Raw genomic sequence first — 71795 nt, forward strand, 5'->3', positions numbered from 1 at the left:
CTCTGGCTGTCCTGTTTCCCTAATACTGTCACTTCACCCTCTGCGATTCTGATGCTACAAATGATAGATATCGTTTTAGCATTTTCTTACGGGTCCTAGCGATTCTATTCATTTTTCTTTCAGTCTCTTTCTCTGACTTGTTCACATTGAACAATTTCCTTTTGGGATAGGCTGCTATTTCTGTTTTCTCAGGTGGTTTACCTGTCTTCCGAGCCGGTCACAGTGGTCCTTGTCCCCATGGTGGGGCCGGGGCAAGAGAGGGCCCTGGGTTGGGGGTGGGGTTCAGTTGAAGATGGGGTGAGTTTTGAGGGGAGCACTACTTGAGTCCCAGAGGCATAGGAAACAGCAGAGGGAGGTGGGATTCCCTTATCCTCAATGAGGATGGGCATCGAGGGTTTGGGGCGTGGCGCTGGGAACGGCAGCCCTCCCCAGCCCACAGCCGCGCATGCTCCCTGGGCTCCCGCCTCAGTGCGCATGTTCACTGGGCGTCTTCTGCCCGGCCCCTTCGCCCGCGTGAAGAACGCCAGGGAGCTGTGAGGCAGTGCTGTCTGGTTCCTGCCGTCCGGACTCTTTTTCCTCTACTGAGATTCATCTGGTAGGTCTGCAGGCCAGTCATCCCGGGGACTGAAGTGTGAGTGAGGGTGGAGAGGGCCTCGGGTGGGTCAGGCGGGTCCCGCTTCCTGGTCTGTGGCCTCTGAGGGAGAAGGGCCACGAGGTCGTCCTCCTTCCCTTCACAGGCTGCGAGGCCACCAGCGGCTTCGTGGTCGTGAAGGGGCCTGGACGGGGAGGAAGGTGGGCCGTGGAGGGGAGGCGGTCAGGGGCTCAGGTGAAGATGGGGTGAGTGCTGTTGGGGGGATGGAAGTCCCGAGGTGCCGGGAACCCCCGACGACACAGGGCAGATTCCCTGAATGGGGCCCCCGGCGGGGGCGAGGCGGGCGGTGAAGAAGGGGCCTGGCACCTGGGAAGGCTGCGGCCTGGTGAGCGCCCCCCCAGCGGTGTGGAGTGCGGAGCGCCCGAGTGAGAAGCACTGCAAGGTCTCACCTCCGCCATGGAAGGTCCGAAAACAGTGGGAAGGAGTGGGCGAGGCAGTGCGGTCCAACCAAACTTGCTGTGGGGGGGTGAATGGCTCTAGGAAGTGGGAGTGTGCCCAAAGCAGCAATCACGAGAATTGTGATTCACTAGGGTTTTCGTGGGGAGTGCACTTGTGAAACTAAACCTCATCAGAAATGACCTCTGTCTGCGGGGCGCAGTGGCGCTCGCCTGCGTAGTCCCAGTTACTCGGGACACTGAGGTGGGAGGATCCCCTGAGCGGGAGGTCGAGGCTGCAGTGAGCTGTGATCACGCCGCTGCACTCCAGCCTGAGCAACACAGCGAGACCGCGTGTCCAAAAGAAATTTAGAAAAAAATGTCCTCTGCCTTTTGCCACACGCCTTAAGATGATTGCTCTGCCAGCCTGGCCAGCATAAGTGGCTTTGTAGGCACTCAGACAGCGTACACACGTATGCTTAACTCTGGGACTCATTTTGAGAGTATTTTCAAAAGTAAAACGGCAAGTTAACATTTATCCATGGAAGTGATCGAATATAGCAGCCCTCTGGAGCGCACGTTCCCAATCACGGTTGTCTGTTTTCAGTGTGAAATATGAGTTGGCGAGGAAGATCGACCTATCGGCCTAGACCAAGACGCTATGTACAGCCTCCTGAAATGATTGGGCCTATGCGGGTGAGTGCTTAAACGTTAATTCGATGTTTTCTATTAGTAGAAATTAATTTTTGTGATAGCGTTGTTGCATTAGTGTGGAAATGCTGATAAAGTCTTTCCTGCTCATAAAAGATGATGATGGCATCTCATGAAGGAAACGTTGATTCTGGAGGATTTTTTTTTTCCTCTCGTGTTCTCCAGCTTTTGCCCATGACTTCTTTCTCAGGCTTTGTTTGTTAATGACAGATTGTACACATGTATTCCAACACAGAGTATAACAGCCTCCAAAGTCCTCGTGCGTCACTTTTCTCACAGTAACCTCCCTGTGGGTGGAGTAACCTTATTGGGCATAGAGCATAGAGTTGGAGAAATGTCTTTAGGCTTAGTTATGACCAGAAATAGCTATGTATTCTGTGTATATATGTAAAATTTTGTATCAATAACGAAACTTATTTTTTATTTGCACACCCACACATATTCCCCAGCCCGAGCAGTTCAGTGATGAAGTGGAACCACCAACACCTGAAGAAGGGGAACCAGCAACTCAACGTCAGGATCCTGCAGCTGCTCAGGAGGGAGAGGATGAGGGAGCATCTGCAGGTCAAGGTGAGGGAAAGGGAAGAAGAACGTCTGCTGGTGTGTGCGTGTGTGTGTGTTCGTGTGTGTGTTTGCACGTGTGTGTGTGTGTGTGTGTGTTAGGCATTGTCACATAGGAGGCACAGGAGGAAAGAAAACAACGGAAAGAATGCCTGAAATTGACTGGAAAAGCGAGGAGGCTATGTAGTTTGCAGCTTAGCTTAGGCAAATCCCTCACTATGATAAAAGTTCTCGACTTTATGAATGAGAGAATGGAGGTGCCAGGATTGTGTGTTATCCAAGAACCCTTGACTGGTGAATACAACATTTGTACTGTGTTCCAAGGTTTGTGTCTTCCTATCATGTATGTTGCTGTAAAGAAGGAAGTGATTTTGCTGAAAATGCTTAAAACTCAAAAGGCTTTACTGTAAGGTAGCTTAGTACTGACCCAAGAATAGACCCAGTTCAGAGGAGCAGGAGCAGCTCCAAAAACCGAGTCGCTGAATGTTGGCCCCCGTTTCCTTTGATTGATATTTTTATATGGTACGTTTGATAAAAGCTGGATAAATGAGGATACTGCCATACAGGTAGCTGGTTTAGTGATTTTTCTCGGCGGCTTTTAGGAGGTGATTAAATCCTTTTATGGTTAGAAAAGCAAAAACGGAATTATCCTGAGATTAACGTGAGATGGAAATAATTTCTCCGAGATAAAATGTTTTGAAAGGAAGCATCTATGTAACGGAGGTCATGGATTATTCCAGGGATGCACTGTTAAAAGTTCCTAGAATCTGACTGACAACAATGCCCATTAATTGCTGTCCGCCCACTCCCTTATTCTCAGTGCGGGACAGTATATTTTCTGTGATTCACAAACAATGTTGTATTTGGTGTTTTGTTCTTCACGGGGTTCATTTATGGAATATTACCTTTAGGACCTTCGGACCTAAATATAACTTTATTTGAACAAAGTGAAGTTTCTCTTTACCCCAGTAGGTAATGGGTGTCGTGACTGTAAGATTTTCCATAGTCCTCAAATCCATCCAGCTAATCAATCCTTCAGAAACTGACATTGTAATTGTAACTGAAATCCTATCCACGTGGTAGACTTCAGATTTCTCAGCTGACGCACACTGCTGTTGGTACTCTACGGCTGAATATAAGCATTCTACATGTCCTGTGGTTTATCCTTAGATTGTCATTTAGGAGAAAGGTGTAAAGCTGGGCTGAATGCCATGCACTCATAGTCCCAGCTACTTGGGAGGCTGAGGTGAGAGGATTGCTTGAGCCCTGGAGTTCAAGCCCAGCCTGGGAAACACAGTGAGACCTCATCGCTAATAAATAAATGAATGAATAAATAAATACATAAATAAATTCATTAAATAAAGAAAGGTTTCAAGGTATAGGAAAACACAGATGCAAAGTTTTTGTGCCTAGTGGCTGGTAATGTTGCAAACGTAACTCCTCAGTGAACTGTACCACTTAAAAATAGTTAAGATGGTAAATTTTAGGATATGTGTATTTTTTACCACAATTAAAAGTTCCTTTCTTCCTGAAGTTCAGTGCAGTTATCATATATTCTTTTAAATTTTTACTGTATGTATCTCCAAGACATAACATTTATAGAAAATTTGCAAGAATAGTACAATGAACTCATATACTGTTCATCTGGATTCACCAATTGTTAATAGCTTTCGCTTCATAGGTTTCACATCTCTTCCCTCCCTCTCTTACCGTGCTGCCCACACACTCACACACACACACACACACACACACACACACACACACACACATACGGACATGTGTTTACTGTTATTAATGCTGAATTGTTTCGATAAAGTTTCAGGTATTATGGTCCTTTATCCTATGTACTTGAGGGTGTGTATATCGTCAGAACAAAGAGAAAGTCATTTCTTGGATCATCACTGCACAAAGATCAAAATCAGGAAATTTAACAATGAGAAAACGGAGTCATTTAATACAGAGTGCATACTCAAATTTTGCCAGTTCCCCAGAAAATTTCTTTTTTCCTTTTTCTTTTCTTTGTTGAGACGGAGTCTCTCTCTGTGGGCCAGGTTGGAGTGCAGTAGTGCGACCTCGGCTCACTGCAATCTACACCTCCCAGGTTCTAGGGATTCTCATGCCTCAGCCTCCCGTGTAGCTGGGACTACAGGCGCCGGCCACTGCGGTCTTGAACTTCTGGCCTCACCTGCTCTGCCCACCTTGGCATCCCAAAATGTTTGGATTGCAGGCGTGAGACCCCACGCCCGGCCCAGCTAATTTTATTGATAGGATTTCTTTTTCTGATCCAGAGTCCAGTTCAGAATCACACCTTGCATGTGCTTTTCAGGTGTTTTTAGTTTCCTTTAACCTGTAATGTTTCCTTAATTTTTCTTGTCATTCACGATACGGACATTTTTGGAGAGGATAGACCAGTTGGTTTGCAGAATATTCTGCAGTTTGGGCTTTTTCATGTATTTTTAAAAGAGTTTTCTCACTCAGCGTTTATTGGTGGCTACTCATGCCATGTAAGAGTCTAAGCGCTAGGAGTGTAAGTGCTGTGAGAGACGGGATTTGAGCCTTGAGTCATTTAATACGAGAAGGACAATCAGAAGTAGAATAACAGAGAAGTGCAAAGGAGGCAGCAAAGTTGTCTGAGGGCAGTCTTCGGAAAGGAAGAGGGTATTATTTGGAACACCTTGTTTTCCTGTTTTCTGCTAACAGACTCCTGAAATAATGTTCCTGGGATTCTTATCAACACATTTATTATTACGTTAGCTAAAGCTTTTATATAATAATACCGAGAGCATGAATATTATTTTCTTATTCATACTTTATGTTTTACTGCTTAAATTGATACGTATTTTTTATTTTTAAGGGCCGAAGCCTGAAGCTGATAGTCAGGAACAGGGTCACCCACAGACTGGGGGTGAGTGTGAAGATGGTCCTGATGGGCAGGAGATGGACCCGCCAAATCCAGAGGAGGTGAAAACGCCTGAAGAAGGTAGGCAATCCATTAGGCATGCACACTGTAGGGTGTCTGTTTCCACGGTATCATATTGTAATTCTTACTATGTTTTTGAGACGGAGTCTCGCTCTGAAGACCAGGCTGGAGTGCAGTGGTGCCATCTCGGCTCACTGGAAATTCTGTCTCCAGGGTTCAAGTGATTCTCCTGCCTGAGCCTCTGGCGGAGCCGGGCTTACAGGCATGCTCCGCCGCGCCCAGCTAATTTTTGTATTTTTAGTAGAGACAGGGTTTCGTTATGTTGCACAGGTTGTTCCCGAACTCCTGACCTCAGGTGATCCACCTGCCTCGACCATGGAAATTGCCGGGATTACAGGCGAGAGCCACCGTGCCCGACCCAGCATTATATTTTTAATAACAGAGAGGTAACAGTACTGCCTCTTTAGTAACAGAGTTCTTATATAAAGGTTATTTGAAACGTAGTTCAGGCCCCAGCACCCGACTGATAGACTGTCAGATAGGGAAACAAACTGAGTCAAAGCTATGTTGAATTAAAACTTTTGAGTATAAATCCTTAAACCAGTAGCTCACAATTTTCAGATGCTTTTGTAAAGGTCTGCTTTTAATCAATACATAACACGTTTGTAACACCCATCACTTGGTGTGAAAAATGCTGAAGCACTCATGCGGGTTCTAATACCAGCTCTTACAGCCTTGGCGAGATTCTGAGTGAGTCCTTTCACTTCTAAACCTATCTTTGGTTCTTACGAAAATAGTGAGTTTAAGTCAGAGATTTTAAAACCATTTTCCATTCCGGTTCTTTCATACTCTGATCCTGTTGCATAGAATGCGTGGGACACAGAGATCATCTGCTTCGCATGGTTTGTTAATCACAAATCATGAAACCCTGGCCCGAGTCATCTGAAAATCTCTGAATTGAGATTTCATTGTCAGTAAGAAAGTGAGCGGGCACTCTGCTTCATCCTAGGTTTTCCGTGTGGAGAGCTGAATACGTAGTGTAAGATCTTGTGAAATTGTGAATTCTCCCTCTTCTTGGTTTGTTTGTTTGTTTGCGACAGAGTCTCAGTGTGTCACCCAGGCTGGAGTGCAGTGATGCAATTTCAGCTCACTGCAACCTCTGGCTCCCAGGCTAAAGCCGTCCTCCCACCTCAGCCTCCTGAGTGGCTGGAACTACATGCACAAGCCACCGTGCCTGACTACATTTTTTTGTTTTCATTTTTGTAGAGATGAGGTCTCACTGTGTTGCCCAGGCAGGGTTTCTCTGGCTTTTAATGAACAATTGCTTCTTTTTTTTTCTTTTATTTATTTATTTATTATTATACTTTAAGTTTTAGGGTACATGTGCACATTGTGCAGGTTAGTTACATATGTATACACGTGCCATGCTGGTGTATACCAGCATTGAGCAGATCCACCGGATACAGTTGTGATAGTGGAAATTTTTGTGTTATGCCTGATGAGAAATGGAAAAATTTCAACATTTCATGACAATATTTAGTTTACTTTTTTTGTAGATGGACTTTTTCAGAGTAAGTCAATCCATTCTGTTTTTGTGTTTTGAGAGTGTTCATTTTGAATATATGTTGAATTTCATCAAACACTGACCTGAGTCATCTTAAAACATGTGAATTGAGATTTCTTTGCTACTGAGAAAGTGAGCGGGCACTCTGCTTCATGTTTACTTTTGTCCTGTTGCATGAAAAACATTTTGCTTCATGTTTGATTCTGTATGTTGAAAACTGAAATCATCTATTGTGATTACCACAGGGTTTTTTCCCCCAGTAATCTGTTTATGTAGTCAATTACGTTGATAAATCTGTACTTTTTAAATTTTAACAATTGAGACAGGTCTCACTCTGTCATCCATGCTGACTGCAGTAGTGTGATCACAGCTTACTGCAACCTCAACCTCCTGGGCTCAGGCGATCCTCCCACCTCACCCTCCTCAGTAGCTAGGACTATAGGTACATGCCACCATGCCAAGCTAATTTTTCTGTTTTAGAGATGGTATTTTTTCATGTGGCCCAGGCTGATTTTATACTCCTAATCTCAAGCCATCCACTAGCCTCAGCCTCCCAAAGTGCTGGGATTACAGGAATGAGTCACGGTGCCTGGAAAGTTTGTACATTTAAACCAACAATGTGGTCATGGGTAATCTATGTCCTAATAATTTATTTAAGGATTTTTTTGTATATCCTCATGAGTGACATTACCTGTACTTTTATTTCATATCCTCATTTGTTGGACGTTGTTATCAAGGTTCCTCTAGCTTCATAAAACGGGTTGGTATGTAAAACCTCTTTTTCCATTCACTGGAACTCAAGTCTCCTCAAGGCTGTGAGTAATGCAGGGCTAGGCTTTCCCATAATGAGCTTTTCTAGAATGCTTCTCTCAGATTTGGACCCTACTTAAACAGCAGTGACCAAACGGGCAGCTCCAGGTACCTATCCCCTCAAACTTTGTGAGGGTCACGTTCTCTGAAGATGCCTCTTCAATTTGAAAGCTATCTGTTCCTGTTTCTCTGCTGATATTAACTCTCTGTGCACAGAAAGTTAAACGTCACTGGTTATTAATTTCCCTAGATTTTGATCTGTGCTATGTGGCTGAGAATGGGCTGACTGACCCTAGATCTGTGTATAATTATGACAATGGCTCCATTTATTTTTAAAATAAGAGGAATTATTATAAAATTCCTATCTACTGGATGTGTACTATCTATGAATTACTTCTTTGTGCTAGGTTGTGTACATGTATGACCTCTTTAGATCCTCACAAGATAAGGCAGAATTTTCATGAAATTGATGACTGACTCCAGTAAGAAGCAGATTTGGGGGGATTTCAATTTCTAAGCTCAAAGCCCTTGCACTTTTCTCAAAGTAAAGCTTTTGAAAGTGTTAAATGTACACGAACTGATGGTGTATATGATGATTTTAGTTGTAATCTGATGTTTTCTTAAAAAATTTACATATACAAAAGTGTTTGACTCAAAAGGCTTTGTTCTTCCCTTAAAGGAAGCATCTACCAAAATGTGGCACACAGACCTTGCATGGTGTCTCTAGGGCCTCCTACCCCGCATTTCCCCTGCTTTTTCTCTTGTTCTGAGTGAAAAACAAAGTGCTTTGACTGTGCTGTGACCCAGCCAGCTGCATGTTTACCCAGCATGCTTGAACCCAAGCTGGAGCCTTGAACATAAAGGTGTTTAAGTTGTTGCTCAAAATATGGAAAGAAACTAGCTCTGGCCTTGAACCAAATCCCTTAAACTCTCCTATAAAACTCCATAACCTGACCCCCTCAGTGCGGATATACCTAGGCATGACATCCTTGTTGCCTGTTGCGAAGATGCTTTAGCCTACTCTGAGTTCTCCCAATAAATGCTTTGGACTGATCACCCTGGTGTTTAGTGCTCCTTGGAAATCTTGACAGGCCCAATCTCTAGTCGGTCTGGGGCACTACCTTGTGGGAACTCTCCTACTTCTGCTTCCTGCTCCAGCCGTGGATTTGGCTGGATGAAATCATTAATACAAAAACAAACATTTAAAAACGTTTTTTCATGATAACGTGCTTATTATGTTACAGAAAATATAACACTAAAGCCATTTGCAACAGTTTGTGGGGAGAAAGTTAAGAATGTGTGTCACAAATCGCATGGCAAAGTGCCACAACATCTCCTACAAACACATCTGTCCTTCGAAGTTACTCACAGGTGGGGAGGGAGCAGCCACAAATCTCTTTTTTTCTTCCACAAAATCCTCTGTTGGCTTGATAGTCAAGAGATCTCACTCAGAAGCCCCCCCTTGCTGCCCGATTCCAGACCTCTACTGCTATTACTATACACAAAGACAGGTTACACCTCTGAGGTCTTGTTTGCATCTTCACAGCACCCCCCACCCCAAGAAAACTGTTCTGCCAAAAAAAAAATCCTATTCAGAATCCACCCTGCTTAGGGAATGACAAGGGATTATAAACAACAATGATTTCTCCCTCTTGCAGATGCTTAAAAATATTTCCTGATCCAAGAGGACTGAAAATCTATGATTCAAGTAAAGAGTGAGGCTAAATGCAGGGTATCTCAATTTACCCCAAATACATGAGGGGTCCCTTGGTTGTGGAGGTGGCAGAAAAGATTAGAACCTATATAGAAGAAAAGGGAAAGCAACCAGGAAAATTTGCTTAGGCAAACTTACTTGGGTCCTACTTACGCTGTCTCCTTAATAGGCAATGGCATGAAATAGCCATGGGTTTCCATCCTGGCTCTGACACACTGACTTTGCAATGGTGAAATGGTGGGAAAGGTTCTTACATTCTTTGGGCCTGTTTCCCCATTTCTAAAGTACGAATTAAAATATTTACACTAAATGATTGCTATGAAGAATGAGATGCCAATACATATGGTGTTTCCCACGAGGGATATGTTCTGGTGGGGCAGACAGACACATAAACAGAAGAGCAGTTGGGGTGCACACATACACACCCCAACAGTGAATGGGGTAGCTAAGAAGCAAGAGAAAAACAAGGAGAAAAGCCTTGTGAGAGTGAAAGAGATATACTGGACTTCTCATATCCACTGATCACTGGGTTCATCTACTTGATTCTGTTGATATAAGGCTGAATGACGGCAGGGCATGGAGGCTCACACCTGTAATCCTAGCAATTTGGGAGGCTGAGCAGGAGGATTGCTTGAGCCCAGGAGTTCAAGACCAGCCTGGGCAACAGAGCGAGACCCTGTTGTTTTTTTTTTTTTTTGAGACAGAGTCTCGCTCTGTTGCCCAGGCTGGAGTGCAGTGGCACAATATTGGCTCACTGCAAACTTTGCCTCCCAGGCTCAAGTGATTTTCCCACCTCAGCCTCCCAGGTAGCTGGGATTACAGGTGCACGCCACCACACCTGACTAATTTTTGTATTTTTAGTAGAGATGAGGTTTCACAATGTTGGCCAGGCTGGTCTCGAACTCCTGACCTCAAGTGTTCTGCCCACCTTGGCCTCTCAAAGTACTCGGATTACAGGCGTGAGCCACCACGCCTGGCCTCTTTATTTTTTGAAGGCTGAGTGACATCTGTGCCTCACACTTGACAACTAAAATAACCAGAATGGCAGTATTGTGCTTATTCAAAAAGTATTTATTGAGGGCTGTTTCTTTATCAGCTCCTTTATATATGAGAAGACATCAGCAAATTAGCCAATGTAGCCCCTAACTGAGAAATGATCTAAGAAAGTAGCAGTGTCCCAGATTCATTATAAATGTAAAAGTGTTTAATATTTATAAAATATTATATATTCACTATAAATACAAAAGTATAAAAGGTAATACATTGGTACTAGATGCTTCTGGGCAAAGTGCGTGGTGAAGGGCACAAGCCCTCTGTGACAGATCCCCAAGACAACCTTCAGCTTGATGATCTTCCAGACGCACAGGATTCAGAAGCTGTTATACTCACAGTTATAATCTATTAAAGTGAAAGGATACAGATTAGAATCAGCAAAGGTAAAAGGTGCATGGGGTGAAATCCAGGAGAGACCAGGGGCAAGATTTTAGGTGTTTTTTCCCAGTAGAGTGATACAGAGACACATTTATATACTGTCCCAGTAATGATGTGTGACAACACGTGAAGTATTATCAACCAGGGAAGCTCACCTGACCTTGGTGTTCAGGGTTTTTATTGGGAGTCATGTAGGCATGCAAAACTTGTGTAACTGACCTCAGCTACTCAGACTCTAGCCTTCCTGAGCAAAAACATTCACCATAAATCACATTGTTAAACAAACTTATTGGATCCCACTGTTAACAGTGTGGCCCAAAGACTCAGGCATAAAAAACACTCTTATCAGGCAGTCCTGCTGAGTTAATCCTTTCCTGCACAACCTCCTCTAAGAGAACAGAAGTTTGCAAAGAGAGATTTCCTGTGATGTCTCATCTGCAATGTATTATTTCCAGTAAGCAAATTACTAGTTTAATAATGGCTACACTTAATTAAGTAAGCAAGGAGCATGTCATCATCTCTCTCTCTCCCAACAATAACAACAGCAGCAACAATGAAACAATGCAAAAACCAACAACAAAAACTTGTCTGAGAATCAGCTGCTGGGAATCAGGCTCTGTGCTCTGGGCTAGAAAGACTGAGGATCGAGGAATGATTCATGCAGGATAAGAGTTATCACAGAGCTCAGAGTCTACTCCCAGGGGATGATGTGTGTTCTAGGTACTGCTTCACTGTAAATAACTTTTTATTTATTTATTTATTATTTAGTAATAAATATTATTTATTTTTACTTATTAATAAATAAATAAATTTATTTTTACTGTCACCCAGGCTGGAGTGCAATGGCACGATCTTGGCTCATTGAAGCCTCCATCTCCCAGGTTCAAACGTTTCTTCTGCCTCAGCCTTCCGAGTAGCTGGGATTACAGGCGCCCATCACCTTGCCCGGCTAGTTTTTGTATTTTTAATAGATGGGGTTTCACCATGCTGGCCAGGCTGGTCTACAACTTTTGACCTCAAGCGATCAACCTGCCTTGGCCTCCCAAAGTGCTAGGATTACAGACGTGAGCCACCGCGCCCGGCCAGTAAATAACTTTTATTTTATTTTATTTTATTTATTTTTTGACAAGAGTCTCACTTCTTGTCACCCAGGCTGGAGTGCAGAGGCATGATCTCGGCTCATTGCAACCCCCGTCTCCCGGGTTCAAGTGATTCTCCTGCCTCAGCCTTCCGAGTAGCTGGAATTACAGGCGCCTGCCACCACGCCTGGCTAATTTTTGTATTTTTAGTAGAGATGGGGTTTTGCCATGTTGACCAGGCTGGTCTTGAAGTCCTGACCTCAGGTGATCCGCCCGCCTCAGCCTCCCAAAGTGCTGGGATTACAGGCATGAGCCACTGTGCCAGGCCAGTAAATAACTTTTAATCTCTGTTCATTATCCCCCTTTTCAGTAAAAAAATAAAAATCTCACTGCTCAATTATTCTCATGTTATAGATGAGGTAACGAGATCAGAGAAGATAAGTATCTCATTCATGGTCAAGTCAGTAGTCCCTGGTGCAGCCAGTTTTCAACCTAGGACTCTTGGAACACCCATGTACTTTTCATTATAAGCATTTTTTGTGCTCTTAATATCGTCTTCTGTTTTAATTCACATTCGCCATAAATACAGTTCCTTGCTCAGCTTGCCCCCAGAGTCCCTTTTTATTTTACAGCTTTATTGCTAAAGTGCCAACATGTTTTTCAGAGGCTGAGACGTTTTGCACTCTTGCCAGCAGTGTATGAGGGCTGCATTTGCTCTACAACTCCATGAACACTTGATACTACCAGTTTTTTACATTTTAGCCATTCTAATAGGTGTGTAGTCGTACCTCCTTGCAGTTTTAATTTGCATTTCAACACGTTGAACATATTTTATTTTTTTCTCTCTCTCTCTCTTTTTCTCTCTCTTTCTCTCTCTTCTTTCTCTTTTCTTTTCTTTTTCTTTCTTTCTTTCCTTGAGTCTTGCTCTATTGCCCAGGTTGGAGTGCAGCGGCATGATCTCAGCTCACTGCAACCTCTGCCTTCTGGGCTCAAGTGATTCTCCCTGCCTCAGGCTCCCAAGTAGCTGGGACCACAGGCATGTGTCACCATGCCCCCGCTAATTTTTGTATTTTTAGCAGACACAGGGTTTTGCCGTGTTGGCCAGGCTGGTCTCAGACTCCTGAGCTCAAGCGATCTGCCAGCCTCAGCCTCCCAAAGTGTTGGGATTACAGGTGTGAGCCACCGCACCCAGCCAGGGAATTTTCTTTGCCAGGGAATTTTCTTTTCTATTCTTCTTCTTCTTCTTTTTTTTTTTTCTGACAGAGTCTTGTTCTGTCGTCCAGGCTGGAGTGCAGTGGCACCATCTTGGCTCACTGCAACCACTGCCTCCGGGTTCAAGCAATTCTCCTGCCTCAGCCTCCCGAGTACCTGGGATTATGGGTGTGCACCACCATGCCTGGCTAATTTTTGTAATTTTTTAGTAGAGATGGGGTTTCACCATGTTGGCCAGGCTGGTCTTGAACTCCTAACCTCATGTGATCTGCTGGCCTCGGCCTTCCAAAGTGCTGGGATTACAGGAAATTTTCTTAATCTAATTCTAGACCATTTTTATTAAGACTTTATTTTTATATTGTTTCACTCCTTTTGCCTATTTATTCAACTTTCTGGAAGGTTTGCTAACCTGGCTTTTTCAAGTCTTCCCATTGAATGCTTTTTATTAACTACCTGATTTCCAGGAAATTTTTAGAAATCTACTTTTGTTTCACCTTTGTAAAAAGCAAGACCGGGCACGGTGGCTCATGCCTGTAATCCCAGCACTTTGCGGGGCTGAGGTGGGCAGATCACTTGAGGTCAGGAGTTAGAGACCAGCCTGGTCAACATGGTGAAACCCTGTCTCTACTAAAAATACAAAAAAAAATTAGCCAGGTGTGGTGGTGGGCACCTGTAATCCCAGCTATTTGGGAGGTTGAGGCAAGAGAATCGTTTGAACCCAGGAGGTGGAGGCTGCAGTGAGTTGAGATGGTCCCACTGCGCTCCAGCCTGGGTGACAGAGCGAGAGTCTGACTCACTCTCTCTCTCTCTATATATATATAATATATATATAATTATATATAATATAATATATTATATTAAATAATATAAATAAAATAAAATAAAAAGCAAAAATAATTCTACTTTTTCTGACTTAATGGATGCCTAAAACATAGACGTACAGCTTACCCAATTAAACTCTCCTTGTTGAGTTCTGATACCAGTATCATGGCAACTTCCTACAAAATAATGGAAGGTCATTCTTTCCCTCCCCAGTGGAAGGGTTCACATAGCCCTGGAGTTGTATGGTGCCCATAGACTTTCATGTCCTGACATTCCTCAGCCTTGACAACATCCTAAATGTTTTTATTTTGTTTTGTTTTTGAAAAGGATAAACGATGGCCTGTGGAGACAGGGATTTTTTAGTTGTATCAACATGGGAGTGCTTTCATTGAGCTAATCTCAGTTTAGGGCAAACTGAAAGTCAGGGAAACTGGCTGATGCCTGTTTTTCTCCCTGTTGCTCAATGATTGTCTTTGATTCAGAAATTTGAGTGTGGAGGCACTTGAAGGGAAGATGGAAATTGTGGGCAATGATGAAAGGTGGGAAGATTTTTTTTTTTCTTACAGAAAAAGATAGACCCATGAGGTTTGGTTTATTTAGATTCCAGTCTACCCATTAAAGGTGTCTGGAATTGTCTTCTTATTGTTCAGGCTTTGGATCACAGACCTCTGTCAGGAACTGTGTGGCTGCATCAGAAGCCATGCAGAAGACAGGTTCTAGCCCCCATCAGCCAGGGCACCTGGCAGAGGAAATATTAACCTAGGCTACTGGGATTATTGTCCCAGGTAAGGTACATAGTTATTATACACAAACTGGTCTATGTCACAGAGAATGAAGGCCTCAGGAGGACCACAACCCTACCCCACCCCTAGACTTGTCTATTGGGTGTCATGACACTGAGACATCCACGATGAATTCCGAAGAGAGGTACCAGCTCCACCAGGCTGCTCAGGCCAAGAGTCTCAGGTCAATGAGGGCTACAGACATCTGAAATTCCAGAACTCGCAGGATGAGTGTTTGCAGAAGTTGTGGCACCTCCTCCTCCTTCACCAAAACTGTCTGCTTTGGTATACTGGTAACAGCCATTGATTAGTTTTAAAAGTTTATTTATTTTAAAATTGTAATAAAATACATATAACATAAAATTTACCATCATGGCTTTTTCTTTTCCTTTTTTTTTTTTTTGAGAGAGTGTCTTGCCCTTTTGCCCAGGCTAGAGTGTAGTGGCACAATCATAGCTCACTGCAGCCTTAAACTCCTAGGCTCAAGTGATCCTCCCATCTCAGCCTCTTGAGTAGCTGGGACTACAAGCATGAGCTGCCATGCCCAGATAAGTTAAAAATTGTTTTTTAGAGATGGGGTCTTTCTATGTTCTCCAGGCTGGTCTTGAATTCCTGGCCTCAAGCTATCTTCCTGCCTCAGCCTCCCAAATCCCTGAGATTACAGGTGTGAGTCACCAAGCTCAGCCCATTTTAGGCATTTTAAAGTGTACAGTTCAGTAGCATTAAGCACATTTACATCATCTATCATTTTCAAGAACTTTTTCACCTTGCAAAGCTGAAACTGTACTTATTAAACCATGACTTTCTATTTACCCTTCTGTCTCCCTCTTTCACTCCTGATATTGGTTTTATGTCTTCTCTTTGTTTTTTGTTTGTTTGTATTTTTGGTCAGTCTGGCTTGTTAGATCAATTTTATTAATCTTTCCAGGGAACTAGCTTTTGGTTTCATTGATATTTTTTCTATTGTTATTCATTTTCAATTGTCTTGATTTCTTCTCTTATCTTTATTATGTTCTTCCATCAGCTTGCTTTAGGTTTATTTGTCTTTTTCTCATTTTGTAAGGTGGAAGCTTAGATGTGAGGCTTTTGTTTCTATTTTTTCTTCCTATTGTCCAAACCCAAGCTTTCATTTCTAATGTAAGCATTTCATGCTATAATTTTTCCTCTAAGCACTGCTTTGTGTCACAGATTTTGATGTGTTGTGTTTTTGGTGTCATTTAATTCAAACTATTTTCTAAACTGCTTTGCGACTTATTATTTGGTTATAAATAGGTTATTTATAAGTATGTTCAATTTCCAAATATTTGGAGATTTTCTAGATATTTTTGTCATTGATTTCTAGTTTAGTTTCATTATAGTTAGAAAACATCCTGTGCATTATTTCAGCTCTTTTAAATGTGTTTAGATTTTTGTTATGACCTAGATAATCCAAGATTATCTCCCCATGTCAAGATGCTTAACTTAATCACATCTGCGAAGTTCCTTTGCCGTGTAAGATAATATATTCACAGATTCTGGAAATTAGGATATGGGCATCTTTGGGGGCCATATTCTTCATACCACACCCCGTTTCCCTCCCTAAGCGTTTGTAGTGACTGTCACTGTCCCCACATTGGACCACAGAGGTGGACACGGATGGGGCCTAGCTCTGTCAATAGCAAGGAGAAAAATACAGCAGTGGTTGACAGCCACTAGGAATAATAATAATGACAATGTTGATAATAACAGCTACCATTTACCCCAGGCTTGGCATGTGCCATCGCTTTGCTGGGATCATAGGTGCCACCATTCCTATTCTACAACGAGAAATCTGAGGTCCAGGGAGGCTCTATGATTTGCCTGGTGTCACACAGATGGCAGGCAGCAGAGGAGCCAGGGTTAGTGCTCAGACTTTCTCTGCAGCCTGTGCCCCTAAGCCCTACCTCAAGTCATTACCCCTGAGGAGTTGGAGGGAGGCCTCCTCAGAGTGGATCATTTATGGAGCTAGACCTGTAGGATGGATTTTAGGAATTCGCTAGTGGCCAAATAGCTATCACTTCTGGACCTGCAAAGAGGCTGTTTGACTCCACCTTTCTCCCTCTCTGTCTCTCTCCCCCTTCCTCCTTCTCTCTCTCTCTCTGACACACACACACACACACACACACACACACACACACACACACACACACACACACACACCATGGTGTCTTATATTCATGGTTTAACCTCTATTGCTCAGGGTTACTTATGAGTGGGGTGGGAATCATGACCCACAACACACATGGCGGCCTGCCCTACACAAAACTCTGCAGCTAGTGTAGAAACACCCACAGCCCTGTCTCCCATTAAAGTGGCCTCTGTTGTTGAAGGTCAGCAGGAGGCAGTCTGGGGGAGTTAGTTTCCTGTGGGCATCTTGGGAATGGGTGAGCAGCAGACTGTGAATGGTGCAGGTGTCTGGACCAGGACTTCTGGGACACCTCACTATATCTTTCCCCAAATCCCTATGCCTGCTGGCTACTGGGGCCTGTCACAACATCCCTGTTAAGGCAGAACTGGAAATGTCTCCCAGATCCAGATGAAACTCCAGATCCAGACTGAGAGTCCAGGGCAATTTGCCTAGGGCTGGAAGAGGTGGGGTGATATTCCTGAAGGAGGCGCTGGGGTGAGTGTCACCTCAGGAGATGGGAGGACACTGCAGAGCTGGGTCTGTGAGGACAGAGAAGGGACCCTGGGAGGGACAGGAGCAGCGTGAGCATAGGGAGTGCCCCAACTGCGGTCATCCTGGCATTGGCATCTGGCCCCAGCTCTGCCCCACCCTAGCTGGAGGGCCTGAGCCAGGGACCTGCCTTTTCAGTGCCTTAGTGTCCTCATCTGTGACAGAGGTGACAGGGTTTTCTTCCAAGGGTCCTAGTGGGAATTAAATGAGATAGCACATAAGAAGGGCTTAGGATACTGCAAGTCAGATCTGTGATTACCTAAAACAAAGTTGTTCTTTAAATTTAAGATTGATACTTTCTTGTTACGGCTCATGGAAAAAAAAAATTAATTAATTAAAAAATAAATTTAAGATTGAAAGCTTCATGACACTTTTACCATATTTCATCAAATCTCAGATGCTATAGATTGTGTGTCACACTCTTATTGTAAGTAACCCTAAGAAAGAAAGAATGCTACTAATTGAACTCTGACCTGTTGCCTTCTCAACTCAGTGACTGTATGATGCATTCCTGATTTCAGATACATTAAAATATTTTAAGACTGAGTGCACTGGCTCACACTGGTAAACGCAGCACTTTGGGAGGCCAAGGCAGGATGATCACTTGAGCCCAGGAGTTCCAGACCAGCCTGGGCAACATAGAGAGACCCCATATCTACAAAAAAGTAAAAAATTAGCCATGCATGGTGGTGCATGCCTGTAGCCTTTGCTACTTGGGAGGATGAGGTGGGAGGATCATTTGAGCTCAGGAGTTTGACATGCAGCGAGCTATAATCATGGCACTGCACTCCAGCCTGGATGATAGAGTGAGACCCTATCTTAAAATATATATATTTATGTATAATATAAAAATATATTTTAAAGTACATTTTAGAATTGATAAAATAGGACATTTTTCATTATTTAATTTTACAGTTACCTTCTGTGGCAATTGTTTCTAATTTTGTATAGTGATAGAATCTTTCCAAAACATTTCGTTTAAGAACAAAAGCGATTTGACCTTAGGGAAACTTTGAGATGGCTCTACTAGTCTGAAAGGGATTGTGACAGGGCAGTCCCCTCAGGTGGGAAGTGAGTGACTGGAGTTCAGGAACCACTGCTGAAGTCATGCCTCAGGGCATGCCTGCCCCCTCAGCCTCTCCCAACTGCCCAGAAGGACCTTCCTGGGGGCAGATACACAATCACACCCCATGGTGCCCACTTTGAGGATGGATGCCCAGGCTGGGATGGAAGGAAGAGGAGTTAATCCACTGATTCAGCATCTGTCCAAGGATGCCCACACAACGTCAGGTGCATCCTGACTGCTGGAAACCCGGCAGTCACACAAGCATCACACAAATCCTCAGGTGTCACAGTCTGGTGAGGGAGGCTGACACACACAAGCACAACAAAAATAAAAAGAAAAGGAAAAGGCATAGCAGTAGGTAGTTATGAGGATGGAACTCTGGATCCAGATGGACTAGGTTCAAATCCTGGTTCCATGATTTCCCAGCTGTGTGATCTCTGGCAGGTTACTTAACCTCTCTGTTTCTCAGGTGCCTCATTTGTAAAATGGAGGAAACAACATTATTTATTTCATTCGGTTATTGTGAGGACTATTAGGTGAGTTAATATTTGTGAAGAACTTAGAATGGGTCCTGACATAACATTAAATGTTCAATACGTGGTTGCTAATGAAAACACTTTAAAGCCTCGAATTAGAAGTGCAGCCCATGAGGCCGGGCACAGTGGCTCATGCCTGTAATCTCAGCACTTTGGGAGGGCAAGCCTTGCAGATCATCTGAGGTCAGGAGTTCGAGACCAGCCTGGCCAACATGGTGAAACCCCCATCTCTACTAAAAATACAAAAATTAGTGGGACGTGATGGCTCACACCTGTAATCCCAGCTACTCAGGAGGCAGAGGCAGGAGAATCACTTGAACCTACGAGTCAGAGGTTGCAGTGAGCTGAGATCAGGCCACTACACCAGCCTGGGCAACAGAGAGAGACTCTGTCTGAAAAAAAAAAAAAAGAAATGCAGCCCACGGAAGATCAAGAAGGGACATGGGAAGAGAACATAATGTAAAATGGGGATGCTAAAAGCGCTACCCTCCAAGGTTTGCTGTGCTTATTTCATTACGTCTTTCTTAACGTGTAGTCATAGTGTTAAGTCTCCATCCCTTAGCAGGAGCCCTGTCCCCCTCCTCCATTCTGGATGCCACTTTTGTTATTGCAGCTCCAGGCTCCGAGATTTCCCTGTGACTCCCAACTGAACTGGTTGGCGCTTTCCGAACTGATATGGAGCCCCCTTTCCTTGCCTGAAGTCCAGTTGGGCTTCAGGACTTTACACCGGGCTCCCTGGAGGAGGTCTGTCTCCTCCCCACTGTTAGGATCTGGGGATTCTTGTCCTCTTATTGTCAGTCTGAATGAGTCCCATTCTATCTTCATTCAAGTCATAAAGGTTAAGGTCAGCCAATGGTATTTGTCAGTGAGTGAATGAAGACTGACCAAATGAAGCAAAAAGAGATGGCTTACCATCTCCCAAGCTCCTGAGTCAGCCCTCCCCAAGCCCACCCATCTGAGACAGCCTATGGAGTGGTGTGGGGCCAGACCTCAGGTTAACAAAGCTCTGTCTTTCCCTCCTTCTGTTGGGATGAGGCACTAGGCTGTTGGGATTGGACACACACACACACACACACACACACACACCCCCATCCACTTTTCCCTGCTTACAGTGTTGTCCTGTAAAAGGCATTCCCCCTGCCCCCTGTCCCCCGCAGGCACACACAGGTCCTATCCATTCTTTTTTTTTAATTTTATTATTATTATACTTTAAGATTTACGGTACATGTGCACAATGTGCAGGTTTGTTACATAGGTATACATGTGCCATGTTGGTGTGCTGCCATTTAGCACCAGTAACTCGCCATTTAGCATTAGGTATATCTCCTAATGCTATACCTCCCCACTCCCTCCACCCCACAACAGTCCCCAGTGTGTGATGTTCCCCTTCCTGTGTCCATGTGTTCTCATTGTTCAATTCCCACCTATGAGTGAGAACATGTGGTATTTGGTTTTTTGTCCTTGCGATAGTTTGCGAGAATGATGGTTTCCAGCTTCATCCATGTCCCTACAAAGGACATGAACTCATCCTTTTTTATGGCTGCATAGTATTCCATGGTGTATATGTGCCACATTTTCTTGATCCAGTCTATCATTGTTGGACATTTGGGTTGGTTCCAAGTCTTTGCTATTGTGAATAATGCCACAATAAACATACATGTGCATGCGTCTTTATAGCAGCATGATTTATAATCCTTTGGGTATATACCCAGTAATGGGATGGCTGGGTCAAATAGTATTTCTAGTTCTAGATCCCTGAGGAATCGCCACACTGACTTCCACAATGGTTGAACTAGTTTACAGTCCCACCAACAGTGTAAAAGTGTTCCTATTTCTCCACATCCTCTCCAGCACCTGTTTCCTGACTTTTTAATGATCGCCATTCTAACTGGTGTGAGATGGTATCTCATTGTGGTTTTTATTTGCATTTCTCTGATGGCCAGTGATAATGAGCATTTTTTTCATGCGTTTTTTGGCTGCATAAATGTCTTCTTTTGAGAAGTGTCTGTCCATATCCTTCACCCACTTTTTGATGGGGTTGTTTGTTTTTCCTTGTAAATTTGTTTGAGTTCATTGTAGATTCTGGATATTAGCCCTTTGTCAGATGAGTAGATTGCAAAAATTTTCTCCCATTCTGTAGGTTGCCGGTTCACTCTGATGGTGGTTTCTTTTGCTGTGCAGAAGCGCTTTAGTTTAATTAGATCCCATTTGTCAATTTTGGCTTTTGTTGCCATTGCTTTTGGTGTTTTAGACATGAAGTCCTTGCCCATGCCTATGTCCTGAATGGTATTGCCTAAGTTTTCTTCTAGGGTTTTTATGGTTTTAGGTCTAACATGTAAGTCTTTAATCCATCTTGAATTAATTTTTGTATAAGGTGTAAGGAAGGGATCCAGTTTCAGCTTTCTACATATGGCTAGCCAGTTTTCCCAGCACCATTTATTAAATAGGGAATCATTTCCCCATTGCTTGTTTTTGTCAGGGTTGTCAAAGATCAGATAGTTGTAGATATGTGGCATTATTTCTGAGGGCTCTGTTCTGTTCCATTGGTCTATATCTTTGTTTTGGTACCAGTACCATGCTGTTTTGGTTACTGTAGCCTTGTAGTATAGTTTGAAGTCAGGTAGCGTGATGCCTCCAGCTTTGTTCTTTTGTCTTAGGATTGACTTGGCCATACGGGCTCTTTTTTGGTTCCATATGAACTTTAAAGTATTTTTTTCTGTGAAGAAAGTCATTGGTAGCTTGATGGGGATGGCATTGAATCTACAAATTACCTTGGGCAGTATGGCCATTTTCACGATATTGATTCTTCCTACCCATGAACATGGAATGTACTTCCATTTGTTTGTAACTTCTTTTATTTCATTGAGCAGTGGTTTGTAGTTCTCCTTGAAGAGGTCCTTCACATCCCTTGTAAGTTGGATTCCTAGGTATTTTATTCTCTTTGAAGCAATTGTGAATGGGAGTTCACTCATGATTTGGCTCTCTGTTTGTCTGTTATTGGTGTATAAGAATATTTGTGATTTTTGCACATTGATTTTGTATCCTGAGACTTTGCTGAAGTTGTTTATCAGCTTAAGGAGATTTTGGGCTGAGACGATGGGGTTTTCTAGATATACAATCATGTCATCTGCAAAGAGGGACAATTTGACTTCCTCTTTTCCTAATCGAATGCCCTTTATTTCCTTCTCCTGCCTGATTGCCCTGGCCAGAACTTCCAACACTATGTTGAATAGGAGTGGTGAGACAGGGCATCTCTGTCTTATGCCAGTTTTCAAAGGGAATGCTTCCAGTTTTTGTCCATTCAGTATGATATTGGCTGTGGGTTTGTCATAGATATCTCTTATTATTTTCAGATACGTCCTATCAATACCTAATTTCTTGAGAGTTTTTAGCATGAAGGGCTATTGAATTTTGTCAAAGGCCTTTTCTGCATCTATTGAGATAATCATGTGGTTTTTGTCTTTGGTTCTGTTTATGTGCTGGATTACGTTTATTGATTTTCATATGTTGAACCAGCCTTGCATCCCAGGGATGAAGCCCACTTGATCATGGTGGATAAGCTTTTTGATGTGCTGCTGGATTCGGTTTGCCAGTATTTTATTGAGGATTTTTGCATCAATGTTCATCAGGGATATTGGTCTAAAATTCTCTTTTTTTGTTGTGTCTCTGCCAGGCTTTGGTATCAGGGTGATGCTGGCCTCAGAAAATGAGTTAGGGAGGATTCCCTCTTTTTCTATTGATTGGAATAGTTTCAGAAGGAATGGTACCAGCTCCTGCTTGTACCTCTGGTAGAAATCGGCTGTGAATCCATCTGGTCCTGGACTTTTTTTGGTTGGTAAGCTCTTAATTATTGCCTCAATTTCAGAGCCTGTTATTGGTCTATTCAGAGACTCAACTTCTTCCTGGTTTAGTCTTGGGAGGGTGTATGTGTCGAGGAATGTATCCATTTCTTCTAGATTTTCTAGTTTATTTGTGTAGAGGTGTTTGTAGTATTCTCTGATGGTAGTTTGTATTTCTGTGGAATCGGTGGTGATATCCCCTTTGTCATTTTTTATTGTGTCTATTTGATTCTTCTCTCTTTTCTTCTTTGTTAGTCTTGCTAGCGGTCTATCAATTTTGTTGATCTTTTCAAAAAACCAGCTCCTGGATTCATTGATTTTTTGAAGGATTTTTTTGTGTCTCTATTTCCTTCATTTCTGCTCTGATCTTAGTTATTTCTTGCCTTCTGCTAGCTTTTGAATGTGTTTGCTCTTGCTTCTCTAGTTCTTTTAATTGTGATGTTAGGGAATCAATTTTAGATCTTTTCTGCTTTCTCTTGTGGGCATTTAGTGCTATAAATTTCCCTCTACAAACTGCTTTGAATGTGTCCCGGAGATTCTGGTATGTTGTGTCTTTGTTCTCGTTGGTTTCAAAGAACATCTTTATTTCTGTCTTCATTTCGTTATGTACCCAGTAGTCATTCAGGAGCAGGTTGTTCAGTTTCCATGTAGTTGAGTGGTTTTGAGTGAGTTTCTTAATCCTGAGTTCTTGTTTGATTGCACTGTGATCTGAGAGACTGTTTGTTATAATTTCTGTTCTTTTACATTTGCTGAGGAGTGCTTTACTTCCAACTATGTGGTCAATTTTGGAATAGGTGTGGTGTGGTGCTGAAAAGAATGTATATTCTGTTGATTTGGGGTGGAGAGTTCTGTAGATGTCTATTAGGTCCACTTGGTGCAGAGCTGAGTTCAATTCCTGGATATCCTTGTTAACTTTCTGTCTCATTGATCTGTCTAGTGTTGACAGTGGGGTGTTAAAGTCTCCCAATATTATTGTGTGGGGGTCTAAGTCTCTTTGTAGGTCACTAGGGACTTGCTTTATGAATCTGGGTACTCCTGTATTGGGTGCATATATATTTAGGATAGTTAGCTCTTCTTGTTGAATTGATCCCTTTACCATTATGTAATGGCCTTCTTTGTCTCTTTTGATCTTTGTGGGTTTAAAGTCTGTTTTATCCGAGACTAGGATTGCAACCCCTGCCTTTTTTTGTTTTCCATTTGCTTGGTAGATCTTCCTCCATCCCTTTATTTTGAGCCTATTTGTGTCTCTGCACGTGAGATGGGTTTCCTGAATACAGCACACTGATGGGTCTTGACTCTTTATCCAATTTGCCAGTCTGTGTCTTTTAATTGGAGCATTTAGCCCATTTACATTTAAGGTTAATATTGTTATGTGTGAATTTGATCCTGTCATTATGATGTTAGTTGGTTATTTTGCTCATTAGTTGATGTGGTTTCTTCCTAGCCTTGATGGTCTTTACAATTTGGCGTGTTTTTGCAGTGGCTGGTACTGGTTGTTCCTTTCCATGTTTAGTGCTTCCTTCAGGAGCTCTTTTAGGGCAGGCCTGGTGGTGACAAAATCTCTCAGCATTTGCTTGTCTGTAAAGTATTTTATTTCTCCTTCACTTATGAAGATTAGTTTGGCTGGATATGAAATTCTGGGTTGAAAATTCTTTTCTTTAAGAATGTTTGAATATTGGCCCCCACTCTCTTCTGGCTTGTAGAGTTTCTGCTGAGAGATCCGCTGTTCGTCTGATGGGCTTCCCTTTGTGGGTAACCCGACCTTTCTCTCTGGCTGCCCTTAACATTTTTTCCTTCATTTCAACTTTGGTGAATCTGACGATTATGTGTCTTGGAGTTGCACTTCTCGAGGAGTATCTTTGTGGTGTTCTCTGTATTTCCTGAATTTGAATGTTGGTCTGCCTTGCTAGATTGGGGAAGTTCTTCTGGGTAATATCCTGCAGGGTGTTTTCCAACTTGGTTCCATTCTCCCCGTCACTTTCAGGTACACCAATCAGACATAGATTTGGTCTTTTCACATAGTCCCATATTTCTTGGAGGCTTTGTTCGTTTCTTTTTATTCTTTTTTCTCTAAACTTCTCTTCTCGCTTCATTTCATTCATTTCGTCTTCCATCGCTGATACCCTTTCTTCCAGTTGATTGCATTGGCTACTGAGGCTTCTGCATTCATCACGTAGTTCTTGTGCCGTGGTTTTCAGCTCCATCAGGTCCTTTAAGGAGTGCTCTGCATTGGTTATTCTAGTTAGCCATTCGTCTAATTTTTTTCAAGGTTTTTAACTTCTTTGCCATTGGTTTGAACTTCCTCCTTTAGCTTGGAGTAGTTTGATCTTCTGGAGCCTTCTTCTCTCAACTTGTCAAAGTCATTCTCCATCCAGCTTTGTTCCATTGCTGGTGAGGAGCTGCATTCCTTTGGAGGAGGAGAGGCACTCTGCTTTTTAGAGTTTCTGGTTTTTCTGCTGTTTTTTCCCCATCTCTGTGGTTTTATCTACCTTTGGTCTTTGATGATGGTGACGTACAGATGGGTTTTTGGTGTGGATGTCCTTTCTGTTTGTTAGTTTTCCTTCTAACAGTCAGGACCCTCAGCTGCAGGTCTGTTGAGTTTGCTGGAGGTCCACTCCAGACACTGTTTGCCTGGGTATCAGCAGCGGTGGCTGCAGGACAGCGGATATTGGTGAACCGCAAATGCTGCTGCCTGATTGTTCCTCTGGAAGTTTTGTCTCAGAGGAGTACCCGGCTGTGTGAGGTGTCAGTCTGCCCCTACTGGGGGGTGCCTCCCAGTTAGGCTACTCCGGGGTCAGGGACCCACTTGAGGAGGCAGTCTGCCTGTTCCCACATCTCAAGCTGCATGCTGGGAGAACCACTACTCTCTTCAAAGCTGTCAGACAGAGACATTTAAGTCTTCAGAGGTTACTGCTACCTTTTGTTTGTCTGTGCCCTGCCCCCAGAGGTGGAGCCTACAGAGGCAGGCAGGCCTCCTTGAGCTGTGGTGGGCTCCACCCAGTTCGAGCTTCCCGGCCACTTTGTTTACCTACTCAAGCCTTGGCAATGGCGGGCGCCCCTCCCCCAGCCTCACTGCCGCCTTGCAGTTTGATCTCAGACTGCTGTGCTAGCAATGAGTGAGGCTCCGTGGGCATAGCACCCTCCGAGCCATGTGCAGGATATAATCTCCTGGTGTGCCGTTTGTTAAGCCCATTGGAAAAGCACAGTATTATTAGGGTGGGAGTGTCCCGATTTTCTAGGTGCTGTCTGTCACCCCTTTCTTTGACTAGGAAAGGGAATTCCCTGACCCCTTGCGCTTCCCTGATGCGGCGATGCCTCACCCTGCTTCGGCTCATGCACAGTATGCTGCACCCACTGTCCTGCACCCACTGTCTGGCACCCCCCAGTGAGATGAACCTGGTACCTCAGTTGGAAATGCAGAAATCACCCGTCTTCTGCGTCGCTCACACTGGGAGCTGTAGACTGGAGCTGTTCCTATTCAGCCATCTTGGCTCCACCCCCCTCAGGTCCTATCCATTCTGCATCATGTCTAGTGAGGGGGGTCTCTGTGGTATAACATGAACCCCATGGTTAATTTTACTCTGCAAGTCATTGGCTATAAGTGGTCATTTAGAGTCTCCCCCACCCCAGGCCAGTAGTTTGCTGCGGACATTGTTGTCCACATTGCTCTGTGCGCACGTGCGAGTGTTTTTTCTTTTTCTTTCTTTCTTTTTTTTTTTTGTTGTTTTTGAGATGAAGTTTCATTCCTGTTGCCCAGGCTGGAGTGCAATGGCAATCTTGGCTCACCGCAACCTCTGCCTCCCAGGTTCAAGCAATTCTCCTGCCTCAGCCTCCCCAGTAGCTGGGACTACAGGCATGCACCACCACGCCCGGCTAATTTTGTATTTTTAGTAGAACCGGTATTTCTCCATGTTGGTCAGGCTGGTCTCAAACTCCTGACTCAGGTGATCCTCCTGCCTCGGCCTCCCAAGGTGTTGGGATTACAGTGAGCCACCATGCCCGGTGAGTGTTTTTTCGGTGAGTGTTTTTTCTTTTAAGGCCACATTCTTACAAGTGGAATGGTTTTGTCAAAGGAGCCATTCATTCAACAAACACCTAATGACTGCTTACTCTGTGGTGGGTGCTGTTCTAGGTGCTGGGAATACATCGGGGAATTAGAAGGCCATATGTGCCTGCCTTGATGGAGCGGAAATTCTTGTGAAGGATGTTTCCAGTTTTTATTTTGGTATATGCTGCCACATTGCTGTCCAATTACCCGCATCCTCAGCTCACTCCTGGGGTGGGGGCTTTGAGGCAGGTGAATAAATGCCTTGGCCTTTGCTCTCTGCATGATCTTCAGGGTCAGGACCTGGGACGGGCGATCCCTCTGGGGTCATGAGTATGAAACGACGGGAGGTGGGGATGGAATGGTCCACTGGGGAGTAGGGAGGTGGAGAAGGAACGGTTTGCAAGGCATTTGCACAGAAGCTTCCTTGATCGCACCACTAGGGGGCCTATGGGGGGAGGGGACAGCAAATCAAGGATGGAAACATCCTGCCAGGCGATACCACTGCGGTAGGCAGAGACAGAACAGTCAGCTCTGGGAGGCACCACTGGGTAGGGGGCTTGGATCAAACCATTGTGTGTGTTGGGGGGACTCGAAGGGCCGCTTCCACCCCATGCAAGTGGTTGCAGCCCAAGACTCTGAAGAAGGCAGGAATGATGCTACCTTGACTGTCCGTAGCCCACACCCACCCTCTCGTTTCCTATCCCAGGCAGGCACCGGCTAGCATGACAGGCCTCCACCTCTCCTTGGGTCCAGTCCCAGCTCCTTGGGCACCGCCTTCTTTGGCTTTTTGACTTTGAAACCTTGGCTTGCGCGTTCAGGGGCATGCGATTGGATCCAAGCAGAAGGGAGCGGGCTGCAAGGCTCGTTCTCGGATCTGACTGGTCAATGCGAGCTTTCATTTCTCCTAAGCTTTTTCTGCGTGCAAAAGGGGCAAACTCCTGCACCTCAACTCGGTCACACGCCAAGCTCCAATTGGCCGCTGGTTCGGCGCAGGCGCAATGGTTGCTTGGCCAGAGTTCCGGGCTGCGGTTCCTGGGAATTTTGGGATGAGAAGAGAGATTCGAATCCTGTCTCGGTGCCTCGAGACTGACATTTGTCAAAGGGGCCAAAGATAGTAAATCCTGTAGTAGAATTCACGGAGATCACTGGCTCGTAGCAGCGTTCTGCCTCTTAGTGCACGGGTGATGGGGGCTGACTTCATGTATGCTCCTGCAGTCTTGTGGTGCCCATTCATCCCTAAACTCAAGTCACAAGCCCAGCAGGCACCCTGCCTCCAGTCACTCATTCTTGCAGTGTATTCATTTATTAATTCATTTGTTCCATTGCTAAAATTGCATCGTCGGATTTGGGATTTAGGGAAACTTCAAAGAAAAAATTTTATTAAGTAGAATTCCTGCCCTGGTGGAGGGCCTCTCACCCCAGGACCACAGAGCAGGGGTGCCTTAGACGAGCCCAGTCTCCAGTAGCTGGTACTTCTGTGATGAAATATTTTCCCATGTGGGTTTTCTTTTTTCTTTTTTTGATTTTGATTTTTCAATCAAAAGTGGCTTTGTGATGTTATTTATTTATTTATTTTTTAAATTATGCTTTGAGTTCTGGGTTACATGTGCAGAACGTGCAGTTTTGTTACATAGGTATACACGTGCCCTGGTGGTTTGCTGCACCCATCAACCTGTCACCTACATTCGGTATTTCTCCTAATGTTATCCCTCCCCTAGCCCCCTACCCCCCAACAGGCCCCAGTGTGTGATGTTCCCTTCTCTGTGTCCATGTGTTGTCATTGTTCAACTCCCACTTATGAGTGAGAACATGCGGTGTTTGGTTTTCTGATCTTGTGATAGTTTGCTGAGAATGATGGTTTCTAGCTTCATCCATGTCCCTACAAAGCACATGAACTCATCCTTTTTTACGGCTGCATAGTATTCCATGGTGTATATGTGCCACATTTTCTTAATCCAATCTATCATTGATGGACATTTGGGTTGGTTCCAAGTCTTTGCTATTGTGAATAGTGCCGCAATAAACATACATGTGCTTGTGTCTTTATTGTAGAATGATTTATAATCCTTTGGGTATATGCCCAGTAATGGGATTGCTGGGTCAAATGGTATTTCCAGTTCTAGATCCTTGAGGAATTGCCACACTATCTTCCACAATGGTTGAACTAATTTACACTCCCACCAACAGTGTAAAAGCGTTCCTATTTTTCCACAACCTCTCCAGCATCTGTTGTTTCCTGACTTTTCAATGATAGCCATTCTAACTGGCGTGAGATCTCATTGTGGTTTTGATTTGCATTTCTCTAATGACCAGTGATGATGAGCATTTTTTCATATGTCTGCTGGCTGCATAAATGTCTTCTTTTGAGAAGTGTCTGTTCATATCCTTTGCCCATTTTTTGATGGGGTTGTTTGTTTTTTTCTTGTAAATTTGTTTAAGTTCTTTGTAGATTCTGGATATTAGCCCTTTGTCAGATGGATAGATTGCAAAAATTTTCTCCCATTCTGGAGGTCGCCTGTTCACTCTGATGATAGTTTCTTTTGCTGTGCAGAAGCTCTTTAGTTTACTTAGATCCCATTTGTCAATTTTGGCTTTTGTTGCAATTGCTTTTGGTGTTTTAGACATGAAGTCTTTGCCCGTGCCTATGTCCTAAATGGTATTGCCCAGGTTTTCTTCTAGGATTTTTATGGTCCTAGGTCTTATGTTTAAGTTTTTGATCCATCTTGAGCTCAGTTTTGTAAAAGGTGTAAGGAAAGAGTCCAGTTTCAGTTTTCTGCAAATGGCTAGCCAGTTTTCTGAACACCATTTATTAAATAGGGAATATTTTCCCCATTGCTTGTGTGTGTCAGGTTTGTCAAAGATCAGATGGTTGTAGCTGTGTGGTGTTATTTCTGAGGCCTCCGTTCTGTTCCATTGGTCTATATATCTGTTTTGGTACCAGTACCATACTGTTTTGGTTACTGTAGCCTTGTAGTATAGTTTGAAGTCAGGTAGCATGATGCCTCCAGCTTTGTCCTTCTTGGGTTTTCTTTCTGCTGTTAATTCAAGAAGTACATTAAGGACCTGGAGCCAGGTTTAATATCTTGAGATGGTACAGCAATCTAGTATTTTATTTTTTTTTGAGACGGAGTCTTGCTCTGTTGCCCAGGCTGGAGTGCAGTGGCACAGTCTCCGCTCACTGTAACCTCTGCTTCCCAGGTTCAAGCGATTCTCCTGCCTCAGCCTCCCGAGTAGCTGGGATTACAGGCATGCACCACCACGCCAGGCTAATTTTTGTATTTTTAGTAGAGGCGGAATTTCTCCATGTTGGCCAGGCTGGTCTTGAACTCCTGACCTCAGGTGATCCACCCACCTCGGCCTCCCAAAGTGCTGGGATTACAGGCGTGAGCCACCTTGCCTGGCTCAGCAATCTGCACAACATAAATCTTTATCTAAAGGCAATTAAAAATTCTTCTGTTCGCAGTGTATGTTTCCAGCATTTCCTCTTGTGATGCATAGGAAAATGAGAAAAAGCCACCTAGTGAAAAAAAAAAGGTAAATGTAAATGGGAGGAAAAAAGCAACCCCCAAAAGTGAATACAAGCATACGCAAATGAACCTAACTCTTAATCAAAACCATAACCCACAGGGAAAAGTATTCTTCCAGACAACTTTGAATACAGTTTCCTGGCTGTGTCAGTCTTATCACAGAGGAAGGGCTCCATGTGCACAGCCTTCATTATTCAATTTTATTTTCTTTTTGTCAAGAGTTCTGAATGCTTCCTGTTTCTTTTAATCAGGATTTTGACATTTACCTGAAGCCAGATTTCTCCAGGACAAGGGCAGCAAACTGTTAGCAAACAACCCGGACTGTTTTTAAATCAGTTTTTTGTTGGGAATTGCCTCTGAATACAAGTCAGAACTCACAAGAAGGTGGCTGGAGCAGTCTCACTCTTCTCCCTGGTCCCTTCACTTCTCCAGTCCCTGGAGTAGTCCGGGCCACTTGTTTCTGGCTGCTGAAGGCCATACTTGTCACTATCCCTTTCCTAGGATCCTACTCTGAACTCTGTCTTTTCATATCAAAGTGGTTGTTGAGAAGTCATGATTTGTGGCTGCTTCTACTTGCAACTGTCTGTCCTATTGGCCCTAATACGGCTCTAAAACCCCACATTATACTCCTCTCCTGGAAAAAGCATAGAAATGGGACTGTTCACGGTGCTATTAGCAGCTATTAATAGCCTGATTGACCAGATGAATGAGTCACTTAGCAAGTGTCTAAGGGAATGAGACATTACCAGAGGGGTAATGAAGCATGGGTCCCTTTTGGTGGACAGGGGAAGGGGATGGAGGAAAAGGTCCCGGAGATTTTCTGGAGACCCAGGGCGCAGGGCAGTTGGCATGGATAATAGAGGAGAAGGAAGAGAGTGCAAAGGGGATGCCAAAAGGAAAAAGGGAAAACCCTGAAGAAACACACCCTGTTTACAGTGTTACTGAGAACGTTCCCTTTCCTTTACATCTTTTAGTGTATGCACTGCCCTTTCTCTGTTAGAGAGCCTCAACGTGTTCCCAAGGCAGGGTACCCAGAACATAGCAGTTTTGTTGAGATAATAGTAAAGATATCAATTAACCTCACACAGGTCTTTTTTTTTTTAATTACTTTAAGTTCTGGTATACATGTGCAGAACGTGCAGGTTTGTTACATAGGTATACATGTGCCATGATGGTTTGCTGCACCTATCAATCTGTCATCTAGGTTTTAAGCCCCGCATGCATTAGGTATTTGTCCTAATGCTCTCCCTCCCCTTGCCCCCCACCCTCTGACAGGCCCCAGTGTGTGATGTTCCCCTCCCTGTGTCCATGTCACACAGCTCTTAATAAATAACTGATTCTCTGTCCTATCCAGGCGCTTGCCCTTGTAACATTTCTTTTTTTTTTTTGAGGTTTCAATATTTTATTCAAGTTTTTTTAAGTGATGTTAATTACAGCATTTGAAGGGGAGGATCTAATTCCACACAAAATGGAAGACTCTAAAATGTACCCATTAAACTGCTAAAAAACAAATCGAGTGGTGAGAACACAACAGAAGTCCAATTTAGATTCTGAGTGTTGTAACCATATGATTACAATCACACAGACACTTCCAAGCTTATAGATGGAGCTCCTGGAATCTATTTCATACTCTGGTGCAAGGGCAAAAAAAAAAAAACCAAACACAACACAAGAAGGAATAAGTCCTGAATTATTGGCTTCATCACATCCACCTTCTCCACCCCAAAATGGCACAAAAGAAACAGTGACCCCACCCTACAGACCTTTTGGTGTAAAAGAGGTGATGATGAACTGGGGTGGGAACAGGTCATGGAGATCTGTCTAAAAAAGTCCCATTCAGGTGAGTTTGTACACAACATCAAGAAGCGAGCCTCTCATCAATTAGGGTTAGGAAACCAAGGTTCAATTCTCAGGAAATCAAAATTTCATTCATTTACTCAATATGAATTTACAAAGTGCCTACATATTATCAGCTTCCACTTGCAGCCATTTCTAGATAAAAAAGAAACCTGGCATCTCAAAGGGGCCACCAAGTTTCCCCCGAGTCTACCACTGAAAGGACCTTTTTTGGAAATGGGTTTCTTCTGTACCTCCGGAAGGGTAACATCTTAAAGCTGAATCAACTTTAACATGGAGGGCTAACATATTTAGCAATACTTGCATCCCAGACATCCAACATTAAAAGATACACTAAATTCTGAAAGTAGCTATGCTGCAAAATAGTTTAAAATTAAACAATTGTACAGTATTCATTTATGCTTGAAATTCCAGTCCTAGACCAAGCTTGTGGCCACCAGCATTGACGTTCTTCCCATCCAGAAGAGCTGACAGTGTCAGTTTGATACCTGGCTTTAGAGTCTGAATGTATCCTAAACCTATCAGGCTGGAGTTGTTCACTTTAGCTGAGAAGCAGGCGTCAGGGTCAATCTGATACTTGGCTGCTATTCCGAAGCGCGTGTTACTGTTTCCTGCTGTCCAGGCAAGATTGACAGCGGTCTCCAACTTCTTGTTCACTTTCTGGTAAATGAGGCTGCCAAACTCTGTCCCGTCATTCACATTAGTGTGAAGCCAGAATTCATCAGTCTCGTAGCCAACTGCAAAGTTGCTCTGGGTCACTCTGGACTTTGCAGTCTCAAAATTCATCTGGTAGCCGGCCAGCCAGCCCTTGTAACCCAGCACCAGAGCACCCCGGATGGAAGGCCCAGCAATGTCAAAATCTATGTCGCAGTCCAAGTTAATGTGCTCCTGCTTGTACCCTGTCTTGATTTTAGCATTTTTCCCCCCAGTGTTAGGTGAGAAGGATGAATCGAAGGTCAGCTTCAGTCCACATGCAAGCTGATCTTCCACGGTAATCTCGGTGCCTAGTGTATTGTCAGTGTTCCATTTCTCCGTAAACGTCAGGCCATACTCAGTCCATCTGTACTTGGTTTCCAGACTGCCTGTCACTTTGGTGGTCTCAGTGTTGGCTGAGCCTGAGCTTGTAAATTCCAATCCATTCTCAGATTTTGTTTTCAAATCAAGCTTTATTAAGCCAAATCCATAGTCCTTGGTGAAGACATCCCTGGCAGATTTGCCAAGATTGGCATACGTGGGTGGCACAGCCATCTTCTGCTCAGAGGCGGTGGCGGCGGGCTCAGAGGTGGCTACAGCGGGCCCTTGTAACATTTCTATGCTGCCTGTGATATCTGTTGAAGTACACTTTTCAAAATGTCACAAGCCTGGCCCTGATACAAATATGGAGTGAACATATATCACAAGGTGCATTCTCTGGCAACTGTTGCTGAGATGAGGTTTGTTGGCAAGACTTTGCGTATTTATTTAGAGACAGGGTCTCGCTATGTTGCCCAGGTCAGAGTGCAGTGGCACAATCTTGGCTTACTGCAGCCTCCAACTCCTGGGCTCAAGTGGTCCCCCTGCTTCAGCCCCCAAGTAGCTGGGACTATAGGTGTGCACCACCACGGCCGGCTAATTTTTTTTTTTCTTTTTTGAGACAGGGCCTTGCTCTGTTATCCAGGCAGGAGTGCAGTGACATGATGGCTAATTAATTTTTTTTTTTTTTTTTTTGCAGAGATGGGTGTCTCTCTATGTTGCCCAAGCTGGTCTTGAACTCCTGGCCTCAGGCGATCCTTCCACCTTGGCCTCCCAAAGCTCTGGGATTACAAGTGTGAGCCACTGAGCCTGACAGCTAATCTGGACAGGAGTTCTGGAGTAAGTGTCTTAGCTTGGGCTACTGGAACACATTAACTATAGACTGGGAGGCTCAAACACAAAGTATTTATTTCTCCCTGTTCTGGAGGCTGGAAGTCCAAAATCAGGGTGCTAGTATGGCTGGGTTCTGGTGAGGGCCCTCTTCCTGTTGCAGACATGCCTACTTCATGTTGTGTCCCTGCATGGTGGAAAGAGAGCTAGCTAGTTCTCTGGCTCTAATCCTATTGGCAGGCACTAATCCCATTAGCAGAGTCCTCATGACCTCATGACCTCTCACAGGCCACACCTCCTAACACTATCACATTGGGATTAGGGTTTCCACATGTGAATTTCGGTGGAGTGGGGAGTGTAGGGGAACAAACATTCAGTCCATTGCAGTGAGTACTGTTCACCTGAGTGTCTTGTGTTGGGCCAAGATGGCCGGCCCTTTATTCCCCCATGGCCTCACTGAGTCACTGCTTGTGGGCCATCCTAGGAAGTATGTGACCTCAGCCCAGGCAGCTCTCTGAAGCTGAGGCAGTCCCTGAAAGAACTTGAAGGGGCCCTGGGTGGTACGGGTTTATGTTTGCATGGTCTATTCCTCTACATATAATCAGGGAGCTGTTCCTCTAAAATTCTGGTGGGCTGCTGTTCTTTCAGGTTAACTTAATGAGGGCAACTAGTGGGATGAATCATAACCCTTGCCATTGGAACTGGTCTTAGACAACTGCACTACGAAAAGAAAAATATCCAGACTTTTCAAGGACTGTTGGACACAGGGTCTGAGTTGACATTGATATCTAGAGACACAAAGTGTCATTGTGGCCCCTCTGTTAGAGTGGCGTGTACAAAAGCCAGATAATAAGTAGAGTCCTGGCCCAAGTCCACCTTATAGTGGGACTTTATGGTGCTTACAGTGGGGCAATGGGGCCAAGGCCCCAGCTGGTTGTCATTTTACTGGTCTTTGAATGTATAATTGGGATTGACATAATTGGTAGTTAGCGTAACTCCTACCTTTGTTCCTTGGCCTGTGGGGTAAGAGCTGGATGTGGGGAAGGCTAAGTGGAAACCTCTGGAACTGCCTGTGTTGGTTTCCTGGGGCTGCCATAACAAAGTATTACAAACTGGGTGGCTTAAATAACAGAAGTTCATCATCTTACGGTTCTGGAGGCCAGAAGTCCAAAATCAAGGTGTTGTCAGGGTTGATTCCTTCTGAGGGCTACGAGGGAGAATCTGTTCCTTGCCTCTTCCCTAGCTTCTGGCGGTTTGCTGCCAATCTTTGGCTTTCCTTGGCTTGTAAAAGCATCACTCCAATTTCTGCCTTCATCTTCACGTGGCATGTGTGTGTGTGTGTGTGTGTGTGTGTGTGTGTGTCTATGTGTCTGTGTGTCTGTGTCCAAATTTCCCTTTAAGAACACCAGTCATATTGGATTAGGGGCCCACCTGCTTTAGTATGATCTCATCCTAACTTAACTAATTTACATCTGTAATGCCTTTATTTCCATATAAGATTACTTTCTGAAGTAGTGGGGGTTAGGACTCCAACATCTGAATTGCGGTGGGGTGGAGGAACACTATTCAACCCATAACACTACCCACCACTCAGCAGAGGATCAAAAGCAATTTTGGATCCTGGGGGTATGGCTGAGATTAGCACCACCTTTAAGAATCTAGAAGATGCAGGGATGGTGAGTCTCATCGTGTCTCCATCTAATTTGTCAGTCTGGCTCCTTCAGAAACTGGCTGGATCCTGAAGGTTGACAGAGGACTGCCACAGTTCAACCAAATAACAGCAGCCCCAGTGGCAGCCAGATGTTGTATCATTTCTAGAGAAGCTTAACCTGGCCTCAGGTCCATAGTATGTGGCCCTCAATTTGTCGAATGCATGCTTTTCTATCCCTATCAGAAAATAAGATCAAAAACAGTTTACAATCACACAAAATGGGAGACAATATTCATTTACAGTTTTGTCCCAAAGGTATTTTAACTCTCCTGCCTTCTGTCATAATTAGTAAAAGGGAATCTGGACAGTCTGGATACCCCACAGAACATCACATCAAGTCATGATATCGATTACATTATGTAAGAGGGGGCCAGCACAATGAAGGACTTGGTAAGACACATGGGCTCCAGAGGGTAGGAGATGAACACTGAAAATTCAGGAAACTGCCACGTGCCTACAAATGTTAGGAGTTCAGTGGTCTGGAGTTCAGTCCTAGAACGTTCCCTCCAAAGTAAAGGACAAGCCAGGCATGTAACTCATGCCTGTAATCCCAGCAGTTTGGAAGGCCAAAGGAGACAGATCGCTTGAGGTCAGGAGATCAAGACCAGACTGGCCAACATGGTGAAATCCCGTAGCCGAGCGTGGTGGTGCAGACCTGTAATCCCAGCTACTTGGGAGGCTGAGGGAGGAGAATCACTTGAACTCAGGAAGCAGAGGTTGCAGTGAGCTGAGATTGCGCCACTGCACTCCAGCCTGGGCAACAGAGTGAGACTCTGTCTCAAAATGAAAACCAAAAAAACCAAAAAAATCCACAAAGTAAAGGACAGATGATTGCATCTTGCATCTCCCACCATGAAGGAGGGACAATGCCTGGTGGGCTTCATCAGATTCTGCAGGCAGCATATTTGACACCTGGGAATATTGCTTTGGCCCATATACCACATGATATAGAAGGCTACCAGCTTTGAATGGAACCCAGAGCAGGAAAGGGCCTCATAGCAGGTTCAGGATGCAGTTCAAACAGCTCTGCTGCTTGGGCCATGTGACCTGGCAACCACTAGAGTGTTGGAAGTATCGGTGGTGGGAAAAGATGGTATAGAATTTGTAGTAAGCCCCAGTGGGCATATCCAAGCTCAGACTTCTGAGGTTCTGGAGCAGGCCTACGACATGTACAGTGGAGAATTACACATTTTTAAAAAATTGGCCCTGGGCGGGGCATGGTGGCTCATGTGTGTAATACCAGTACTTTGGGAGGCCGAGGTTGCAGTGAGCCATGATCATTCCACTGCACTCTAGCCTGGGCAACATAGCTAGACAATGTGTGAATTGTTTTTTTTAAAAAAGGCCCAGGCAAATCCTGACACAGGCTACAACATGGATGAACGTGGAGGACATTATGCTAAGTGAAATAAGCCAGTCACAAAAGAACAGATACTATATAATTCCACATATTGTGAGGTACCTAGAGTAGTCAAAATCATAGCGACAAAGCCAAATGGGGGATGCCAGGGGCTGAGGGGAGTGGGGAATGGGGAGTTGTTTAATGAGTGTAGAATTTCAGTTATGCAGCTGGTGCAGTGGCTCACGCCTATAATCCCAATACTTTGGGAGGCCGAAGCGAGTGGATTGCTTGAGCCTGGGAGTTCAAGACCAATCTGGGCAGTATGTCAAAACCTTGTCTCTATCAAAAATACAAAAAATTAGCTGGGTGTGGTGGCGCAGTCCTGTGGTCCCAGCTACTTGGGAGGCTGAGGTAGGAGGATCACTTAAGTTTGGGAGGCAGGCGGAGGTTGCAGTGAGCCGAGATCATACCACTGCACTCCAGCCTGGGCGACAGAGCGAGATCCCATCTCGAAAAAAAAGAAAAAAGAAAAGAAAAGAAAAGAAAAGAATTTCAGTTATGCAAGATGAAAAGGTTCTGGAGATCTGTTTCACAGCAATGCGAATCGAGTTAACACCACTGGACCATACACTTGGAAATGGTTAAGTTGGTAACAAAGAAGAGATTCAGAATCTCACAAATAAAAATGGTGAACATTGTTTCATATATATATATATGGCCCTGATGTGTTACTGGGCTGTGGTAGAGATGGAATGCTTGGCCATGGAGCACTGAGACATCATGCACCTGGAGCTGCCGGTCATGAGCTGGGATTCTGAATGCAAATAAGGAGGCCCTCTGGTGTTCACATCTGGCTTTCAGTCATTTGTCACAGTCCAGTTGTCTGAATAACATTATCTTTTTGTAAAGCATCAGTGGCACTTGTAATAGCCATCCAATGCTTTTATCCTTAGATCCTTTCATCTACTGTTTCCCCCATATATCTCTAACGCCTGATACATCTTGTTCAGTCATGCATTCTTTCCCACCTGTATAGTCTCCCAACTCACAAGCAGTGAAAGCTTTAACAGCCAAACCCCTATTTTGTACCAGGGGCTGTCTGTGCTCCATCTGCCACCAAGGATGGGGTCCTCATTGCCAGCTGATGGTGAATGATCCAGCTCCAAATGCCCATCTTATCTCTTACCCTTCCTTCCTTCCTTCCTTCCTTCCTTCCTTCCTTCCTTCCTTCCTTCCTTCCTTCCTTCCTTCCTGTTTCTCTCTCTCTCTCTCATTTGGAGTCTCACTCTGTCACCCAGGCTGGAGTGCAGTGGTGCAATCTCGGCTCACTGCTACCTCCACCTCCCAGGTTCAAGCAGTTCTCCTGCCTCAGCCTCCCAAGTAGCTGGGACTATAGGCGCGTGCCACCACACCTAGTTAATTTTTTGTATTTTTAGTAAAACGAGGTTTCACCATGTTAGCCAGGATGGTCTCGATCTCCTGACCTCGTGATCTGCCCACCTTGGCCTCCCAAGCTGCTGAGATTACAGGCGTGAGCCACTGTGCCTGGCCATCTCTTACTTTCTTAGACTCCTCCCAGTATTATCTATCACAGGGTGGGTTTTCCTGAGGCAGTTGCTGAGATGGAGTTTTGGGTACAAGATTGGGGATCAACTGATATGAAAGGAAGGGGTGGATAAACAGGATCAGGCAGAGGGAGAGCTGAGTGGGATGCAGGCCACACAAAGCCTTGGCCAACCCAGTGGGGAGCTCTGGAGCAGGGACAGCGCAGTAGAGTGTCCCCTGTTTTGGGGAAAGGGCATGACCTTCGAGAGGTAGCTTTTTGCAGCTGGAGCGAACCCTGATGGAGCTGACAACTGGAGGCTGCCTGCCCACTGCACTCCCTGCAGCTGCACAGTGAGTCTTTCCTTGAAAGGTGGTCTGGGTGGTGCATCTCTATGTTTACCTCAAAGTGTCAAATATTTTATTCAACTTATCGTTGAGGAAACAGCAGTATGGTAATGCTGGTTCCAAGAGCATTTGAGGACCTGGATTTATATAATCCTTTATAAAAAAGAATATTAGATTAATACTGTTAGGTTAGGTACAAAACAGATTAATGTATCACGGGGCAATGAAACCATATCCTTTGGAGTTATCTTTCTGACAGAACAAAAATCATTTGTTTCTCTACTGGACAAACATCTGCAAGTTAATAGAAAACTTCACAGAGTCTAGGCTTTTGATCAATAGTAGACAGTGTATCAAAGAAAGGCACATTCTACTTACAGAATTCAGTAGTTCCTGGGCGAGCCTGTTAAACAATGCTCCAATATGACATTAAAAAGACATGCTGTTGCTTGAGCCCAGGAGTTTGAGGTTATAGTGAGCTATGATCATACAATTGCCCTCCAGCCTGGACAACAGCACGAGACTCCATCTCTAAATAAATAAATAAAGAAGACACACTGATCTCCCCTTGCTCTATTTCCAAGTTTTTGGATAAATTTTCTTATCATCTCTAAGGCAGAGCATCCCCCCTCTGGTGCTGAACAACCAGCCTCTTCCCCCTCACCTTTTACATTTGTCCTTGGAATTGGATCTTCGTTTTGTCAGGAACTGGTTACTGCCTTCCAGGAGCTTTGAAGAGTTGAATACAATTGCTGCCCATGGTTTCCTTGTCTCCTTTTCTTAAAATTTAGCAATCACATTGAAGCTAAGCCTCCTTTCTAGTGATTGCAACTTACTGTTTTTATCAGAAAACTTCTATTTTCCAAGGCAAAAATGGTGGCTAAGGTAGACCCTCAGATGGACCCCTACTTCTCCTTAGTCAGAAAGTAATCTTTTTGGAAATCTGAAGAAATTTCTTGTATAGCTCCTTTATCGTCCTTTATCCTCTGAAAAGTCATACTGTAGTCTTGCCCATAGAACAGCCCTTCGTGAATCCTTACTTATGGTATGTCTAATTCTCCAAACACCCCCTTTTTTTTTTTAAACTAGACGGAGTCTCACTCTGTCACCCAGGCTGGAGTGCAGTGGCCCAATCTCGGCTCACTGCAACCTCCACCTCCTGCTTCAAGCAATTCTCGTGCCTCAGCCTCCCGAGTAGCTGGGATTACAGGCACATGTCACCACGTCTGGCTAATTTTTGTATTTTTTGTAGAGATGGGGTTTCACCATGTTGGCCAGGCTGGTCTTGAACTCCTGACCTCAGGTGATCTACCCACCTCAGCGTCCCGAAATGTTGGGATTACTGGCGTGAGCCACGGCGCCTGGCCTGAACACCTTTTGCATTTGTCATCATCTAAGTTTTTTATGTTTCTTCCTATCAATATCTTCTTACCACTTTATCCCCTACACCCATTCTCCGTATCCGTGCAAATGCTCCTCATCCATCAAGTTTCAGTTTCATCTCCTCCATGAGTAACATTTCCCTAAGGACACTGTGTGCTCTTTGAGGGTAGTAATTGTGTCCTTTACAATTTTTTTTATAGCTTTATTGAGGTACATTTATTGACATACAATACATGGCACACATTTAAACTGTACAATTTGGTAAGTTTTGACATGTTTACACTATGAAACCATCACCACAATCAATATAGTGAACATATTCGTCACCCCTGAAAGTGTCCTCATGCCCTTTTGTCATCCGTCCTTCTGGGCCCTCCCTGCCACCACCTCCTCAGAAAGTCAGAGATCTGCTATCTGTCAGTATAGGTATTTTGCATTTTCTATAATTTATATAAATGGAATCATATAGTATGCATTCTTTTTTGTCTTTTTTTACTCATATTACTGTAAGATTCATCCAAATTGTTGCATGTTTCAATAGGTCATTTATTTTCATTGCTGAGTAGTATTTTATTGTGTAAATATAACACAATTTATCTATTTAACTATTGATGAACATTTGGGTTGTTTCCAGCTGTGGGCTATTACAAATAAAGCTGCTCTGAACATTTGTGTACAAGTCTTTGTGTGGACTTATACTATCATTTCTTTGGGGTAAATACCTAGGAGTGGAATGGCTGGGTTATATGTATATGTTTAACTTTGTAAGAAGCTGCCAAATAACTTTCCAAAGTGGTTGTATCTTACATTCTTACCAGTGGTGTATAAGGGTTCCAGTTTCTTCACATCCTCATCAGCACATAGTATGGTCAGCTTTTAAAAAATTTTAGCCATTCTAATAGGTGTGTGCCTGTAGAATGGTACCTCATTGTGGTTTTATTTTGTGTTTCCCTGATGACTAATAATGTTGAGCATCTTTTTATGTGCTTCTTTGCCAATTGAGTGTCTCCTCTGGTGAAGTGTCTGTTCAAATTCTTTGCCTATATTTTTTGGTTGCTTGTTTTCTCATCTTTCAGTTTTAAGCGTTCTTTATAAATTCTGGATAAAAGTCCTTTATCAGATATATGCTTTGCAAATATTTTCTCCTTGTCTGCGGCTCGTCAGTTTATTCTCCTGTGTCTTTTGAAAAGCAGAAACGTTTTAGTTTTGATTAAGTCAAATTTATTAATTTGTTCTTTTCGACTTGTTCTTTTGCTGTCATGTCTAAGAAAACTTTTCCTAATCCAACATCACAAAGGTTTTGTCCTACAAGTTTTATAGTTTGAGGTTTTATGTTTAGGTCTATGATCCATTTGAGGTAATTATGCACATGGTAGAAAGTATGGCTTGAGGTTCTTTGTTCTTTTTTTCACATATGGATATCCAATTGTTTTATTACCATTTATTTGTTGAGATTATCCTTTCTCTACTGTGTTTCTTTTGTGCCTTTGTAAAATATCAGTGATCTATATCTGTGTAGGTTTATTTCTTGACTGTATTCTGTTTTGTTGGTCTATTTGTCTACCTTGATGTCAAAACTACACTCTTTTAATTACTATAACTTTAAGTTATGGGTGGAATGGCTCCCCAAAGATATCCATGCTGTAATCTCTGAAACCTGTGAATTTGTTGTGTTACATTGGCAAAAATGACTTTTTAAAAAATTTATTTATTTTACTTATTTATTTTTTGAGACAGAGTCTCATTATGTTGCCCAAGCTGGAGGGCAGTGGCGCAATCTCGGCTCACTGTAGGCTCGACCTTCTAGGCTCAGGTGATCCTCCCATCTCAGCCTCTCGAGTAGCTGGGACTACAGGCACGTGCCACCACCCCTGGCTACTTTTTTATTTTTTTGTACAGATGCAGTCTCGCTATGTTTCCCAGGTTGGTCTCAAACTCCTGGGCTCAGGCAATCCTCCCACTTTGGCTTCCCAAAGTGCTGGGATTACAGGCCTGAGCCACTGCACCTTGCTGGCAAGAAGGACTTTGCAGATGTAAATAAAGTTACGGACTTTAAAATAGGGAAATTATCTTGGATTATTTGGGTGTGCCTAATCTAATCACACGAGCCCTTAAAGCAGATAGCTTTCTGCAGCTGAAGTCAGAAAGATAAGGCCATAGAGTCAGGTAGGAGAGATGCAGCAGAGAGGTGCGAGAAATCAGAGAGATCCCAAGAGCAAGAAGGATTCCACACACTGTTGCTGTCTCTGCGATGGAGGAGTCCACAGAAAGGACAAAAGAGGTCTCTAGGAGCAAAGAGTGGCTTCCAGCTGACAGCCAGCAAGGCAACAAGAACCTCATTTCTGTAACTGCAAGGAACTAAATTCCGTCAACATCCTGAATAACCCTGGAAGTGGATTACCCAACTGAACTACTGACTTACAGGAACTGTGACTTAATAAATTTGTGTTGTTTTAAAGGTCTGTGATAATTTGTTATGGCAGCAATACAAATTAATATGCTTTATCATGTCTTGAAATCAGGTAGTGTTAGCCCACTTTTTTCCTCTTTTTCAAAGCTGTGTTGGCTGTTTTCAAATTTATTGGTGTAAAGTTTACAATATTCCCTTGAATCACCTTTTAATATAATTTTAATATCATAATACACCCCTAGTTATCCTTTTAATAGAATCATTAGTGATGTTACCTCTCTCATTCCTAATATTGACCATTTACGCTGTTCCACCTGGTAATTCTTTGTCAACTCTGTAAAGCAAAACTAAAATTCTAAGCCCCCCACCCATCTGAATGGACCCCTTCTCTCAGCTAAGGGTATTCCAAAGTTAACCTAAAAAACTAGTTTAGGTCATGATGGGAAGGAGGAGTAGGGCATGCCCCATTATGCCCTCCTCCCTTTTAGAATTCTGGCACAGCTGACCAGTATTAACATTAACACAGACCTTAAGGCTGACAAAGCAGACTCTTTGTAATAAGAAGATATCAAATTCCATCCTGACTCTAGTATAGCATCACACGACAGATAGCATGCCCTGAAATAAATCAAAGTATTTTACCCGAAATCATGTTTATTTGCCATATCTTTGTCCTGCAAAGCTGTCTCTTATGGGGAAAATCTACACTCTGAAGAGAATCCCCTTCCTTTTCCAGGCCTTTTCCCTGATCCAGGAGAGAACCAACTCTGGTAAGAAACATTTACAATCTATTCTCTCTGAAGCCTGCTACCTGGAGGCTTCCTTGGCATAATGGGAACCTTGGTCTCCACAACTCCCCCTTTACCCAGACACTCCTTTCTATTGATTCTGTCTGCATAATGGAAGCCCCAGTGTCCACAACCCCTTATCTTAACCCAGACATTCCCTTCTGTTGATTCTAGGTCTTTAGACAATAACTTAACTCTTTCAACCAATTGCCAATCAGAAAATCTTTGACTCTATCTGTAACATGGAAGGACCCCCACACTTGGAATTGTCCTGTCTTTTCTGACCGAACCAATGTACATCTTACATGTGCTGATTGATGTCTTATGTCTCTCTAAAATGTATATAACCAAACTGTACCCCAACCACCATGGGCACATGTTCTCAGGATCTCCTGAGGGCTGTGTCACAGACAATTGGTCACTTATATTTGGCTCTGAATACATATTTTCAAATACTTTACAGAGTTTGACTCTTTTCATCAACAACACTCACCTCATCTCTGAATCACTCCAAAGAAGGGGCTCCACAACCACTTCTGTTAACTTGCCAGTGGACTAGTTCTGTAGCTGTCGCAGGATTCCTGGGTGTTGCTTTTCTGGCTGGAAACCTCTGTGGCCAGTGGCGCCTTTGCCCAAGTTTTGCTCAGGCCTGCTGGGCTGGTTCCACCCACTCAGCCTGGCAGGCTGTGCTTTGCTCATGCTATTGCCCTGGACCCCACACCTGCCAAGGGCAAGCCAGGCATGGAACAGTGAGGGGTGTGTGAGCAAGTGAGCATGGGGTCCAGCCACTGCACACAGTCAAGCATGTTGGCTGCTGCAGTGGGACAGGCAGCTCCAGGTGCCAGCATGGATGCTGGCTCACTGCGAGGCTGCAGCTGGACCAGGCACACCACAAGCAGCTTCCATGGCTGGCACTGGGGAACAGTGGTGCCTGGAAACTTGGAGACTCTAGGAACCACAGGACCTCAAAGAGGAAGTCACAGCCCTGGCTCAGGGAGAACCCACATCTGGGTTCCCTGAAGAGCTGCAGCTCTTCTTTCCTTCTTTGCCTGCAACGTGGCAAGCAAGAGGTGTGTTTCAGCCCTGTTTGTGTTACAACTCTTTCAGCTCTGCCGTTTGGCAGCTCCCGAGTTCTTGTCTTGTGTCCAGGAAGAATGAGGTACATGGACAAATGGACAATGAGCAAGGTGAAGAGGAGCTTTACTGAGTGACTGAATGAATAGCTCAGAGGAAACCCTGGAGTGGGTAGCTCCTCTCTGAAGGCAGGTCATCTTTCAGATGAGAGTGTTCAGCTCTCAGCAGTGAGGAAGCCCTGAAGTGGGTAGCTCTTCTTTACAGGCACATTATGGTGATGTCTCCCAGAGTCTGGCTGAGTCCAGGGTTCTCATGGGCCTCAGAGGGGAGGAAGTGTGTGCTGATTGGTCCATGGGCAGCCATGGCTGGGCCCAGGAAAAACATCACCAGTTCCCCCTCTGGTCAGCAGGACTGGAGGCCTGGCTTCCAGGCTTCAGGCCTTCCCCAGCCTGAAGGTAGGGCTTCACCGCGGACCCACTACTTTCTACCCCAGAGCCTGTCTCTTATGGCTTTCTATGGTGCCCAATTTGTTTGTGCCAAGGAGTGCCTGCAGGCCAGTGTGGAGCTGCCCTCAGCACCCCCTCGGCCTCCCTCCTGTGCTGGTCAGTGCCCAAAGTCTGGAGAGGGCTGAGGCGGCAGGGGGCTGGCATGTCAGCACTGCCTAGATTGTGCACACACATGGCCAGGCTGTGATAGCACCTGGGCTTGGCCCCAACCTTGCTCTGAGATTGGAGCGGGTGCTGGGAGTGTGGAGAAGCCAGGCAGAAGGAGCAGACACCTCTGAGCCTGTGGGGGGACGGGGGTCTTCCTGGGACCCTGAGAGTGCAGAGATGCCCAGGTCTGCAGCTGTGGCTTGGGTGGTTGCAGCTATGCCCAGGAGGGTGGGGCTCCCGCCTGCTCCCAGCCCCCAAGAGCACAGGGAGGCCTGGGTCTGGAGCCATGGCAGGGCAGCTGCAGCAGCTCCCTCCCCACCAACTTGGAAGGGGTGCGGCTCCTGCTTGTCCCTGGCTCCCACCAGCTCCCTGTAACTTGCAGCCGTGTGCCTCCCGGCTGTAGCCAGCATCTTGGCAGCAGCTGCTCCAGATGGGTTGCTGCTGCCATCATAGTCGCTCTGGTTCATCTGGCTTTCTCTGATAGTCTTAGCACCTGGAGTGTAAATAGAACAACCTTGTCCTGCTTATGCTTCCTAAAATCCTAGGCTCCTTCATCTTCTTATGCCAGCTGGAGTATGGGCTCCCTTAAAGCAGGAAATAGTGTTGAGGTCCCTTCTTTTTCTTACATCCCTCTTGGTGCAGTGTACTGCCGACCTGGGGACACAATAGGTATATGATGTATAAGTGAGGATTGGTTCTTTCCTCCTATAGTAAACATTTATGTTTTTGACCTGATTCCATTAATGTCCAAGTTGAGCTTTCTGTTTCAGAGCACATCCAATTATTCATGAATATTTATAGACATTACCTTTAATCACATGAGAACATCCTAGTTAGGGCAAGCTGCCCTCAGAGAAAATTACAGGGGCATGTGGGTTCTCTTCCCTATGGTGGTGGGTAGTGGAGCCAGACCCAGGATTCCTTCTCTTTCTCCTGCCCATCAGCTCAAGACACTTCATATGAGGCTGCATGATCACTTCTTTGTGTTCGAAGATGTCAAATTTCTTTCAGGCACTCACCTGCATCTTCTTTGGGGACATGGGCTGTAAGAGCACAGGATTTAAAGAATCCTTAAGGTTGTTTGAAAATAGTTCTTGGGGCTGGGCATGGTGGCTCACGCCTGTAATCCCAGCACTTTGGGAGGCCAAGGTGGGCGGATCACTTGAGGCCAGGAGTTTGAGACCAGCCTGGCCAACATGGTGAAACCCCATCTCTACTAAAAATACAAAAATTAGCTAGCACAGTGGCGTGTGCCTGTAATCCCAGCTACTTGGAAGGTTGAGGGATGAGAATTGCTTGAGCCTGGGAGAAGGAGGTTGCAGTGAGCTGATACTGCGCCACTGTACTCCGGCCTGGGTGACATAGTGAGAATCTGTCTCAAAAAAAAAAAAAAAGAAAAAGAAAAAGAAAGAGAGAGGAAAGAAAGAAGAAAGAAAGAAAGAAAGAAAGAAAGAAAGAAAGAAAAAATAGCTCTGGAACCTCAGTTTGGCCACAGAATTGGTTATGTGACATTGAGCAAGCTTTATACATCATATATGCCTCAGTTTCCTCATTTGTTGAGTGAGATATCTAGACTAGGGAAATCTTAAAGCTAACAGCCTTCAGTTCCCGTGTTTTATCTTCCAACATCAGCAACAAAAACAGGAAGCCTCAGTACTCTGATATTTGCAGAGTTTCTGGCCTGAGCCCCCATGGCTTCTGGCTGAGCCATCCAAGGATTTTGGTTCTCTCTCAAACAGCTTCATCTTCCACCAGATTTTAATCTGAATGCCCAATAAAGTCAAATAGAGTTGGCCTCTGAAATGAAAATACTGTTACAAGTGGGAGAGAAACTGGAGGGTGAGTACTGCTAGAACATGAGAAATCTCTCTTGTGGGATTTCCCCTGCACAGTTATTAAAGTTTTGAAGGGTACCAGAATATGCCACTCCAAAATATGCCTCTTTGGTATATACATTATTTTGTGCTAAAGACCATTGATAACTAGCAGATGCAGGAAAAGCTCTTTACTTCCCCCTAACTGCCTAAAAATAGGCATTTATGAAGTGGCATGTCTGTGGAAACAAAAGAAAAACAAAAGTTAATGGTTAGAAAAACTTTACACCCAGATTTTTAGTCCAGAGGGCAGTCATTCAAGGCTTTTAGGTGCTGGACCGGAAGCATCTTTAGATGATAGAGTGGGAGTAGGCAGTGGCAATCCACTGATTTTCCTGATTTGCAGTGTCACAGTCATGGTTTTTTCTCAGAGCAGAGCATGAACGGATCCAGCTTCAGCTTGCAGGGCTTTTTAGATAGTCCCAATACGGACCCGGGCAGTCAGATCTTAGTTTTCAGTGGCATCAAGTCAGAGGGGGTGAGAGAATAATTAGAAATGTTAATTACTGACAAAAAGCACAGAACAGCAGGATCCAGTTTACAAAGAGGTAAAAAGACAAAACAAAACAAAATGTTCAAAGATAGTGAACATGGCTAGAATTTGACAACCCACAAGGGTGTGCTATAGTTTCTCACAGGAACAGAATTTTTCTTTCTATAATCACTCTCATTTCTATCAAAGATCATCAAAGGGATACTCATTTGCTTACAAGGTAAGTCTTGTCTCATTAAACTTGGCCTGATAAGTGCATAAGTGCAGCAAGAATAGTGACTGATCATATAGACTCTTTTAAGTCTGCTTTGCTGGATCTTTTAATAAGGAATCTCAAATTAGTCTTTCATTCATTCATTGATTGATTGAGGTAAGGTCTGACTCTGTCACCCAGGCTGGAGTGCAGTGGTGCAATCTTGGCTCACTGCAACCTCCGCCTCCTGGGCTCAAGTGATTCTTCCACCTCAGCCTCCAGAGTAGCTGGGACCACAGGCATGTGCCACCATGCCCAGCTTATTTTTGTATTTTTGTAGAGATGGGTTTTGTCACGTTGCCCAGGCTGGTCTTGAATTCTTGAGCTCAAGCGATCTGCTGGTCTTGGCTTCCCAAAGTGCTGGGATTACAGGTGTGTGGCACCAAATATATATACATATTTGGAGACAGATGTTCACTCTTGTTGCCTAGGCTGGAGTGCAATGGCATGATCTCAGCTCACTGCAACCTCCGCCTCCCAGGTTCAAGTGATCCTCCTGCCTCAGCCTCCCGAGTAGCTGGGATTACAGGCATGTGCCACCATGCCCAGTTAATTTTGTATTTTTAGTAGAGATGGGGTTTCACCATGTTGGCCAGGCTGGTCTCAAACACCTGACCTCAGGTGATCCACCCCCCTTGACCTCCCAAAGTGCTAGGATTACATGCATGAGCCACCAATATACTTGCCAATATACTGGCAAATTTTCCAATATATTTTAAGATTCTTGGACCTGTCAGGAAGTGGCCTTCCTTATTCATCTGTAAGAAGAGGGATCCTGTAAGTCAGGTACCAAGCTGGTGTTCCAAGAGGGCTTCGTAAGCATTGGCTCCATAAAGTCAACCTTAGTTCCTTATATCTGTTTGGTCTTATCTGATTCTATGTTCCTTATTCTTAAATATGACATTCCATTCAAATCCTTGGTAAGATAAACAGTGTTTCTAATTTTGTCCTGTTTTAAGAACAGATTCTTATTGAACTTATGCAAATAACTATATTACCATGTATCCTGTTACAGAAAAGATCCTTACTGAAGATATGCAAATTATATTACCATGAAAATAATATTTAATAAGAGTTTCAGAATTCTGGAAGGATGAGGCAGGGAGAAAAATAAATATTTTATTTTCATTTACAAAGGTATAATCTAACAAATTGTTGTAAGTTATAAATAGTTTAAGAGAAAAGAGAAAAAGGGTTTTCTTAAATCTGGAAAATAAAACACTAAAGAACCTACAATGTTTCAAAGAGAAAGTCATAAAAATTATAATCATCTTCATCAGTTTATTCAGGGCCATGTAATTAATTTTTGTCCTGCTTGATCTTGGGTTAGCAGCTTTATAAAGTCATGAGAATTTTGTTTTTTTTTAAAACCTGAGTTCTGGGAATTTTTACTCAGTTTTTTTTTTTTTTTTTTTAATGGAGTCTTGCTCTGTCGCCCATGCTAGAGTGGAGTGGCACATTCTTGGCTCACTGCAACCTCGCCTCCTGGGTTCAAGCTATTCTCTTGCCTCAGCCTCCGGAGCAGCTGGGATTACAGGCGCCCGCCACCATGCCCAGATAATTTCTGTAGTTTTAGTAGAGACAGGGTTTCACCATGTTGGCCCGCCTGGTCTCGAACTCCTGGCCTCAAGTGATCTGCCCACCTCGGCCTTCCAAAGTGCTGGGATAACAGGTGTGAGCTACAGTGCCTGGCCCAGTTCAGTGGTATGATCTTAAGGTTATTGGAAACACCCGTACTTTGGAATACTCGTCAGAGTCTTTTGTTTGAATCCTTTTGAAGATGGAGCACTTTTGTTTTTTGCTTACAGGTGATTGTAAAAGCTATCAGATAAAAACCAAAATAATAATTGCCTGTGAATGACAAAATACTTAAAATAGCCATGGTTAAAGATCTAACTAATTATAATGCAATTGATGATGAAATTTGGTTATTTCTGTGACATAGGACATAATATCTGGAATTATGTTAAATTATGTTAAATCCATAATATCTGGAATACCAGAACATATAGACAGTAAAAACATTGACAAATTTTTAGGAATATTATACAATTTCTGAAACACATACATATATATGTTTTAATTTTTCATAGAGACGTAGGTCTTACTATGTTGCCCAGGCTGGTCGAACTCCTGGCCTCAAGACAAGATCCTCTTGTCTGGGCCTCCCAAAATGTTGGAATTACAGGCCACCATGCCTGGCCTGAAACACTTATATTAATAACATAGATATTTACAAATATAACCTAAAGAAGGTTAAGCATCAGTTCACATTTCACAATGATTCCCATATAATTTAACATATCAAATACATCTAATTAGTTTAGCATCTCTCTTTTACAAGGTGATAGAGAGAACAAGTCCTTTGAGATTTTACAGGGGCCCTCTGGGAAATCTCAGTTAGTTTGAGGCAAAAAAGGATTTCATTTAGAATTTCATTTGGGGAAGTTTGTAAAAAAAATGTCAAAAGGTTTGAACACCTGATTATATAAGATCAAGAACACTATGAGACAATACTTAGTTATCTATTTAAACCAAAATGACAATAAAAGATTTCAAAGGCAAATATAGAAAGTAACGTATGTATAAAAAATTGCTCAGCTCTTTCAATACTGAGAAAATTCCATTTCATTAAGTAATCAAAGGCTTGATAAAGACAATATGAAGCACAGAAAATTATTTTTAAAATTTTTTATTGATACATAATAAGTGCACATATTTAGGGGGTACAGGTGATATTTTGATACATGCATACTTAGTTCAAGTCAGGGTACTTAGGACACTTATCATGTCAAACATTTATCATTTCTTTGTGTTAGGAATATTTCAAATCTTCTCTTCTAGCCTTTTTTTTTTCTTAACACAGGGTCTTGATCTGTTGCCCAGTCTGGAGTGCAATGGTGCCATCATGGTTCACTGCAGCTTCGGCTGCCCAGGCTCAAGTGATCCTCCCATCTCAGCCTCCTGAGTAGTTGGGACCACAGGCATATGCCACCATGCCTAGCTAACTTTTTAAATTATTTGTAGAGATGAGGTCTCGCTATATTGCCCAGGCTGGTCTTGAACTCCTGGGCTCAAGCGATCCTCCCACATCAGCCTTCTAAAGTGCTGGGATTATAATCATGAGCCACCATGCCTGGCCACTTCTAGCTGCTTTTGAAATATACAATAAATTGTTAACTATAGTCACCCAACTGTGTATTCAAACACTAAAACTTGTTCCTTTCATCTAATTGTATGTTTGAAATTATTTGAAAAGACACAGAATCTTTGTTTTCTATTACTTACTCAATAGGTAAAGAAAACCCCCTTACAATAATCCAATTTTTTTCATTTTAACAGAGAAAGAAATTCAAATTATAGTTTTGCATAGGTACATTACTGATATTAAATCTCATTTTAAAAACTGTTATAATAAACTCATTCAATTAAAATAGACAACAATTTAATTGTCGCTAAAATGACAGGTTAAGGCCTGTTCGACCACAGGAGATAAGATTCTCTCTCTCTGTGTCTCTCAGTCTCTTTCTTTACATTTTATATCCATTTCAGTTTTTGTCCTTTATTTTCCCCTTTCTCATTTTGAGACAAAATTTAAATAACCCCTAAACTAGAACAAAATTACTCTCCTTTTCCCTTAACAAAAATGCACCCTTCATACCTCAGACATTTTCTTACCAAAGCACATCTTATTTTCCTTGCACACTTTGCATATAGAATTTTTTCCTTTGTCCTTATTATTCCTAGTAGTTAAATATATTGACTAGAATTCTTAACCCTTAGCAATCTTCATTCTCAGTTAAAATTAGAAAGCAAGGAAGTGTAAACTGTCACATACCAACATTTTGTAGTAGATTAGCAAATTTATGGATACACCCTTTCATAATTCCTAGAGATATATGCTTCCCTGTAGTATAATTTTTTGATGTGGCAAAGGATATTTTTAGTAACAGGTCCCAATATCTTTAGTATCTCTGTAAAAATTAAGAAGCCAAAAGTAGATGAATTTAAACTTATGTTTAGCAATTGATGTTGCAGTATTTTATATTATTTGTTAATCATCTAGATATTTAATGATTATCTATCTATCATTTAATGTTACTTAGTTTACTTTTAGGGCTTCAAATTACCAAAAAGATTTTGGAAGCATTTTCAAGCAAACATTATAAAACATGCAATAGGCCGGGCACGGTGGCTCATGCCTGTAATCCCAAGACTTTGGGAGGCCGGGTCGGGCAGATGACCTGAGGTCAGGAGTTCAAGACCAGCCTGGCCAACATGGTGAAACCCCATCTCTACTAAAAATACAAAAAAGTCAGCTGGGCTTGGTGGCGAGCGCCTATAGTCCCAGCTACTCAGGAGGCTGAGGCAGGAGAATCGCTTGAACCCAGGAGGTGCAGGTTTCAGTGATCTGAGATCGTGCCACTGCACTCCAGCCTGGGTGACAGAGTGAGACTCTGTCTCAAAAATTATTAAATAAATAAATAAATAAATAAAACATATAATAGTTATTGTTGGAAAGTTCATTTATAAACTTTTAGCCCATTTACATTCATTTAATTCACTTGTTATTAACAATTATGCATGAATTGTTCATGAAAATTTCATGAGACATTAAACAAAGCTAGCCATCATCTTAAGTTATTTTTCTTGCTGACCAATTTTATAACACATGTATATTAGGCAAGCATCAAACATTACAGAACAAAGCACCTGAAAAATTAAACACATGGCTCCCCAAATTTGTTTTTACTGGTGTACTTCATACACACAAGCAATTTATTTATTTATTTATTTTTGAGACAGGGTCTCCCTCTGTTGCTCAGGCTGGAGTGCAATGGTGCCATCATGGCTCACTGCAACCTCCTCCTCCTGGGCTCAAGTGATCCTTTCACCTCAGGCTCCCAAGTAACTAGGGCTACAGGTGCATGCCACCACGCCTGGCTAATTTTTGTAGTTTTTGTAGAGAGGGGGTTTCACCATGTTGCCCAGGCTGGCCTTGAACTTCTAGCCTCAAGTGATCCTCCTGCCCCACCCACCAGCAATTTGTTTTTATTGTACATTTGGTTTTTAGCTTAAATTTATAATTTTTAACTCTTAAACACCTAGTACAGATAATGTAACATTATTTAACTTGTAAACCCCAGAGAATAAAATCACATGTCTGTATAATATTTAATGCTGTCAACTGTGAAGACAAGCTGTTTTTATTTAACCAACAGTCTTTTTGTTTTGTTTTATTTTGTTTTGTTTTTGAGGCAGCGTCTCACTCTGTTGCGCAGGCTGGAGTACAGTGGAACAATTATGGCTCACTGCAGCCTCGACCTTCCCGGGCTCAGGTGATCCTTTCACCTTAGCCTCCCACCACCACGCCTGGCTAATTTTTGTATTTTTCGTATTGACGGGATTTTACTAGGTTGCCCAGGCTGGTCTCAAACTCCTGGGTTCAAGCGATCCTCCCTCCTCAGCCTCCCAAAGTACTGGGTTTACAGGTTCGAGCCACTGCACCCAGCCTAACCAAAAATCTTAACTCAGCAATCTTAACCTAACTTTATTTACCAAAGATTATCCCAGATTATGTGAATTTGAAAAAAAAATTGGATTGGATTCTAGTTTTCTAAGAGTTCTAGGAATACTTAATTTACATAAGTGCTTAATTTATTTTAGACCAATTAAAGCAGAGCTCTTTTACAGGACTTTATGAGTTAATTTTGACAGCACTATTGCAAGGTAGAAAATACCACCTATACATAACATATATACATACATACATAGACAAATGTACAAAGGTACAGGCAAATGCAAATAGAGATCTTATAGCTTTCATTTAAAATTTTTAGCTATGAATCAGGCAAACATAGTAATAAAAAACTCACTAGTTTATATACAATAGTCAGATCCAAATTGTGTTTTTGGCAGATGGGCAAATTAAGGTTACCTGTTTAATGAGGGCTAATTTTACTATTTGTGGAAGAGACTTTTGAGACTTTCATTTGCCCATGATAAATAATTTTATGATGACAATAGACCAAGTTTTGGTTGAAGGACTCTCTGGAAATGCCAGGTAGCAATTTGTTTTCAAAAGCCTCTTTCTCCCTCTTCAGTCTCAGGTGGTTGCAGATGGTGGCTTTAGCCAAGAATGATCTCTTTGGATGTTTTATGCTATCTATCTATCTATCTATCTATCTATCTATCTATCTATCTATCTATCTATCTATCTACCTATCTACCTATCTATCATCTATGTATCTAATCTATCTATCATCTATCTATCTATATCTATCTATCTATCTATATCATCTATCTGTCTGTCTATCTATCTATCTATCATCTATCTATTTTTTTTTTGAGACAAGATCTCACTCTTCGCCCAGGCTCGAGTGCAGTGGTGCGATCTTGGCTCACTACAGCCTCTATGCTCCAGGCTCAAGCAATCCTCCCACCTTAGCTCCCCAAGTAGCTGGGACCACAGGTGCACCCCACCATGCCCGGCTAATTTTGCATTTTTTTGTAGAGATGGACTTTTCGCTATGTTGCCCAGGCTGGTCTCGAACTCCTGGGCTCAAGGGATCAATCTGCCTTGGCCTCTCAAAGTGCTGGGATTTCAAATGTGAGCCACCGCGTCAGGCCTGGATGTTTACATTTTAAAAATATGGTAAGAGTTACAACTCCAAGGGACAGAGAAAGGTTGTAAATTTTCTCTGAGAAGGCACATTTGCTTACTGTTGGAAACCCAGGGCAATTGTTATTTGTGTTTTTTTTAAGTGCAGATTTCTTTGTGGTGGGGGTCCAAACTGCATCTGCAAAGGGAATTGTGTGGGAGTGCCTGGAGCTGATGGTTGTAGAGTAAGGGGCAGTAAAACAGCCTTGCTGTGTATTTTGGGGGGTCAGAGGTTGGGTGGCTTTGTTAAAGCTAGTTGCTGGCTATCAGTGTTTGTATAAGTCCCACACCTGCCTGAGTGTCTTTTGTAAGTCTTAACTTTTATTCTAAGTCTGATCTCTGCTTCCTAATCTTGTTAAGGGGGTTTTTGCTCTCAGAAATGCACTCTCCCATTTCTTTTCTTCTTCTTTCCATCTGATCTTTCCACAGGTACCAAGAAGATATTTATTTAGGATGAGAGCTCTCTAAAGATTATTTTAGATGTCAAACCAAAGGATCTGTGTCTGGCCATCAGTGGATAGGACCTCTGAAAGATACACCTACTCCAAATGTGGCAGAAACCATAAAGCCTTTTGATGGAAAGACCCAGAGGCAAATTTCCAGGCTAAGAGTAAGTTTTTACCATGGACAAAAGAGACATCCCTGAAATGGGTGCAGATGATGTTGCCCCTGTGATTCCAAATAGGTCACTCCCAAAGATAGACATGGAATATGAAGGCATTCATTGTCACAGGTGGTAAGGAAACTCCAGTCTTCCACAAAAGTGAGACACCTTCAATCACAAACCCACTAATCTGTGACACCAGGTAGGCAATACTGGGACAGGAATTTCCCTAGCACATATAAGGCAGCAAAGAGAAAAGATGCAGACTCAGCTCTGAGAGTTGGCACAGTTGCTAGGCAAAGTATCTTGGGTCCCCATCCTGATAGCTCACCACCTACAGATGCAAGCCCAACAACCTGCAACCCCAGCAGAAAAACCAGGGGGAATGTGCTGTCAATGGATCCAAGCCAAGCTCTCAAGACACAAGATAAGATGGAAGAAAAATCTCATCTTTTTAAAAAATTGGTGACCCACAGCAAAGTTGGTTCAAATGGAGACTGGTCCGGTGAGAACTGTAAACTCACCAATCTGTGAGGTTGAACAACAAGCTTATAGGACATATGCCTGCATTTTACCCTATGATTCTTCCTCTTATGACAAATGACACAAAAGACAGAGACAAAAGAATATTGTGGCTACCCTTTGAGAGAGAGATGGATCAGTAAGAAATGATCAAAGTCACACAAACCCAGAGAACTAACTTCACACAAATGTTTTCTCCTGTTAATCTAAACTTGGAAAGGAGAAATTTTTACCACCTGGTCTTGACCATAGTCTACACATGGAAATCTGGGATGCTGAGTTCAGGAAGAATTCTTAACCTTTTACCAGTTTGGTCTGGGCCCCAGAGTTTTACTGTTGCCTCTGGGGTGAGTCAGGGACTTTGTTGGTTTTGTTCTCTGTTGTATCCCTAGCACCTAGAACAGCACTCAGGCACATAGCAGATTCTCAGAAAACTCTAGTTGAAGAATGGATGGGAGCCAGGCACATTGCAAACATCGCTAAGATGCACAGATGTCCTCCAAGGTGGGCATTTGAATGAGACTCAGAGAGGACAGGTGAATTCCCCAAGGTCACTGCTATGGTTTGAGTATTTGTCCTCTCCAAAATTTATGTTGAAGTTTAATTCCCAATTTGGTAGTGTGGAGAGGTAAGACCTTTGAAAGGTTATTGGGTCATGAAGGCTCTGCCGTCATGAATGGATTAATGGGTTAATGAATTAACGGGTTACCATGGGAGTGAGACTGGTGGCCCTATAAAAAGAGGAAAAGAAACCTGAACTAGCACACTTAGCCTCCTTGCCATGTGATACCTATCTGCACTGCCTGAGGACTCTCAGAGAGTCCCCACCAGCAAGACCATCCTAACCAGATGTGCCCCCTCAACCTTGAACTTAGCCTCCAGAACTGTAAGAAATAAATTCCCTTTCTTTATAAATTACCCAGTCTCAAGTATTCAGTTATAGCAACACAAAACTACTAAGACACCAAGCAAGTGGAACAGCATTGACTTACCCAAGAAGAGATACTGGGCTCACCAGGTAGCATCAGTTTAGCTAATTAATTATGAACAGTCTTGGTGTTGTTCAGGTATTTAGTGCCAGGGATGTGCTAACTGCTTTTCAGGTATTTTCTAACTTAATTATCACAATGTCTTTTGAGGAGGTGCTGGCCCCATTATGACCTCTGTTTTACAGATAAAGAAACTGGGGCACAGAGATGATATGTGACCCTGCTTCCAGGTCACTCAACCAGTGGATAATGAATTCAAGGCTCAAACCCTGTCTCTCTGTAGCAGAAGCCATTGTCCTGAGGGCCTTGGTTAATAGTAAGAGCTAACTCTTAATGGGCAGCTGGGCTCTGTTACAGACACTTTACTGTGCTAAATCATTTCATCTCCACAGCAACACTGTCAGGAAGGTGCCTTTATTTTCCCATTTTACAGAGAGTGAAACTGAGGCACAGAGAGTTTAGGCAACTTACTCAAAGTTAAATAGTTGGGAAACGGATTAAAACACTGGAAGTCTTTCGGTGCTTTATGAGTTCTTTTTTTTTTAGCAGTATTTAATAAATATAATTTATTGATATTTAACAATACTTAATGGATTTAATAAACTTATTAATATTTAACAATACTTAATAACATTAATCCATTGTCTAGCCCTTGAGTCCAAGAATTATTGCTCTAACAAAACAACAAGGACAACTAGGCCCTCCTACTTCCCTGTAGCCTCAACTAGATAAATGCAAATATGTTGGCTCATGCCTGTAATCCCAGCACTTTTTAAAAAAAATTTTATTATTATACTTTAAGTTTTAGGGTACATGTGCACAATGTGCAGGTTAGTTACATATGTATACATGTGCCATGCTGGTGTGCTGCACCCATTAACTCGTCATTTAGCATTAGGTATATCTCCTAATGCTATCCCTCCCCCCTCCCCCCACCCCACAACAGTCCCCAGAGTGTGATGCTTTATGAGTTCTTATGGAGGCTTCATTATGATTAAACCATTGACCATTGGTGATCGACTCAGTCTCTAGTCCCTCTCTCCTCCTTAGAGGTTGCAGGTGGGGAGGAAAGTCCCAACCCTCCAATCCTGCCATAGTTTTCCGGTGACCAGCCCATCCTGAAGCTACCTAGCACTCTCAGCCACCAGTCATATTATTAGCATACAGAAGACACATCACTCCAGAGATTCCAAGAGTCTTGTGTTAGGAACCGGGGACTGAGACCAAATATTATAGCAAAAGATGCTTCTACCACTCCTATCACTCAGGAAATTAAAAGAGTTTTAGAAGCTCTGTGCCAGGAACTGGAGATGAAGTCTAAATATGCATTTCCTATTATATCAGAATATCATGGTTGGTTTTCACCTGGTACAGAGGGTACAAAAGGTACAGTAGGTACAGACTCTAGCAGTGATCATCATCAGCATCTCAGAGGAGTGGCTGGATCTTTCTGCTACCCCACTCTCCCCACCACCCTCACAAATTTAACCCTTGATTTTGATTTTGGTAACAAAGTGGAGTCTTCTTTTTGTTTGACAGCTTAATAATAATTGTGTTGACCAAAATTAAGGCTGTTGAGGCATAAATAATTTCATAAATGTTTATTGGAAGTCAAATGTGAGGATTGACCTGGGAAGACACACCAACAAAAAGTTGGTGTTAAGAGTCTGTTACAAGTTGGAAGGCTTTGATAAGAAAGTTTAGGGGAAAGGAGGGGGATTTCTTAGTTGGAGTTGTCATTCTTCATTGGAGGTTACAATACAGCAGTTACAATCATTGGCTAGAGATGACAACATACAAGGTAAAAAAATTTATTATTTTTTGGGACAGAGACCAGCTCTGTCACCCAGGCTGGAGTGCAGTGGTGCAATCTCGGCTCACTGCAACCTCTGCTTTCAGGGTTCAAGTGATTCTCCTGCCTCAGCCCCCAGAGTAGCTGGGATTACAGGCGTGGGCCACCACACCCTGCTAATGTTTTGTATTTTTTATAGAGACAGGGTTTCGCCATGTTGGCCAGGCTGCTTTTGAACTCCTGACCTCAAGTGATCTGCCCGCCTCGGTCTCCCCAAGTGCTAGGATTACAGGTGTGAGCCACCACACCTGGCCACTAAAATGTTTTATGCACAAGACAATCCATAAAACTTTATGATTTAGAAACAAATCAGTGTCCTTTTCAATGTCAGTAGGTTATGTATTAATGAGTACATCAAACTTGCTCAGAAGCTACATTTAAGCAGAATCACCTCTAGGTTTGGGCATAAGTGTACATCTGGTTACAGATTACAGAAGCATAATCACTAACTCCTTCAGACATTACCTTATGTGTGGGGAAAGGCAAGGACTGAGGTTACTTATCTTTTAAGGAATATAGTGACTCAGGGAAGAGACATGGTGGGCCGTGTACTCTAACCTGTTTTGTCTTGAAAGCATCTTTCTGGTGAGCTGCACATCCTCACAGAGTCAGGGGCTTTGTGGAATTATGCTGGCAAGCAGAAATGAGCAAACATGGATTCTTCCACCTGCTACTTCATCTCACAATTGTTTGCAAATGTCATTATTGCACTCTTCCAATAGTGTTATCTCAAAATTTAAACATCATTCTGACACGCCACATTTTTTTTTTTTTGAGACAGGGTGTGGCTCTGTTGCCCAGGCTGGAGAGCAGTGGTGTGATCTTGGCTTACCGCAACCTCTGCCTCCCGGGTTCAAGCGATTCTTGGGCCTCAGCCTCCTGAGTAGCTGGGATTATGGGCATGTGCCATCACTTCTGTGGCTAAAATTTTTGTATTTTTAGTAGAGACAGGGTTTTGCCATGTTGTCCAGGATGGTCTCGAAATCCTGACCTCAAGTGATCCACCTGCCTCAGCTTCCCAAAGTGTTGAGATTACAGACCTGAGCCACTGCCTCTGGCCCACTTGTTTACATGTATGTATGTGTATTAGAGACAAGGTCCTGTTCTGTTGTCCAGGCTGGAGTGCAGTGGTGAGATCATAGGTCAGTGTAACCTCCAACTCCTGGGCTCAAGCAGTCCTCCCACCTTGGCCAGAGTGCTGCGACTATAGCACCTCGGCTATTGTTAGATATTATCAATCCTGATAGGATTGAAGTATTTATTCTAAACAACACTCACTTTAATCTGGGTCTAGTATAGCCAATTTAGAGGTTAAGGCTCTGTTTTTAAAACTGGAGTACATAGGACACACTGCATGAGTGTTTGGAACTATTGAGACTGTGACTCCAAGGGCCTGTTGGTATTTTCTGCAAGGCCCAGTGCTGTTTGTGTGGTCTCACACCAGAAGGCAAAGTTACACTCTGAACTGTCTAGCATCAGACATCTTGGGCCAGCAGGCCAGGGGTCAGCTTCTGTATATCCTTGTGGAATGAATGGCATGCAGGTCCCTGTGGAAGTTTCTCTGTCTCTCTTTCTTTCTCTGTCTCTCTCACTCTCTCCAACACACAGACACACACACACACACACACACGCACACATGCACAGCCAGGGATCAGGGGCTTCCGGCAAGCCCCTGTCATTCAACTATTTCTATGTGTGTTTGTAGAGCATCTGAAAATTTTCTTTTTTTCTTTCTTTTTTTTTTGAGACAGAGTCTTGCTCTTGTCGCCCAGGTTGGAGTAGAATGGTGCCATCTTGGCTCAGTGCAACCTCCGCCTCCCGGGTTCAAGTGATTCTCCTGCCTCAGCCTCCTGAGTAGCTGGGATTACAGGCGCCTGCCACCACACCTGGCTAATTTTTGTATTTCTGGTACAGATGGGCTTTTACCATGTTGGTCAGGCTGGTCTCAAACTCCTGACCTCAGGTGATTTGCCTGCCTCGGCCTCCCATAGTGCTGGGATTACAGGCGTGAGCCACTGTGCCCAGACCATCTGACAATTTTCAAATGACTTCCACACATAGCATCTTATTTCACCCACACCATAACCCTCATAAGTATCTAACTGACTATCCTCATTTTAGCTTTATGGAAACAGATGTGGAGATGGAGGACTGTGTCATAGGCAGAAGTGACTGAGCCTCAGCCTGAATTCAGGGTGATCTGTTGTGGGCTCTGTTCTCTACGACACTTGGCCTGTGGCCCCCACACAGGCCTGTCTTCCTATATCCCTCCTCTGTCTCTCCTCTCTGAGCCTCCCAGCATCCAATGGCCTCCTGCCACCGCTGTGGTTCTGCCTGGTCTCCTGGGGCTGGGATTCGAGGTCTAGAACTCTCCTTTCCTCCCGGCAGCTATAGCCTTTTCTCATGGCCTTCCAGTTCTCTCTGCAACTAACTTTCAGGCTGACAAACAAATAAGCCCTTTCATACCTTTGTGGGATTGATAATATCTGAAAACATGTGGCCTTTAAGATCAATTTTTGAATCTGGAGATAACATCATTGGGCCAGTGTAAAATTCTTATCCCAAGACCTTAATTTCCGATGGTGGAATTCAGGCATTGTGGTTATAGACATGAAGCTGTATCATTGTGTGCATACCAAACCTTTTCCCTACCCAACAAACCTTTTCTTCAGATCTGCTTTGCATTTAAGAACACTTCATAGCACAATTCGTTTCCTGCACTTTGGGGCAGGAAATGAATTGTGCTATGTAGTTCAGTGGGAAGTAGAGGAGGGAGGGGCAAAGAGAGAAAGAGAAAGAAAGAAAGAGAGATTTAGAAAGGCAACTTTCCCCCCAAAGTTTCTCTTAATTGCCTGTGATAGTGCAATTATAAATGCTATCCTTATTTAATTAACTCGCAAATGGGAACCAAATGTAGCATCAGCATATTGGCCAGTGAGAAGGTAGAGATATTTTTGTGACTTCTCTCCATCAAGCTGTGTGATAGGGACAAGCCATTGAACTTCTCTGAGCCTGTTTCCTCATTTGAAAAATCACAGTAATGATTCCAACTTCACTAGTGTTTGTGAAGATGAAGCGATATATGAAATGGTATGCTTTACAACCTATAAATTACTTTGGTAATATAGGGCTTACATCATATACATCAATAAACTAATGTGCCTTCTGTGGGCCCAGCTGGGGTATGCCCAAATGCACCATGAAGCCAGCTGCCCTGGCCAATCTCCTCACCAGTGGGCTGAGAGGCCTCCCTCTGTTCTTCCCTCCCTTCAGGGATTAGCCTAACACTCACAGAGCTCCTGGAAGCCCCAAGGCTGTGCTTGCAGGACTGCAGGCTGCGGTAGACTCTGTGTTCTGGGCCACTGCCCTGCGGAGGCCAGGCTCCTTGTTGGTAAGGCCAGGAGCGCCCCAGCTCTTGGGAAAAAAATGTTAGAAATGTCTCTAGGACCCTGTGTGATGAACTAGTACAGCCCTGCTGGTGCTTTGCAGACATTGAAGGTCCTGTTTCACTTGATGAAAAGTTTGTGTGTGGGGAATTCTGTCCCCAGACTGAGGGACCCCACACCAACATGCGATTTACAAGGGTACGTGTCCAGATGCCGAGGGAAAGCAGTCGTCCCTTCTGATCCCATGTTAGTGGGGTGCCTGACAGACCCTGTGCCTTAGGCCCCAGTACTCCCACCCTGAGCCCTGGGTAAGCACCACACAAATATACAGATCACAAATGAGAATAGGCCCCCAAACTCCCTACTTTCATTTGAAACTGTTTGTAGCAGGGCTGAGAACTGTATATTGACCAGAACATCAGTAGCCTCAAGACTGTCACCATCTGAAACCAGTGTTCTCTTCCTGCTGTTTCCCACCCTCCTGAATGAAATCTATAGGATAATCATGAAGGTAGATTTTAAGACACCAGGGCTGTCATCTAGGTGGCATAAGTGACAGATGGCCTTCCAAGTGTGCTGTGGACACTGTAGTTGCTCAATGATAGGCATTGTCCTGTACAGCTCCCCATCTTCATCCAGTTCATCATGACCCCCTGGGAACAGGGGACAGAGTAGACTGGAGTGTGCAGAACTTGGGAACTGGGGAATTTTGTAGAAGAAACTGATTTGGGGACATATTGCGTTTAATGTCATTTCAGGACATCTGAATGGGAACATCCAGGTAGTGATATAGGGTGGGAGCTTGGGAGAGAAACGTAGTCCTGTCCTTGGGCTAATCACAGCCTGAGCATAAAGAATCTTGGAGAGAGCAGAGAATCAATGAAGAGACTTAAGGAAAGCACTGATTTCGGGTTCAGAAGAGACCAATGTTAGCCCAATGAACCAACAAAGGAAGGAACAGGCCCAAGCCTCCACCAGAGGTTTACTTCAGTTTTATTGAACCAATGCCTACTAGATGCGGAACTACATTTCACTCTTGCCGTGTAAATACTGATTACATTTTTTTCCAGTTATGATGAAGTTTAGAACAGTGTATTTTTAGAATGTAATTTTGCTTTGACATCCCTATTTTTTATTTTTATTTTTATTTATTTATTTTGAGATGGAGTCTCGCTCTGTTGCCCATGCTGGGGTGCAGTGGTGAAATCTCAGCTCACTGCAACCTCCGCCTCCCGGGTTCAAGTGATTCTCCTTGCCTCAGCCTCCCGAGTAGCTGGGATTACAGGCTCGCACCACCATGCTCAGCTAATTTTTGTATTTTTAATAGAGACGGGGTTTCACCATATTGGCCAGGCTGGTCTCGAACTCCTGATCTTAGGTGATCCACCCACCTCAGCCTCCCAAAGTGCTGGGATTACAGGCATAAGCCACAGTGCCCGGCCTATTTTTATTTTATTTTATTATTTGTGTGGTTTGCTTTGACATCTCTGTAACCTGCAAGTTTAACTTCCCTTTGGAAACTGCACAGGGCTTTTTTTTTCTGTCGCAAAAAAATGTATTTTATTACTTGAGTAAAATTATAGTATCTCTGTTGTTAATAAGTATTAAATGAAATTGAGCCCCTCCCCTTTCCTTTCAAATTTCCATGAAAGTGCATGTGACAGTCCATTTTTTTCCTTCCATACCTAATACAAAATATTCCTGCTCTCTTGATCAAGAAGAAGCATTTGCTCTTGTAAGGAACATATGGACATTTGAATGAAAGTGATATTTCTTATTTATATACAAGAGCATTTACATTTTCTCTACTGAATATTGTTCAAGATGCTATACTTAGCAGCCTTGTGAAATTCCAGCACACATTTTCTATCATGTATATACCTACACAGCAAAATGTTATGTCTTAGTTCAACTACCAAAACAACACTTGTTTGTTTTCTCCAAAGAATTCTGCATGCTTATTACTGTACAGAAATGCATTAATATTGAAGATGACTCATGTAAAAAGCACAATACAAATAGCAATTCAAAAAGGAAATGGTTAAATCTACAAAACAAAAAAAGTTTGACTTTTTGAATAAAAATAAAAAAACAAACCTGTCAAACAACCACACTGTTCAGTCTGTACTTTCAGTCCTTTCCTTAAATCTGTTTTGAAAGATTAGACAATGTGTTTGATGATAAAAATTTCCAGCAGAATCAAAGTGTACATTTATGTACAGACTTTATTAGAGATCTAATGCATCACTGAGGCATTGCATCAACACCAGATTCATATTAAACTGGATATAAAAAATAAGTTAACGCCAGATTACAACTGCCTAGCAGGGCAACTTGCAATTGCCATACATATCACAGCAAGTTTACAGCACTCTAGCTAATTAGTATTTAGTCCAAAATACATAAGACCAAAGTTAATACTTTCATTCCGTTTGCAAAGCGAGGTTATATCGCTAATAAATAAGCTTCCTTAGAACTCCAGAGTTGAACAGGGTACAAAAGAATATCTTCATGATGTTGTAATTCATAGATCTGGGAAACCAGAAGGAAGGGGTATGGGGGCAAGGGGTAGGAGGCCACCACAGGTCGTATTCTGAACAGGAATGAATGCTATGTTTGCAGCCCAAGCTGCTTTAACTTGTGACGATCTCTTTGCTGTCCTCCATGAAGCGGGTGAAGCGGAATTGGTTCTCTTCTAATTGCTTGCATTTTCCCCAGGCCGGCCAGAGAAGCAGTGGGCTCTGATTTCTGGAGCTTCTCCAGATTTCCTGTCAGCCCACTAACAGGTGAGCTGTTCCCAGTGTCGAGGCTTCCAGGAATTGGATGGATGTCACCATTCTGAATGATGGAGATCCCGTTGCCCTTCATCGCCAACCCGTTGGAATGCCGTGCTGCATTCTGATTCCAGAAGCTGGAAGGATCCCCACTTCCTGATCTTGCCACCAAATCCTTATGGAACATTTCTGGGAACTTGATGGGATTGCCTCCTAGAAATGTCATGGGCCCATCCCCAGAGAGCTGCCTACCCTGTCACACAGGGGTGCTATTCCACATGTGAGTGCCCGTGTGTACCTTTTGTCGTGAAAGCTCTTCCACAAATAGTGCAAGCAAACGGTTTCTCTCCAATGTGAGTTCTGCCAGGCACTCAACGAGGGGGAGGTTTTGCCACATGTGTTGCAGTAGTGCTGCTTGGGAGTTCTGCGCAGAGCCAAGAGCAGAACTGGAGATGTGGCAGAGAAAGACAGAGGCCCAGAAGGGATGTGACTGGTGGGGGTGTCCTTACTGTCCTGAGGAGAAATATGCACAAAGCCGTTGATCTCCGTTTTGCTGAGAGATGACAATGAGTTGGCGGGAATCACCACAGAGTTCTGATTGGGGCCAAGATTGGAACTGGGCTGAAAGAGCTGTGATGGTAGATCTTGCATCTGATGTGTCAACATGTGCTGCTTCAAATTACCCTTTGTGGAAAAGTCACAATTGCAAACTGCAAATAAATGGTCTCTCTTTGGTATGATTTCTATAGTGAATGTCCAAGGCACTCTGACAAGCAGATGTTTTGCCACAAATGTTGCAAGCAGTGTTTTTAAATTTACGCTGGACTCTGAAAGGGAAGAGGGTCCCCAAAGAATCTTCTTTGATGATTTTCTCTATGTGACTGGATGTCAGATCCAAAGCCCCGCCATTCACTGGAATGAAAGACAAACCGTTGGCAAACTCGCTTGGGACCACTCTCTGTGGTTTCTCCTCTTCTCTGGGTGACTTATGGAACTCCTGGGTGCTGTTGGATGGGGACAGAGCCTGCATGGAAGACGTAGACTCTGAGATGGCTGGGCTGCCAGCACTTTAGCTCTCCATGTCATCACCCACTGAGGATGAATCATTGATCAGGACATCATCCTCGAAGGACCCATTCTCCACTGACTTCAGGCTGGCCCGCAGCTGCTCCACTAGGCCAACATTCATCATCTTCATCTGATTTTCCAAAGCAGTGATGCTCGACATCTCTAGGGGCAAAGGCGAAGAAGATAAGCTGTCTTGGGAGTCTTCTGCAGACTTGGGCATATCAGGGAATCTGCCCTCAGGACAGTCTTCCATTTTTTCATTGGAGAAGTTGTCTAGGTCATCAAAATTTTTCTCATAGAAGGAGCCTGTGTCAGACTCCATGGACTCAGAGTAACTGCTGGGGACTGGGGTGTTGGAGACCTGGCCTCCCATATGCATTCGAGTGTGCTGCTGTGGGATGACAGCGTCGTCTGTCAACTTCCAGCAGATGGGGCAGGAATGCTGGGCTCTGAGCAGGGGCACAGCATGATGGACACTGTAGTGGGTTTTAAGATTCCTTTCTGTGATGAAAACCTGGCCACAGATCTTACACTTAAAAGGCCTCTCCCTAATGTGTGCCCAATAGTGCATTTACAAGGCACTCTGACAGCTGAGAACTGGGTAGCAGATGATGCACTCACTGGGGCCAGTGGCCTTTTGTCAATGTTTTCTACCAGTTGCTGAAGCTTGGATGTCTCTGATGCCTGGGCTGAGTCCAAGAGCCCCCCAAAAGGAAACTTGGCCTTGAACTGCTTGGACATGAGAGGCAACAAAGGGTTGGTGAAGGTGGTAGTGCTTCCCCAGGGGGCCCCAGTCTGCTGCTGGGGAGCTCAGGGCACTACTGCTCACTGTCAGGACTGAGTTGGTGACCACACCACTCTCTTTGCTTTTGCCACTGGAGGGTGGCAGAGTGGACCCTTCAGCTTCCTCTGGGAGCCCACCTAGGTTTCTTGTGGCCAGCTCGGCGGCCCTGGAGTCACTTTTGACTAAACCTGTGGGACTGGTGGCAGAATGGCTAATGGGGAAGGGGGCTGGCTTTTCCGTCTTGATGAAGAGTATGAGGCTTGGGAGGGTTGGGGGCAATGGCAGGCCGACTGAAGTGGTCAGAGTAGCCAGGACTGGTTTGGTGTCTAACCAGCTGGTGGCTGGCTTCTCTGGAGTGATGGACATGCCGTATGGGATGCCGGTACTCATGGGGATATTGTCCAAATGCTCATGCACAGGATAAGGGTTCATCTGGGTATGGGTGTATTTCTCTTTGTGGCACTGAAAGTGGACTTTCAGATTCTTCTTGGTGGAGAACCCGTTCCCACAGATGTTGTACTTGAATGGCCTCTTTCCAGTATGGGAATGCAAGTGGATCTGCAAGGCACTGTCGCTCTCAAAGACCTTTGTGCAGAACCTGCACTTGCGTTTGAAGAATGACTCATTGGAATTATTTTTCACTTTAAAGGCAGTGACATTTGGTGGCTTGCTTTTTCTTTGCTGGGCCAAGGCAGACAAGGAGTCTAAATCCTCTGCAGTTGTTCCGATGTTGGGCAAAGGGCTGGGGAAAACTGAGTTAGCGGGGGCCAACTGATGTAGAAGTGGATCAGATGCAGGACTTAATAAACTGCTTATTGCAAAAGCTGGTGAGGATGATCATGAGACAGCTGGGTTGCTGACATGGGAGGCCGCAGCTCTTGAAGCCACCTTTTCTGAGGACGGGGTGGTAACTGACACCACCAATATGTTCATATTGGGAGAAAAGCCACTGTTGGACGGAATGATGGTGTTGCCAGAACTACTCTAAAGTAGCTGGATTGGGGTAGCTGTTTCACACCACTAATGCTAGCAGATTGGCTGGCGAGGCTCTGTGACAATCAAGCTGCTGCTGCCAGCTGCTGAGATAAATGGGAATTTAGCATGGACAAGGGGTTGGCAGATGTTTGTAAAGTACCTTGAGAAGGATGAGAAGATGTTGGCAAGTCTGCATTCTGAGAAGCCAACAGCAATATTTGGTGACAAATCTATTCGATCAGTTGCAGCTAGTGGACCTGCTGCTGCTGCATACCTAGGAGCTGTTCCATGAGGGCTGGGATGGCCAACTTGCCCCGGGAAGCCCCGCGGCACCTCACTTCCTGGGAGAACTGGGACACCACCACCTTGGTGCTCTGGAGGTTCTCGATGATGACGTTGCTGTTGATCACGGAGAAGTTGCCCAGTGTTGTCAGGTCCCCGAGTTGAGGTAGAGAGGTTGTGATTGCTGAGGTACCTGTGGGGGAGCTGCTGCTGCTGCTGCCACTTGGGGCAATACTGCTGTGGCTGCGGCTGGAAGTGCTGCTGCCACTTTTGTTAGCTACTGGGGCCTCCACCTCCATGGACTCTTCCCTGTCAAGTCTGTTGTGTTCTGAAAGGTCGCTGCAGTCCACTTAATCTGTTTTGTTAACTGTTTCATTCATTTGTTCATCAGGATTATTGGGAGGGAGCCTGGGGGAGAAGGTTCTGGGTGGGAAGGCTGGATTTTCATTTACAAATAAAACTAATTGATTTTTAGTACAGTTCTTCTTGTGGAGCAGAAGATGTGATAATTCAAAGAACTTGGCACAGCACTGGCCACAGATGTGGGTGTCCTTGCTCTTAGTGGGAAGACTTGATTGACCCTTTTCCCTGTCTCCACAGGTTCAAGCGAATCTCATGCCTTGGCCTCCCCAGTAGTTGGGACTACAGGCGCCTACCACCATGCCCTGCTAATTTTTGCATTTTTAGTAGAGAGGAGGCTTCACCATGCTGGCCAGGCTGGTCTTGAACTCCTGACCTGAAGTGATCCACCCACCTTGGCCTCCCAAAGTGCTGGGATTATAGGCGTGAGCCACTGTGCCTGGCCTGCATAGTAATTTTTATTTAATCTTGTCAGCTTAATTTTTTTCTATGACTTTATTGAGTTATAATTGTTATTCAGTAGACTACACATATTTATAAGTGTAGACAATATGATGAGTTTTGGCATATGCATGCACCCACGAAGCCATCACAAGAATCAAGATAGTGAACATATGAATCACCTCCAAAAGTCTCCTCATGTCCCTTTGTCATCCCTCTATCCCATCCCTTCCTCCTACCTTCCCATCCCCGTGAAACCACTGACTGCTTTCTGTTTGTATGGCCTAGAATTTTATAAAAATGGAACCGTATAGTATATACTCTTTTTCATCTGGCTTCATTCATGCAGTGTAATTATTTTGAGATTCATTCATGATGTTGTTGCCAAACACCAGAGGTTCGGCCTAGGTCCAGTTGCTCATCACACAGAAAGCCAATTACTGAGACAAGTGTTGTCCAGGAAAAAAGGCTTTATTGCAGGTGATGTCAACCAAGAGATGGGAGACAAGTCTGAAATCTGTCCCTTCAACTGATTAAAGTTAGGGGTTTATATAGCAGGAAAGGAAAACAGGAATTAGAGAGGGTTAGGGAAGAGGAGTTGGTCAATAGGCAGCAGGTGTATCATACTGTCTGGATGTGTTGATCTCTAAAGCCCCAGCCCCACTGACACCATCTAGGGGCCTATTGGCCAGTCTCCTGAGAAAGGAACTCAGACAAGACAAATGTAAGTTTCTAAAGCTTCAGTTTTATGGGAAACTTGGGCTAGTTTCAAGGTTTCTTTAATGTGCTAACTTTATAGCCCCATCTAGTAAGTCTGAAGTTTCCAATTTTATACTCTCATTCTTTTGGCTAAAGTCTCTGATAGCTTTTATAATACATGCCCTCTCGAGAAAGGTAAAATGTAGACATGATCAGACATGTACACTTTCAGGTGAAGATCTTGTCAGAATTGTTTTTCTGAGAATAGGTTTTGTTAGAAGTCTGGTAGGGCTAAGTTAGAAAGAATAATGCTTCTAGCATCTGACAGGTGTCCTTGAGAGAAACCAATAAAGCAGCTAAGGGAGGTTCTAACTCCTGAAAACAAATGTTTCAGAACTTCCAATGTTGTAGAGAGCTGGCCCTCTACAGGGCTTTTCTCCGTGAACTTCAACTTGTCTGTCGCGAAAATCTCTTCATAAACATTCAGCTTCCTTTGGATCTGGGCTGTAAATACTTGCCTGGACTCAAGGATCCCCTAACTTTATGATGTACCTTTTATGTAAATATATGTTGACTTGCTAGTTTGTGTATGCATTGCATGTAAGGTCTCTTTTTAAAGCATAGATTTAAATATTATAGAATATAAAAGATAAATGTTTCTCTACTTTCTAAAATAAGACACTTTATTTAGAATGTTAAGATAGCCCCTGCCTGTTACGTAGAACCATTAAGTATCTTGAAAAATTAATTGTTTGTTGCATATTTTTAAGAGCTCTGACTGTAATCCTGAAGTGATTTCTAATGACTGCGGGAGAGGAGGAGCTGACTGCTGCTACAAACACATGGACACCTGGATTCACACGTCTTAGTGGCCACTTTAGCCTTGAGAAGCTAATTATGAAATATGTGAAACAACTCCAGAGTTCTGCAGGTGTATAGGGGATGAGGGTGGGTAGCAAATGCCATAAAAGAGCAACAACAACCACCCTGATAAAAATATTAGGAACAGGCTGGGTGCAGTGGCTCAAGCCTGTTATCCCAGCGCTTTGGGAGGCCAAGGCAGAAGGATCGCTTGAGCCCAGGAGTTTGAGACCAGCCTGGGTAAAGCGAGACTCTCTACAAAAAATAGAACAAATGTGTAAGGTATGGTGGTGTGTGCCTGTGGTACCAGCTACTTGGGAGGTTAAGGTGGAAGGATTGATTGAGCCTGGGTGGTTGAATATGCAGCAAACTGTGATCATGCCACTGAACTGCAGCCTGGATGACAGAAAGACCCTGTCTTAAAAATGAATAAATAAAGTAAAAAGAAAAAATTGGGAACAATCATCATTATTTTAAAGCGTTATACCCTGGAACAGGGTTTCTCAACCTCAGCTCTATTGACATTTGGGCCAGATGATCCTTTGTTGTGGGGGCTGCCTGTGTATTGTAGGATGTTTTAGCAGCATCCCTGACCTTTACCTACTACAGGCCAGTAATCCTTTCCCCAGTTGTAACAACCAAAAATGTCTCTACGCTGGGCGTCGTGGCTCACACCTGCAATCCCGGCACTTTGGGAGGCTGAGGTGGGCGGATCACTTGAGGTCAAGGGGTTCGAGACCAGCCTGACCAACATGGAGAAACCCCGACTCTAGTAAAAATACAAAAATTAGCCAGGCGTGGTGGCATACACCTGTAATCCCAGCTACTTGGGAGGCTGAGGCAGGAGAATCGCTTGAATCCAGGAGGTGGAGGTTGCAGTGAGCTGAGATCGTGCCATTGCACTCCAGCCTGAGCAACAAGAGCAAAACTCTGCCTCAAAAAAAAAAAAAAAAAAAAAAGTCCCTAGATGGCTGGGTGCAGTGGCTCACAGCTGTAAACCTAGCACTTTGGATTGCTAGAGCCCAGGGAGGATTGCCTGAGCCCAGGAGTTTGAGGCCACCCTGGGCAACATAGTGAGACTTCGTCTCTATAAAAAAAAAAAAAAGTCTCTAGACATTGCTGAATTCCCCTGGGGGACAAAATTTCTTCCCTGCTCCCCTTTGAGAACCATTGCCTTAGAGTAAAATATTCTAATATACATTTATTACAAAAAAACCCCAGCTTTCTTGAGATATAATTTACATGCCATACAATTCACCCTTTTAAAGTGTGCAATTCAGTGGTTTCTAATGTATTTACATGGTTGAGCAACCACTGCCACAGTCTAATTTTAGAACATTTTTGCCCTCCCTAAAACAAACCCTGTGCCCGTTAACAGTCCCTCCCCATCCCCCCAACCCCTGCAACCACTAATTTATCTTCTATCTCTATGGATTTGTCTATTCTGGATGTTTCATATAAATGAAATAATACAATATGTTGTCTTTTGTGACTGGCTTCTCTCACATAGCATAATGCTTTCAAGGTTCACTCACTTTTAGCATGTATGAGTACTTTATTCCTTTTTATGACTGAATAATATTCCACTGCATGGAAAAACCACATTTTGTCTATCCATTCATCA

General features: G+C 43.7%; 2 protein-coding genes and 1 pseudogene across 2 annotated transcripts; 1 reads left to right on the top strand and 2 right to left on the bottom strand.

Moving 5' to 3' along the window:
* Nucleotides 1–465: 465 nt before the first annotated feature.
* LOC129529807 (G antigen 2D-like) lies at nucleotides 466–27931 on the top strand. The gene is made up of 5 exons (XM_055375806.2): nucleotides 466–595; nucleotides 1634–1722; nucleotides 2187–2307; nucleotides 5153–5278; nucleotides 27726–27931. The coding sequence occupies exons 2-5, from the start codon at nucleotides 1642–1644 to the stop codon at nucleotides 27929–27931; spliced, it is 534 nt and encodes a 177-aa protein (XP_055231781.1). The 5' UTR covers nucleotides 466–595; nucleotides 1634–1641.
* A 4070-nt stretch (nucleotides 27932–32001) lies between these two features.
* Nucleotides 32002–33454, bottom strand: LOC109024694 (voltage-dependent anion-selective channel protein 1-like). Its single transcript, XM_055375776.2, has one exon. It carries the CDS (start codon nucleotides 33446–33448, stop codon nucleotides 32597–32599), a length of 852 nt encoding a protein of 283 aa, XP_055231751.1. The 5' UTR covers nucleotides 33449–33454; the 3' UTR covers nucleotides 32002–32596.
* A 31106-nt stretch (nucleotides 33455–64560) lies between these two features.
* Nucleotides 64561–68205, bottom strand: LOC101133905 (sal-like protein 1; annotated as a pseudogene).
* Nucleotides 68206–71795: the final 3590 nt, after the last annotated feature.

This window comes from Gorilla gorilla, chromosome X, assembly GCF_029281585.2.
Source record: "Gorilla gorilla gorilla isolate KB3781 chromosome X, NHGRI_mGorGor1-v2.1_pri, whole genome shotgun sequence".
NCBI lineage: Eukaryota > Metazoa > Chordata > Mammalia > Primates > Hominidae > Gorilla > Gorilla gorilla.

What these genes read in the sequence shown, in the direction of transcription:
- LOC109024694 (XM_055375776.2), bottom strand. Translation starts at nt 33,448, where the DNA reads ATGGCTGTGCCACCCACGTATGCCAATCTTGGCAAATCTGCCAGGGAT.
- LOC129529807 (XM_055375806.2), top strand. Translation starts at nt 1,642, where the DNA reads ATGAGTTGGCGAGGAAGATCGACCTATCGGCCTAGACCAAGACGCTAT. An exon ending in AAATGATTGGGCCTATGCGG is followed by an intron (nt 1,723 to 2,186) that starts GTGAGTGCTTAA and finishes CATATTCCCCAG; the next exon opens with CCCGAGCAGTTCAGTGATGA. An exon ending in GGGAGCATCTGCAGGTCAAG is followed by an intron (nt 2,308 to 5,152) that starts GTGAGGGAAAGG and finishes TTTATTTTTAAG; the next exon opens with GGCCGAAGCCTGAAGCTGAT.